The 64,644-nt window shown below is 40.1% G+C and overlaps 1 protein-coding gene across 14 annotated transcripts; it reads left to right on the top strand.

Annotated features, from left to right (window-relative positions):
• The first annotated feature begins 3,926 nt into the window (after nt 1–3,926).
• Nucleotides 3,927–20,341, top strand: PGBD2 (piggyBac transposable element derived 2). Of its 14 annotated transcripts, XM_064279296.1 has the most exons (6): nt 7,304–7,543; nt 9,307–9,389; nt 9,485–9,617; nt 10,977–12,030; nt 12,209–12,272; nt 14,618–20,340. In XM_064279296.1, the coding sequence occupies exons 5-6, from the start codon at nt 12,256–12,258 to the stop codon at nt 16,377–16,379; spliced, it is 1,779 nt and encodes a 592-aa protein (XP_064135366.1). In that variant the 5' UTR covers nt 7,304–7,543; nt 9,307–9,389; nt 9,485–9,617; nt 10,977–12,030; nt 12,209–12,255; the 3' UTR covers nt 16,380–20,340. The 14 variants fall into 14 exon arrangements, with proteins under 14 accessions (XP_023408257.1, XP_064135371.1, XP_064135367.1 ...); XM_064279297.1 differs by lacking the exons at nt 7,304–7,543; nt 9,307–9,389 and adding an exon at nt 7,198–7,289; XM_064279295.1 differs by lacking the exon at nt 9,307–9,389.
• The last annotated feature ends 44,303 nt before the right edge of the window (nt 20,342–64,644 follow it).

Genomic DNA, 64,644 nt, shown 5'->3' with positions numbered 1-64,644 from the left:
TTAATGTATTAGATGTTAATTAGTTGGTTGGTTTGGTTGATTAAATAATGGTTGGATTATTGCCAGTATCAGCTAGGATTGATGAACCTGAAAGTCCTAAACTGTAAACAAGCTTGAGCCTTCAATAGTTTTAACGAGCATTTTAGAACTTTTAAAAAACATTAAGATTATATTTGTTTACACTTGTTAGAATTCTACAACTGCTCTTTCTGTCTCCCTAATAATAGTTCCTCTTTTTGTTGTTTACAGGTACTTCCTCCTTCTGCTTTCTTTGTAGGAAGTTCCTCTTTCTGCCCCTTCAGAGATAATTTCTCTTTCTGTAAACTTGATTCTGAACTACTAAGCCGTCAAAACTGTATCACTAAAAACTGTTTTCAAGGCTAAGGTCTTTAGGGTTGTTGTTTTGAATTGCTTTTTAATATACTTAGTTGTTAACTATTCTAAACGCTACCAACTGAGTGTGTTTGGAAATAACTTAGAACTTTAGTAATCACTTTGAGGAAATGAATTTCTACCTAATCTTTTCCTTCCTGGTACTTAATGCTATTACAAGGAAATTGGGTGTTAGAAATAAGGATTGTTATAAATTAAAAAACAAACAAAAGGGACAATTTAACCCAAAATCTCACAAATACAATCAGATAAGCTTATAGCTTTACAACTCTAACAGCTTCAAATACAACCCACCCATCTTTTAGACTGCAAATATATTGTTTGCTTTTATTGTAAAAAACCAGGTCATCTTAAAAGAATATATTTTAAACTAAAAGGAGAGAACAGGAAGAAATTCAAGTCTCTACCACTAAGAGGAGGCCAGCAACTGTCAGCATAACCAACCACCAGAGAATTAACAGAGACCTTTCTTTTAATAGTATTAAAACTACAAAAAGGATAGTCATTAATTAGAGACAATTCCTTCTATCCTCCAAACGCTCATGGTCTCTCAAAATAGTTTCATAGCTGGCCTAAGTTATTTAACCCCCATGAAACGGAGGAAATAAATGATCTAGATTAAATTGCCATCCCCAGTTTGAAGAAAAATTTATAACATTTAAGAATAGGAAGTTGTCTGCTGTATGCAGATCTTTTTTCTCCATTTTTCCCCCTAAAACTCAGTCTACCTAGTTGCTTATTGGTAAATATGTTTATCAATGAATGTTTTTTGTTTTCCAGATTTACCTTGATTAATTTCATGAAATTTGTAACGTACTTCTTTCTTTTCAACAAATAATAGTATCAATTTATGTAATTTTTGTCTTATGTCTAAGTTTTATCTTGTAGTAAAAGCCGTGAGTTGGGCCTACAGTGGCTGCAGAGTAGTCTATTTAAAAGTGTATTGGTTTGTTGATTGGTACAACCAGGCCTTTAAGTTATTCCAAACTATCTCTTCACAAAACCTCTCTTTACCAAATTCTATGAAACATACAAAAGAGAAGGTAATAGTTTTCTACCTTTAGATAGTATTGTTGAATTTAAGTTATGATGTTTCTAATTGGTTTAATGAAAATAAGCACTTATAAAATTAAAAGGTCTCAGTGTTTTCAGAAAATGATGAAAATAAATTCATTTTGTTAATTAAAAATGTTTTACTTTTTTAACAATAAGCAACTAGAAAAGAAATTTATTTAAATTGTTAAAGTTCTTATTATAATTTAAGGTTTAGTAGGTTAATTCATAAAAATTTTAAGAGCTTTCAATGTCAAATGACATAAAACAAAGATTGGAATTTCTTTAGATTAAAATAAGAAGATTTTCCTTAGTTACTAAGAGGTTAATCTTATTCTTTATGCAATCTGCCTCAAAGACAAGTTCAACCTCATTAAATTAAAATTCCTAAGTGAAAATAAAGTCTCATAGTTTTGAAGAGACTAAAGTTTTTATCTTTAAAATCTTTGATTTAAATAAGTATTGTTTCTTGAAAATCTGTGATAAACTTTTGACAACTTTAAAACTTCATAAAAAGCCCAAAGGATTTATTTAATAGTTATGAATTATATGAAACATGTTATCATATCAAGAAAAATACCAAATTTTCTTTAAGTTAGAATTTATACATTAGTAATATATGCTTGATACTAAATTACAAACATATTATGTCATAATTTTATTATTTCAATTGCTTAGTAGCAATTTTTTTTTTTAATCTATCATCCTCAAAGCCAGTGATTTGATTAGTGAATTCACATTATTTACCCATTGTCATGGATTGAATTGTGTCTGCCAAAAATATGTGTATCAACTTGACTGGGCCATGATTCCCAGTATCATGTGATTGTCTGCTATTTTTTCATCTGACGTGATTTTCCTATATGTTATAAATCCTATCACTATGATGTTAATGAGATGGACTAACAGCAGTTATACTGATGAGATTTACAAGATTAGATGTTGTCTTAAGTCAATCTCTTTTGAGACATAAAAGAGAGAAGTGAGCAGAGAGACAGGGGGACCTCATATCACTAAGAAAGCAATGCAGGGAACTGAACAAGTCCTTCGGACCCAGGGTTCCTGTGCAGAGAAGCTCCTAGTCCATGCGAAGATTGATGATAAGGACCTTCCTCCAGAGCTGGCCGAGAGAGAAAGCTGGTGCTGATACCATGAATTTGGGCTTCTTGGTTGCTAGAGAATAAATTTATCTTTGCTAAAGCCATCCGCTTGTGGTATTTCTGTTATAGCAGCACTAGATAACTAAGACACCCATACTTTTTTTTTGTTTTTTTACTATTATTCAGGTATTTAGAGACTTGATAATCTTGGCATATTCTTGGTATATCCCGAATTATGTGGTATTATGTCTCAAGATTATTATGTATTATATCTGAAGCTCTTTGAAAAAAAGGGTAAACATTATGTTTAGAGGTAGTTTTTTAATTGACTTTTGGCTTTACATTACTTTTATAATTCCTACCAAGTCTTTCACTTTCAAGAATTATTATTATTATAAATTAACCATGCCCATATTAAGTGTTGTCATCTACAGATAGATTTTTACTTTGCTAATTTGCTTAAGATATTTGACCCAAATGTCTCAACAAAAAGATGGACTACATTAGACTTATGAAAAGGACTGTGACTAGACTCAATCACAATTTCCAGGACTCTTATGTAGAAGGTGATAGGTTCACAGACTGCGGCTGATCCACAATTAACATGGAACCAAAATTAGCTACTTGGGACCGAGTAAACTAAAAAAATATATATATATATATTTAAATTGAACTCATAGATGAAATTTACCTATACTAATTTATTTGTTCTCCTATTTATTTTATTTACTATATTGTTTTTAATAGCTCTATTCCATAAACTTCAAGTTATTCCATGTTTCGATATGTTTTTCCCATGTAAATAATAGAAGTTAACGCTGCCTAGTGCATTTGCTTTTTATTAACTTTTATTTTTATTTTTTTTTTAGTGCATTTTATATTATTAACTGAACAAATCAACTATTTGTCTTATGTTCCATGATGTTTTACCTATTGCTTAACGTTCCTAGATGGATTGGATATTTCAGATATGAGCTGTTAAAATTGTTAGTTTCCTTTTTATTATCAAACTTTACTTTTCACCATTATCAAATTTCAATTTTAGGGTAAAACCCTGTTTTGACATTTTGGTTTTTTCCTTATGAACCCAGACCTCTTTTTATAAATACCACTTTTGGAGATAATTTTGTTCACTAGAATTATGATTTTAATGGTCATTGTCATCATAATAGATACTGTTAAATGTTACATAAAATTAACTTCTAGTGTTTTGATCTCTAGCACTAACATGATGCCCGTGAAAATGTATATAGAAACCATTCAGGTAGTGATGGCCTTGATGCAACCCTGCTTGGGGGATTGAAAAAATAAAGTTTCAGCCCTTGTGCTTCTGATCCATTGTACCTGACACTATCACCTCTTTCCCTCCCCCTTTTGAAGCCCAACAGAGTGTCTACCTCTAAAGCATGGTGAAGTTAGGGAAAACCTTGGAGAAGACAAGTTACACCTTTGTAAGTGACCTGAGGCCAGCCTGGCCTGAAGAGGAGAATTCCGCTATGTCAAGGTAATAGGAAAACACTTGGTAGTGCTCGGTCACAAGTACGGTGTGGTGTCCAAGGTCTTAACTGTTTGATAATTCAAGCAGCCATTAGAGTAAACAGTAGTAGCAAGCATGTCCATGTGAGAGGGACTACTCGATTCATCAATGATCAAAAGATGCTCTGTGAAATTTTTGATCAAAAAGAGGGAAGTGTCTCAGGAAAAGACAACTTTCAGTGTAGTCAGGGAGACAGAGGCATAGTATGTTTACCATGCTGTCTAATTTTAATCTGGATTTCTGGACTAATAGCTATGCTTTTTGAGAAAAATGTTATCCCTCAGTGGTTAAAACCAGGATGTGAAACCATATGCCCCGAGGGGTCTTAAACAAGTGATTGCCTGCACCCCTCAAAATATACTTATTCAGGAAGAGTGCTGTCTGGGTGCTGTTGCCAACAGCATGTTTTTGCAAGATAGACAAAGAAAATACATTTAAGCATCTTGTGACCATGATGTAAGCATCCTGTGAAACCATCTGTAATCACTAACTATACTATTAATAATCAGTAACAATCAGATGTGATTACTAGAATATTCATTGATTTTCCTGTAATTGCCCTCCCTATGCTTTGGTTCCTCTTTTTACCCCATAAAAATTCTTATAAAATGAAACTGGCCCAGGACTACCTGGTTCCGTTTTCAATGGACTATGTAGTTCCCCAGTTGTAATTGTTTTAAACACTCTGTTTTAACTTGAAACAACATTCAACTTTTTCTCTACAATGAAACAAATGAACAAACAAATAAAAAAAACTTGACTCGTGGTGATCCCATGTTTGTGAGAGTAGAACTCTCCTCCATAGGGGTTTCAATGGCTGATATTTTAGAAGATACCTTCCTTCTGAGGTTCCTCTGAGTGGACTCAGACCTCCAGCCTTTTGGTTAGCAGCCGAGCACGTTAACCAACCCTTTACATTTTCCGGGGATTCCCTGGGAAACTAAGCAAGCTAACTGAAACAAAGCCAAACCACTGCCTTTTAGTCAATTCTAACTCATAGCAACACTATAAGACAGAATAGAACTGCCCCATAGGTTTTCCAAGACCGTAAATTTTTGCGGAAGCAGACTGCCACATCTTTCCCATACAGTGTAAGTTTGAACCACCTGCCTTTGGGTTAGCAGATGAGCGCTTTAAACACTGCATCATCCAATCAAACTAGGAGGCACTATTCCTACCTTATCTAAAATAGTATCTCCCTCATACTTCTGGGGCTTAACTTCTATCTCCTCAACTTGCTTTATTTTTCTTTATAGCACTTATCACCTTTTGTCACATTGTATACTATTTGTTTCTTGAGTTCTTCACCCACTGAAATGTGAGTTCCAGGAGAACAAGAACTTTTTATTCAGTGCTATATCTGGTGCCCAAGGCTTCAACGTATATACGTGGCTTGAATAATGACAACTTGAATGGAATGTGCCCTTAGCTCCAGGATCTCACAAAATTCCCACCTCAAACGGGAATAATTTTTTTTTTCTTTCTTTCCCTGACCCAGGTGTTTTGAAATACGCTTTTTCAGTGACCACAATGTTGCTGGGTAGAAACCCCAGGTTCTGCTTTGCATGACTCCTTACAACCAATAAACAAGAGGCCGAGGTGGGAGATTAGAAAGTTGCCTTTATTTTGTTGCACAAGAAACAGCCTCCAAGACTGTTTGCAGGCAGCTTGGGGGAGGCGGGCTTTTACAGATAGCAGGCAAGGAAATACAAATTTATCATAAATATTCAGGATTGACCTTTGTTCAGGCATCTAGAGCTTGGGGATGACCATGCATTTTCTCTAGACGAGGGTTCAATTCCCTGTGATGGAGGAAGACGTCGATTTTCCTTCATTAGTATGGTAAGTCTCCACCCAGAGGAATGATACTTAAATATACTTATACATGTATATAAGATGGCATTGAAAGCCTGCTTTGGCCATTCTGTGGTTATATTAAGGACTATTTCAGGGAACGTGCGACCTATTCTGCTTGGTATAGGAGGATAAGCCAGAGCAGATGTCTCCTAGAAGTGCTGAGCTCTGAGACTGCCTGTCTCAACAAAACCTTTGTGGGGAAGTGCCATTGTGAAGCAAATACCTCCCTACTTGGCCCCCCTTTTGCATGTTGAACATCATTTGGTCCCAGAAATTTTTATTTAGACAAAGCCTTCCAGGGGAAACACTCAGCCCTTTTCTGTGAAACATACACTGTATATATATCCAATGGGCTTTTGGGTTCAGTGGGACAAAGACCTTACAGAGCAGTGGTTCACCCCAAGGGGCAGGAGGTAAGGGAATATGGGACAACTTTGCTCTCCAAGGGACTTGTCTGCAGACATTTTCATCACAGCTGAGGGAGGGGGTGGAGGTATGTGGTGTGCTACTGGCTCCTAGTGGGTAGAGCCCTGGGTTGCTGGTAAATACCCTACAATTAGGGTTGCCAGATCTAGCAAATAAAAATACAAGTAGCCAGATAAAATATGACTCCTAATTAAATGTGAATCATCTAGATTAAAGACGTTGTTTATCTGAAGTTTAAACAAAACTGGGTGCCCTGTATTTTAACTGGCAACTCCTACCTACAATGCACAGGACAGTCTCCAACAACAAAGAATTATCTAGTCAAAATATCTGTAGTGCCACGGTTGAGAAACCCTGTTATATACAGCAGTGGTTTTCAAACCCTAGCTGGCATCATCACCTCCAGCGCTTGTAAACTACAGGCTGATTGTCCTCCAAGATTTACATTTCTATCAAGTTTCCAGGTGATGGTGACAAGCACATAAGAAATACCGCAGTGGGTATAGAAGAAAATAAGGCCTCCTGTCCTCGTGAGCAGGAGCAAGCCAATTGTATAGTCGAATACGGCGGAGAGGGGGACGGTGAGAAGAAACAGCAGAAGGCAGCGTACCCATTAGGGTAGGAGACATTTCTGTCCTCCTCGTCCCCCGCCCGCCCTAGGACATTTCCGGGTTCTCTAGGCGCCGCGGACGCCCTGACGTCTCGATGGTCCCTAGCCGCCCCTCCCAGGCCTCCGCTAGACTGGGGCCGCCAGAGTCGTGCCGGGGGCGTGACCAGGCACCGGGGGCGTGTCCAGGGAGCAGCAACGCTCTGGTGTCGGACGCTGGGCGGCCGCGACGTCCGCCACCCGCGCTGGCAAGGCGTTGAGGGTTTGGCGCTGCCTTTGGCATCTGGCGTGGCCCGGCGCGGCTCCGGCCCCGCAGGTAGGCGTAGTTCTGCTCGCGCCGCGGGCGGGGCCCAGGTTTGGATGCAGAAGCGGCAGGCCCTGATGTTGCGTTTTCCCAACGGCGCCCGAGGCGCTCGGCCATGATGCTGCTCGCAGGCGGTCTGCCCCAGACCTCTTCTGCTCTCCGGTCGTGGCAGAGGACCGTCACTCCTGACGGGGAAGGTCGGGCCTGGGCCGGCCAGGCGATCGTGACCCGGACTATGGGGACGCAGCATTTTGATAGCCGCACGGGTACGCTCCTGCTGCGGGGCGGAATGGGCGAGGGGTCGCGCTCTGCAGAGGTGGTGCTCGGTGGGACCTTTTCTGTTGCATCTGCCTTATTTTGGGAATCTCTGAGGTTGTAAGGGGTCTTTGTTTCCCTTTTCACTCGATATTTTTGCAACTGGCTCAGCTTTGAGAAATTTTTTAAATGTTTTATCTTTTAATTTTGAAATAATTTCAGAATTAAAAGAAGTTGCAAAACTAGTACAGTGAATTCCCATCTATCCTTTACTCAGATTTCCCAAATGGTAACATCTGACCACAGTACAATAACAAAATCAAGACATTACCAGTAATAAAATAGTCTTTATCTGCAGACTTTACTCATTTCTCTACTTGCCCCACCCATTTCATTTTTTGTGGAGCAAGATGCAGTTCATGATTTAATTGTATTTAGTTGTCCTATCTTAAGTAAGCACCTGACCCTTCAGAGTGTACCTCAGTCTCAAAGCCTGCCCAGGGAGCTCCCATCACAAAGACGCCCTGTCTTCACTGGAGTCCTGTGAGCCCATTGGTTAAGAGCTCAGCTGCTAACCAAAAGGTCGGCAGTTTGAATCCACCTTGGAAACCCTATGGGGCATTTCTACCCTGTCCTATAGGGTCTCTATGAGTCAGAATCGACTTGAGGGCAATGGATGTTGGTGGTTTATATTCCCTGGGGGCCAGGGCCAGTTTTGAACATCCAGCTGGGTTAGGATGAGAGGCTTTGGCACGGTTGACCACACTACTGCATGACTGGGTCTGCCCCTTGGCCACCAGCTTTCTGGAGATTCTCCTCCTACCTCCCAGGCAATCCCTTTCTATCCTTTTTGAAGGCCATCTTTTCTTCTCAGTCTGGGCCTCCTCCCTGGGTGATCTCTTGTGGGTTTGGTCACCACAGATCCTATGAAAATCCACCAGTTTATGACTCCAGCTGGGGCCATTTCTCTGTCCCAGACCCACAGAGCTTGTTGCCTGCATGATGCCTCTTGTGGGTCTGTCTCAGTAAATCTAAAACCCAGCCTGTGCTCACCTGCCTCCCTGCCTTCCTTCTAGTGCTCCCTGCCTCCATGAGTGGCACCCCAGCTATGCGGACCTGAACTTGAGGAGGGCTCTCTGACTCACCCTGCCCCATCCCCAAGTCAATCCATGGTTTTACTGCAGTTAATTTAGTGTCCTCATTTAGCCACTGCAGCCGGAAAAAAACCTATTAAAATACAAATCTGATTATATCCACTCTGCCTATAGACTTTGTGGATTTTCCATTGCTCTTAGGTTAAAGAGGCCTTAATGTGGCCTTCAAGGCCCTGCATGGCTGGTCTAGACTCATCTTCAACTCTCTCTGTCTTATGTTTCCTACTCTGGCTTGATTGGCTTTACTTCCCCTTTGGGTGCTGTTCCTGTTGTGTGGGATGCTGTTCCCTGCTTACCCAGCAGATTCCTTCTGCAAATACCTGCCCAGTCATCCCTTCCTCAGGAAAGCGCTGTCTCACCACCATGACCAGGTCCAGGTCCTGTATTACAGGTTCTAATCTCTTTGACCTTCTCTGTTAGGTAGCCCTGTTGTAGTTGTGATTTTATACACTATGCCTGGCGTTTAGTAGAACTTGAGATGTTTGCTGAATGAAGAAGTTGTGAGGTATATAATATGCCTGACCAACAGCCTCTGTCTAGACATTCTTTGCATTGTAAGTTTGCTTTGCCACATAGGGACCCTGGTTACCCAAGTCCCATTCCTCTGTGGGTCCTGCTAGGTATGGCAAGAAGGATGGAGGGACCATGTGTAACAGAGTGGAGGGCATAGGAAGCCTGGCCCAAGAACCACTGAAAGGGAACAGTGAGTTTCTTCCGTTCTTCCTGCCTAGTTACCCCCTTCCATCCTTGTTAAGTCCACTGTATTAGACTGTTTACTGACAGCCATTTCTTCTGCAGGGTGTCAGAGAATTCTAAGGAGTATGCCTTTGGTTAAGATCAATCATATATCAAGAGTTCCTGGTTCTTTTCTAAATAGCTGTCTCAAAGCAAAAAAAGTGGAAATGATTATGAAGGCCTGCTGCAGGATGAGGTGGGTGGGGTGCCCTGGAGTGTGGCAATATGCTCTGCCACATGAGTAGTTCAGTTCAGCAAGCATGGACTGAGTCCCTACTGTGTGCCAGGATCCACGCTAGCTTCTGGGGGTACAAAGATGGGTAAGTCCTGCACCAGCCCTGCCATTGAGGGAGCATGCAGTGGGGTCAGCTTGCAAAGGGGTCATTTCTGCCTGACCAGTAAAACTGTGGTAGAGGAAGTGTTGATGGGTGGAGAAGGATATTTCGGGGAACAAGATGGCCTGAAACAAGGACAAAATGGTGGGAGAGGAGCTGGGGATCAGGCTGTGACTGGCCTTGACCTTATTCTGGAGTCTGGTTGGATTGTGACACTGGGAGATTCTCAGAAGGCTGTGATGACGGGTTGGTGTTCAAACGACCAATTAGGGGCTGTCATTGGCTGTTGGTGAGTGGACAAGGGCCAGACTAGAGCACAGCCCAGGAAAAAGTGATGAGCTGCTGAAGGGCAGAGTGACTGTAGAATAGTTTCAGGAGTCATGCTTTCCGAGCCAAACCTGGGCCTGATGCAGGTAAGAAGTCAGTATGTTTGAATTCTATTAAAGTAATTAGTGAAACAGTATTGTGTAGCAAAATGTGTGGATATCTAGAGTGAATGGCATTAATGAGCATTATAAAGAGCCTCAGATCAGTTAAGCTCAGGTTTTTGCTGCCAAAAAACTGTGTTTCACACTTTGAAAAAACTTTCAGTATTCAGAGCGTATTTGGCCTTTGGATTTGAGGGTAAGGGGTTGTGGATCTGAAACGATAGCATGCACTGGTAGGGTCAGGCCCTGTTGTGAGTACTTTCACACAGTAACTCTTGTTAACCTCACAATAACTCTATGAGGGTAGTTGCCATGAAACAAGGTCTCAGAGAAGGAAAGTGACTTACCCAGAGTCACACGGTTTATGACTCTGGCTCCATAGCCTACATCCTTACTGAGCCGTAGACTTGTGAACAGGGGATATTGAAAGACCGCGGTCTTTCTCCCACACCTCAGTCACCTGGTATCTGCCTGCATCCAGCCTGTGTGAGTGCCTGAGGAAGGTCAGAAAGAAGGGGAGGTGGAAGCCCCAGAAATGTCTTCTCAAATAACCTGTATTAACCAAGGGCCTGTGGGACTGGAAGGTTGTAGTCTGGTCAGGTGAAAAGCTTTTGTCAAGTGAAGCGTGATACCAAGTAGCCCAGAGGAGGAGGTGGGTGATCAGAGGTGCTGAATGGATAAGCTGGGATGTGAGCTGGCCGGGCTTTGAGAAAATTCAGTTAAATGATTCCATAAGGCTTCTGAGATTTTTCATGAGGGACTCATTACTGTGTTCTGATTTTCTTCCTCTAGCCGTACAAGATGTCTGTGCTCTGGAAACCCAGAAAGGAAAGCTGCCTGCCACTCGCTTGTCACTGCAGAGCAGCAGTCTTCCCTGCTGCCATGGGGCCCTGATTGGGCCAACTCAATAGTGTTTACTCCCATGTTCCTTTGCAAGTGCCCATTTGCCTGTGCGTGTGAAGTATGTATGCAAAAATATATGAAATGCATAGAAACAATTTAAAGGATAATGGAACAACTTTGAATATCCCACCTAGTTTAAGAAATAGAACCTTATCAAAACCTTGGTGGCCCTCTGTGTGTCTGTCCCAATTGCATCTTTTCTCCTCAGTGGTAACCACTGTCTGTAAGTTTGTCTTAGTCATTTCCCTGTGTTTTGTAGTTTTACCATGTAATATATCTCCAGACAATATATCATTTAGTTTTGCTTAACTTTTTGGTCCTTGTAAAATGAAATCATATGGAAAGTATTCTGTGACTTCTTTGTTTGCTCAGTGTATTTTTGAGGTACACCCGTGGACGTTCTCATCCATTCTCTCCAGTGTTTTCCATCCCATCCGTTCTATTGATGACTGTTTGGGCTGTCTCTTGTTTTTTACTACTGTAAATAAATGGTGCTACAGGGGGCATTCTTCATGTTTCCTAGTATACATATGCAGTAGTCCCTTAGGGTAGTGGTTCTCAGTGGGGTAGAGGGAGTTGCCCCCAAAGGTCATCTGTCAATATGTAGACATTCTTGGTTGCCACAGTTGGGGAAGGGTTGCTACTGGCATCTAGCGGGTTGCTCAACACCCAGGGATGCTGCTCAACATCCTACAGTGCACAGGACAGCTTTCCTCCATCCTCCCACCTCCCCACTTAGCAAACAACTCGCTGGTCCCAAATGTCAGTAGTCCTCAAGATGAGAAATTCTGGTCTAGACTGTATTTTGGTGTGAGGTGTGAGATGGAGGCACTTTGTCTTTTCCATTCTGGCTAGCCAATCGACCCGGCAACATTTCCTGAGATGATCTATGCATTTTCCTCTGATTGGCATTGCTACCTCTGACCTAACCAAGCTCCCAAAGGTAGGTCATTTCCAGGCCCTCAGAGACAAATGGAAGTTAGTGTTGTTGTTAAATAAATAAAAAGTAAAATAAGGAGATCTTAAGTTGGAGATTTTTGTCTTCCTTAAATGGTAAGAAGTCCCTCTTCCCTTGCTTATTAAGATATAAATTTTTCAGATTGACTTTCATTGTCTTACAGATTCTTAGACTTTGTGAGTAAAGACAACTTAGTCTTCCCAGTTCATCATGGCTTCAACCTCAAGGTAAGACTCCTATTCTATGAAATACTTTCTGGAAGTATTTATTCCTCTATGTTTTTAAAAAGCTAAGTTGATGATATTTTTAGTCCTGAATCTTGGTGGCCTCACTGAGCAGTGGTTGTCCAGGAAGCACAGAGGGAAGAGAGAGGAGGGAAAAAAGGAGAAGGGAGAAAAGTCGAGGCAGACAGGGAGGTGTGTTTGGTGCAGGAGTGGCCATGTAGCACCAGCATCTACACTTGACCTAAAAAATGTAATTTACTTTTCTTCGTCTTTCAAGACCACATATGGTTGCTTTTGGTGCTTCCTTGATCCCTACAGGCTTTTTCCATGCGCAATGTATGAATAGCCGTGTGCAGAAGGTGTTTGTAAGGTCTGTAGGCTGGTGAGACTGGCAGAGACCCTGGCTCGAGAGACATATTGGTACTGGATGAGACTGGGTCCTGGGAGGACGGGAAGATGACTAGGGCTTGTCATCCAAGTACGCTGTTTCAGTCTGAGGTCCAGCCTCCCTTGCAGGCTGATTTCTGTTACTGCCTCATGCAGAGCTTTATGAATAACGTTCCCAGAGATCAGCCCTCCAGCACTGCAGCACCCAGCATGTGATGCTTGAGTGAATCTGTACTGTCACCTCAATTCCAAAGTCTGTGGGCAGGGTCTGCGGTGATGCAGTATGTCATAAAGCCTGTGTCTTTCCTCTGGGCAGGAGGGTCTTTTCTTCTAGAGGTTGGGGCCCAGGAGTGGGCACAAAGCAGCAGCCAGGGTGTTCACAGTAGAGTGATCTGTTTACAAACTGGACCTGACCACCTCACTGCCCTGCTTATCTCCTCCCACGGGCCCTAGACCCTGACATGTCTGCTTGGATCTCCTCCCCTCACTGTCATGTCTGTGTTCACTGCGTCTGCAGTCTCTCTGGCCTCCTGGCTCCTACTCAGATGTCAAGACCCTCAGCCCCAGGGATCTGTGCCTCTAGCTGTCTGCCTCCTCTTGGTGAGGCTTTCCCTGACCATCCTGTCTGAAATAGCACCCCCAGCTGCACTCCGTTCCCTATCCAGGATGGCATTCATCGCTACCTGACATTGTCCTGTATCTTTACTTGTGTACTGATCTGTTGTCTGTCTCCTGCAATTAGAACTAAGTACTGTGTAGGCTGGGAATGGAGTTGGCCCATTCATGGTAGGTGCTTGTGAAATACAAATCTCTCTCGCCATACATTTGGTTCTTATGTTCAGAGGTCGAGAGTTTGAATAACAGGGGTTTCCATGTTTTTCAAATCTATTTGGCTTCTGAATTGCAGTTAGCGGGTAGTGAGATACCAGATATTGCGGGAGCCATCTAAAAATCTGTCTGAATCTCTTCAGCCCCTGAATTTGAATAGTGAGAGTTTAGGTAGAATTTGAGAACTTGGGAAGGGAGGGAAACATAGTTGTCAAAGGAATAAGAGAAAGGAAAGAGATAGGTAAGACAGAAGCATGAAAGCAAAGCTCTTGGGCCACTGAGTAAAGGGACAGCAGTAGAGTGGTTACTCCAGTGCCCAGGGCTTCCTATTGGCCGTTACTCTTATCTGTGGTGAGGTAGTGGCAACTGGATTTATCACTAGAGGAGATCATCTTTTTTTGTTCATTGCTGTTGTGTCAGTTCTGGCTCACGGTGACTGCATGTGTACAGAGTAGAACTGCTATATAGGGTTTTCAAGGATGTGGACTTTCGGAAGCAGATCGCCAGACCTGTCTTCTGGGGTGCCTCTGGGTGGGTTCGAACCACCAATTTTTTGGCTAGTAATTGAGCACTTAACCATTTGCCCCACCCAGGGACTCCTGTTGTCTTTTTAGAACACTTTATTTAAGAAGAAAACCAGTTAACCAGCAAATATTGCAATTGAGTTGACTCTGCCTCATGGTGATGTCATATGTGTGAGAATGGAACTGTGCTCCATAGGGTTTTCAGTGGCTAATTTTTCAGAAGTAGATTGCCAGATCTTTCTTCTAGGGCCCCTCTGGGTGAACTTGAACCACCGACCTTTTGGTTAGCAGCTAAGCACGTTAACCACTTGCACCACCCAGGGACTCCTTAAAAAGAAATGGAAGTATATAATGCCTGTTTACAGTGACTCCATCATTAAAATATTCCCACAGTTACAAGAGTAATCTGTGTTTATCTGGAAAATTGCTTCATCTGGTATCTGTGCCCACTGGTGCCAGATCTGGGATGTTGCTCAAGCTGTCTTCCAATGCGTGCACACTCCTCACTGGCTGGTGCTTTCGTGCTGCTTTTTTCTGAGGAATTGGTTTCCCTGCCTGGTGCAGAGACGGCTGCCTTTGCCTCTCTGATTCTGTTTCCTCTTGTTGCAGATGTGCTGTTGTCAGGAGAGGTGTCCGCTCAAAGGTAAAGTCTGCTAAGCTGCTCGAGGTTCTGAATGCTCTGGAGGAAGAAGAGTCCAGCAATGACAGGGAAGAGATTTTCATCTCGCCGCCCGAGAATGCTGCAGGGGACTTCACTGATGAGGACTCAGGTGATGAAGACAGCCGGCGTGGTACTCACCTGCCGGGGAGCATGCTGCACGCCACTGTCGTGTCTGAGGACTCTGGTACTGGGGAGGATAATGATGACCTGGATCTGCAGCCAGCAAAGAAGAGGCAGAAAACCATAGTCGAACCTCAGCGGGTTTGGACCAAAAGAGATCTCCGACCCGACTTTGGCAGTTGGACAGCATCAGATCCTCATATTGAGTTTCTCAAAAGTCAGGAACTGAGTCCTGTAGGCCTCTTTGAATTATTTTTTGATGAAGCAACAATTAATTTCATTGTTAATGAAACCAATCGTTATGCTCGGCAAAAAAATGTTAACCTGGGTCTCACAGCCCAGGAATTGAAGTGTGTTTTGGGCATTTTGATTTTAAGTGGGTATATCTCCTATCCAAGGAGAAGGATGTTTTGGGAAACATCTCCTGATTCACATCACCACCTTGTGGCTGATGCAATCAGAAGGGACAGATTTGAACTGATTTTCTCATACTTGCATTTTGCAGATAACAATGAACTTAATGAAAGTGATAGGTTTGCCAAGGTCAGGCCTCTCATTATCCGGATGAACTGCAATTTCCAGAAGCATGCACCTTTGGAAGAGTTTTACAGCTTTGGCGAGTCCATGTGTGAATACTTTGGGCACCGGGGATCCAAGCAACTGCACACAGGAAAGCCTATCCGACTTGGTTACAAGATCTGGTGTGGGACGACCAGCAGAGGCTATTTAGTGTGGTTTGAGCCTTCACAGGGCACACTGTTCACCAAGCCAGACAAAGGTTTGGATTTAGGAGGTAGTATGGTGATAAAATTTGTGGACGCACTTCAGGAGCGAGGCTGTCTGCCATACCATATATTTTTTGACAAGGTTTTCACAAGTGTCAAACTGATGTCCATTTTGAGGAAAAAGGGAGTGAAGGCCACAGGAACTGTCTGTGAGTACAGGACCGAGAGATGTCCCCTCAAAGATCCCAGAGAGCTGAAAAAGATGAAGAGGGGTTCGTTTGATTACAAGGTTGATGAGAGTGAGGAGATCATTGTGTGCCGCTGGCATGACAGCAACGTGGTCAACATCTGCTCTAATGCAGTGGGCATAGAGCCTGTGAGGCTCACGAATCGTTATTCGGGGGCTGCCAAGATGCGGACCCAGGTTCACCAGCCATCTCTGGTGAGGCTGTACCAGGAGAAGGTGGGGGGTGTTGGGCGCATGGACCAGAACATTGCCAAGTACAAGGTGAAGATCCGGGGCATGAAGTGGTACTCAAGCTTCATTGGCTACATCATTGATGCTGCCCTCAACAATGCATGGCAGCTGCACAGGATCTGCTGCGAAGATGCCCAGGTGGACCTCCTTGCCTTCCGGAGATATGTTGCCTGTGTGTATCTAGAGAGCAACGCTGACGCATCATCCCAAGGAAGGCGGAGCAGGCGGCTGGAAACTGAGAGCCGCTTTGATATGATCGGCCATTGGATTATCCACCAGGACAAGAGGACCCGGTGTGCCCTCTGCCACTCTCAGACCAACACCCGGTGCGAGAAGTGCCAGAAGGGTGTCCATGCCAAGTGCTTTCGGGAGTACCACATCAGGTGATGCCAGGAGAGGGGTGCTAGGGCAGAGGAGCCACACTCCAGGGCTGGCTGGAAGGGACACTGAAGGGTTTCCTGATACATGCTCAGTGGGTTATTTTGGTTTTTAGTGAAGTGTTTACAACTAATTATGTATAATAGTTGGAGCACTTCTGTTTTACTTTAGGGTTGGGAAAAAAAAAAACTTGAATCTCTGATGCATTAGTTTTATATTCTCTCTCCATTACTATTGTAATTATCTTTTTTATTCTTTCTATTATGCCTCCATGTAATATAAATGAATATTATTTATATTAGGAATCTCAGATGTGTGGAAGTCTATTTTATGCTGATATTTATTTCAATTTATGGCCCCCTTTTTATTCAAATAAAAATCTTGTTTTGTGGTATAGCTGAGTCCTAGTAAGGAAAATCAGACATAACCCAAAACTTTAGAAAAACTAGCATGAATAGCAAAAAGGTTCTTACCATTGCATGCCATCATCCAAGATACAGGCAATAGTATATAAATATTGTGTCAATACAATAATGGGTTTCTTGATCATATTTATTTCATATTAGTTCAAGGCTGCCATATTGCCCAGAGATAATCTGCTTTGTATTTATCCATAGGGCTAGAGTTGGCAGAGTTCATATTTTCTTAAAAAAATATTTTTCCAATATAGGTACATCCATGTGGAATCCAGAGCCCAGGTGGCGCAGTGGTTAAGAGCTTGGCTGTTAACCAAAAGGTCAGCAGTTTGAATCCACCAGCTGCTCCTTGGAAACTCTATGGGGCAGTTGTTCTTTGTCCTGTAGGGTTGCTATGAGTCAGAATCAGCAAATGGTTTTGTTTTTGGTTTTGGATATGGAATCCATTTTTAGGAATAGCATCAGGTAGGAATCTATTTTTCTTCCTGAAAGGATGGATGGCATCATTTATTAAAAGTTTTATATATTTTCCCACTGATTTAACTTCCACCTTTAAAAATTCCTGAACATAGGGGGAAAGTATTGAAACAGTGGAAAATATTTTTATGTTGGAAAACCTAGTGGAATATATTCCAGAAGAATAAAAGTAATACGTGTAAAAAATCATATCAGAAACCTAAGAGAGCATGTTGAATATTTATCTTTCCTCTGTCTGGGAAAGAACTTTCTACAGCAGCATCAATAAAAAAGGAACACATCAATAGATTTGACTGTAAAATTGTAAAATTTACATTCATCATCAAAAAAATTAATATGCAAAGAAATTAAGAAAATGTATTAAAAAAATCTCCTCAATGAGTAAAGATAAGCACAAACAGAAGAGAAAAATGTCTTAGTTTCCTACTGCTGCCATAACAAAAATACAAGTGGGTGGCTTTATTTACTAAATTTATATACTAAAAAAGCAGAAACTTGTTGTCTCACAGTTTTGGAGGCTACAAGACTGAATTCAGGATGTTGGCAAGGCTTTGTACTTTCTGTGTCAGCTCTAGGGGAAGGTCCTTCCTTGTCTCATTCAGCTTCTGAAACTTGGGCATTTCCTGGTGTTCCCTGGCTTATAGATGGACCCTCACATGATGTCTTTCCCTTTTGTATGTGTCTCTGTGTCTGTAAAATCGGCACCCAAACCCATTCCTGTCAAGTTGAATTCTGACTCATAATGACCCTATAGGACAGAGTAGAACTGTCCTATAGCATTTCCAGGGCTATAAATCTTTACAGAAACAGACTGCTGCATCTTTCTGCCTCGGAGTGGTTGGAGGGTTCCAACTTTCAGCCTTTCAGTTATCAGCCTATCACTTAAGCACTGCAACACCAGGGCTCCTATTCCCCCTTATAAAATATGACTTAGAAGGGATTAGGTTTAGGACCCACCTTATTACAATATGACCTCATTAATATAATGAAAGAAAAACTATTTCAGAACAGGTTCACATTCACAGGTACATGGGGTAAGAACTTCAACATATTTTTTCTGGGGACAGAATTCAATCCATTACAATATATAAAAAGACAAATGAGGGAAGATGAAAAACAAATGAACAGCGAAGATATGTAAGAGATTCCACTTTGGTGACAATAAAATGCGAAGAAAAGCAATTATTAGGTAATTTTTTTTCATCATATGCTTTGATTATAGATGTTACTGTGGATGGGAGAGGTGATAAAGTCATGCAGTACCAGCATCCAGAGCAGAGCAAAAGCCAGTGAGCTTTGCCAAGAAGTCCATATATATTGGATGAAGGCCACACCCTCAAGGAAACTCCCATTCAACTGATTGACTCCTCATAGCAGATCTCATGGAGGTGATGATATCATTACATAACTGCCAAACTACATCATAACTGCCAAACCAATGCGAAACATGGCCCAACCAAGTCAACGCCATCTTAACCATCACAGTCTACCCCTTGTCAGCTTGGCACCTGTGCACATCTCCTTAAACCACACATTATCTCTGAATAAAGACAATTACAGTCATACTTGCACCTAACATGATACAACTAACACCCTTACAACTGAAAATGCACTAGCCCTGTTTACATCTTGGGTTTTTTAAGTGAATAAAACAAAAATATTTGATGCATACATGCAAGGAAGAAACATAAGGGTTATAGTCCTCTCGTTTCTACAACTGGTTACCTGGTTCTAACTGGTTTTTAGAACTACCTTGCACCACCCATTCCGCGTTCTCTTTACTTTCAGCAAGCATCACAGCTGGTCATGGTTCGTTGCCTGGTGGGGTGACCAAAATCTACATTCCTGAAGGATCTGGGTCATTAGTGGTCATGTTGGAATTGGGTCGCTGTAGTTTTCCATCGACTTTAACACAGGGTATGGTAGTACTAAGAGATGTCCTAAGGGATCTCCTGTACTCCAGACATACTCTTCTTTATCTCTGTTATGTAATATCCATCTGATTTCCTCTTGGCAATCAGGATCAATCACATGGGCCAATATGGTAACTCCCTTTGCCTGTTAATCCAGAGGCATAAGGAGCCCTAAGTGACCGGGTGGCAATCTTAACTTCCAGTTCAATGGAATCAGTGTTGTGCCTTCAGTTGGGAGCATCCCTCCCTTTGGAACTAAGACCTCTAGACCATAGGGTCGCAGGGACGGGATGCAAAAATTTTACTAGTGGGTCACTAGGGATAATGGTGAGTGGTGCCACTCCCATTTCCACCTTTAATTCCTGGAGCCATGAATCCTGGCTATGGGAAAAATGGCACCATATACTGGATGCTGGTTTAGAGCATATACAGCCTCCTGGAAAACATTGCCCCAACCCTGCAAGGTATTTCCACCTAGCTGGTGCCATAATTATGTAGAAGGCCATTCCATCCTATCAAGCCAGCTGCTTCAGGGTAATGGGGAGCATGGTAAGATCAGTGAATTCCGTAAGCATGGGCCCATTGCCATACTTCATTTGCTGTGAAATGAGTCCCTTATTCTGAGGTGATGCTGTGTGGGATACCATAATGGTTGTCATGGATTAAATTGCATCCCCCCCCAAAATATCTGTCAACTTGGCTAGGCCATGATTCCTAGTATTGTGCAATTGTTCACCTCATTGTCTTCTGATGTGATTTTCCTATGTGTTGTAAATTCTATCTGTATGATGCTAATGAGATAGGATTAGCAGCAATTATGTTAATGAGGCAAGACTCAATATACAAGGTTGGATTCTGTCTTGAGTCAGTCTCTGTTGAGATATAAAAGAGAGAAATGAGCAGAGAGACATGGGGACCTCATACCACCAAGAAACAAGAGCCAGGAGAATAGAGTGTCCTTTGGCCCCAGGGTCCTTGTGCTGAGAAGGTCCTTGATGAGGGAAGATTGATGACAAGGACCTTCCCCCAGAGTCAACACAGAAAGAAAGCCTTCCACTAGAGCTGATGCCCTGAATTTGGACTTGAAGCCTACTAAACTGTGAAAGAATAAATTTCTCTTTGTTAAAGCCATCCACTTCTGATATTTCTGTTGTCTCAGCACTAGATAACTAAGACAATGGTAGATAAGGAATTCTGTAAGACCACAGATGGTAGTTTTGGCAGAAGCATTGGGTGTAGGGAAGGCAAATCCATATCCAGAGTGTCTATTCCAGTAAGAACAAAATGCTGCCCTTTCCATAATGGAAGCAGTCCAATGTAACAACCTGCCATCAGGTTGCTGGCTGGTCACCTTGAAGAATGGTGCCATATTGGGAATTCAGTGTTGATCTCTGCTGCTGGCAGATTGGGCACTCCACAGTGGCTGTAGCCAAGTCGGCCTTGGTGAGTGGAAATCCATGTTGCTGAGTCCGTGTAATAACCTCCATCCGTGCTATCATGGCCACTTTGTTTATGAGCCCATTGCGCAATGACAGGAGTGGCTAGGGAAAGAGAATGAGTGGTTTCCACAGAATGCATAATCCTATTCTCTTGATTGTGAAAATCCTCTTCTGCTGAGATCACCCTTTGGTGAGCGTTCACATGAGACACAAATATTTTCACTTCTTTGGCCCATTCAGAAAGGTCTATCCATGTACCTCTTCTTCATACCTCCTTGTCTCCAATTTTCCAATCATATTCCTTCCAAGTCCCTGAAAGTCCAGCCAAACCATTGGCCATAGCCCATGAATCAGTATATAATAGCACGTTTAGCCGTTTCATCTTCCAAGCAAAGTGAACACCTAGGTTCACTGCTTGAAGTTCTGCCCATTGCAAGGATTTCCCTTCACCTCTGTACTTCACAGAGGTCCCAGAAAGGGGCTGCATTGCTGCCACTGTCCACTTATGAGTGGTGCCTGCATATCATGCAGAACTGTCTGTAAACCCGGCACGAGTTTTCTCTTCCTCAGTCGACTGATCATAAGGAACGCCTCATGAAGCCATAGCCATAGGTGCAAACTGGAAGATTGAAGGTAATGTGACAGGAGTGGAGACCATGGGCATTTGGGCTACTTCCTCATGCAACTTGCTTGTGTCTTCAGGTCCTACTTGGGCCAGACCTCATATATACCACTTCCATTTAATGATGAAGTGCTGCTGTGCATGTCCTACTTTGCGGTTTTATGGGGGGAAGAACACCCAGTTCATGATGGGCAGCTCAGGCCACATGGTTATTTTGTGGCCCATGGTTAAGCCTTCAGTCTCTACTAAGGCTCAGTAACAAGCCAAAAGCTGTTTTTCTAAAAAGGAGAGTAGTTATCTGTAGAGGATGGCAGGGCTTTGCTCCAGAATCCTAAGGGTCCGTGCTGTGATTCACAAAGAGCGGCCTGTCAAGACTCCAAACAGCATCTCGATCTGCCACAGACTCTTCAACATCTGATCAGCTCGATCATATGGACCAAGTGGCGCTGCTGCTTGCACAATAGTCTGAACCTGTTGCAGAGCCTTCTCTTGTTCTGGGTCACGCTCAAAAACTAGAAGTTTTTCTAGTAACTTGATAAATAGTCCTGAGTAGCACACCCAAATGAGGGATATATTGCCTCCAAAATTCAAAGAGGCCCATTAGGCATTGTGCCTCCTTTTTAGTTGTGGGAGGGGCCAGATGCAATAACTTATCCTTCAAGTTAGAAGGAATATCTCGACATGCCCCACACCACTGGACCCCTAGAAATTTCACTGAGGTGGAAGGCGCCTGAATTTTTGTTGCATTAATTTCCCACCCTCCAGCACAAAAATGTACCAATAAGTCCAGAGTCATTGACACTTCTTCCTTAATATGTCCAATTAGCATAATGTAATCAATGTAATGAATCAGCGTGACGTGGAACGGAAAAGTCAAATTTCCTGCTAACTAAATTATGACATAGGACTGGAGAGCTGATAATATCTCTAAAGTAGGACAGTGAATGTGTATTGATGGCCTTGCTTGCTGAAGGCAACCTTCTGGTGGTTCTTCAAAACAGGTATGGAGAAAAAAGTATTAGGTGGATCAATAGCTGCATAACAGGTACCAGGAGATATATTAGTTTGCTCAAGCAATGAAACCACATCTGGAACAGCAGCTGAAATTGGAGTCACCACCTGGTTAAGTTTACAATAATACGTTTTCATTCTCCAAGATCCATTTGTTTTTTGCACAGGCCAAGTAGGTGAATTGAATGGCCATGTGCTGGGAATCACCACCCCTGCATCCTTTAAGTCGTCAGTGGTGGCAGTAATCTCTGAAGTCCCTCCGGGAAAGTGGTATTGCTTTTGGCTTACTATATTCCTAGGTAGGGGCAGTTCTAATGTCTTCCACATTTTTTTTTTTCCTTCCATACTAGTTCTTACTTCACTTGTCAGAGACTAATATGGGGGTTCTGCCAGTTACTGAGTTATTCCAATTATATATTCTGGAACTAGGGTAATCACTACAGGATGTATTTGGGGACTCACTGGACCCACTCTGAGACGAACTTGAGTTAAGACTGTCTTAATAACTTGACCTCCATACACCCCCACTCTGATTGGTGGGCCACAGTGGCATTTTGGGTCCCCTGGAATTAGTGTCATTTCAGAGCCTGTATCCAGTAATCCCCCTAAAGTCTGATTATTTTCTTTTCCCCAGTGAAAAGGCCGTGAATCCCTTTGGGGAAGGCTGGGAGAAAGACAAACAGTGTAAATTTTTGGCAGCGTAATGAAGTCCTTCCTCAAGGAGACCTGGCCTTCCCTTCATTCAGGGGTTGTGGGTCTGTAAACTTACTCAAGTGTGGGAATTAATTGAGTGGCTGTGACTCTATACTTTGGTTATTTGAGTTAGACTGGTGTTCACCTGACCTGGAGTTCATCTATTTGTACATATTAAGTAAATATTTAGTAGACTTCCCATCTATTTCACTCCTAGGGACACCATGACTAATTAGCCAATGCCATAAGTGCATGCAAATCAGACTATTCTGATTACTGCTTTGACTCCACTGTCCATTATGGTGATCACACCCACCTTGTCTTTGTCAATCGACTGCCACCATTTGGCTCCTACCACCACGGGGTCCAGTCATTGTAGTTAGGTGTCTTAATTCAGTTAGGGCAGTTTCCACTGTCAAATCTGACTCATAAAATAGCAATCACAGCAGTCTTCAAGGATGCTGGGGCTCCCGTCACAAATGTGTTACTCAGAGTTGTGGTAAAAGGTGTGTCCCCGAGCACTCTGTGTGTGGGTCTGTGGGTCTAACCTAATAAATTCACTCTAACACGTCAATTTCCCTAAGCTTTTTTTGTTTTTGGATACCTTCTTCTACAGGATACTAAGGCTGGTCTGGTACTTCAACTTGATTTAGTGTAGGCCACCAAGTAATCCATGCTTCAGTGAACCAGTTAAATAAACTATTTGATCCTTTCCTAACCTCTTGTGCTGAAACAGTGAATGAAGAATCTGTGCTTAGTGGGCCCCTACCAATAAACCCAGACTGATCTAACTTTGTTCCTTGTACCATTACCCCACACCCATAATAGCCATTCCCACACATGTTCCCCAGGTTTCTGTTTGTACGTATTAGAAAACTCAAGCACTTATTTTGGAGCATAGTGTCCCTCCTCGTGGGTTGCACTCAGAACTCACAGATCATACTCAGAGTTATGTGATTTATTAGGAAGTAACAGGCTACAACTCAAGATCAGGATCAAGTTGAAAGTAACAAGAACCACTTGCTATCAGGATCAGGAAGCACACATGCAAGGTCTGAAAGGCTCTCCCAAAGTGGAGGGCACATCCCTCCCTTCTTCATGCAGGACAGCTTCCAATCAAGAAAGCTCTCTCAGCTGCTCTGTGTCATCAGGCCTCTCCACTAACCGGCATAGCTCAGAGTCTCAGCTGCCCTCTGCTATCATGCCTCTGTGCCATCAGACCTCTCTACTGTTAGCCTCCTTGTTGTCAGCCTCTCTGCAGCTAATTCACAGCCGGTGTTGCAGCTTGCTCAGCTCTCTCAGCTGCTCACTACCGCTGGACCTCTCTGCCCTCAGGCCTCTCTGCAATTGGCCTCCCTGCTTTCAGCCTCTCCATCATTAACTGGATCAGCTCACAGCCAGTGTAGCAGCTTCAGAACTGCTCAGTTCCCACATGGCTCTTCTTCTCTGCCAGCCCACTTCTCAGCTAGTATCCCTCTCAGCTGCAGCGTTTTCAGTTAAACAGCCCTTCTCTTACCCAGAAGCTTTCTCAACTGCAGCATTTTTTTTTTTTTTAAACCAGGCCTGTGAAGGGCCTCCATGTCCCAAAAGACATGCTCCCCTCCCATCTCCTGCCAACTAGGAGGCCTCCAAAACCTGTTTTTCAACCATTTATATATTCCAGTCCTCATCAGTTACAAGGCAGGGCCTCCCTCACCAGACCAGAGGTCAACTAATCCTCAGTTACCCATGAGATGTCAGTCAACTTAGATCTTGTACAAAAGACCAGAGAGTTAACGTCTTCTGCTGACAGGGACCAACTCTCCCGTGGGGAAAATAACAAACCATCTGGGGTAGAAAGCACGCCGGGATGTCCCCCAAGTTGTTTCTCCAAAGAACTAGGGCAAAGGTACCCACTCCTCAGGGCTTAGGGGAAAAACCTATCAAGCTGTTTTTCCATAGAACCAAGGCAAAAAACCACATAAAGGAACTCATCAAATTATCTAATTTGTTGGCATACAATTGTTCATAATAGTCTTTTATAATCCTTTTTTATCTCTGTAGGGTCAGTAGTAATGTTCCCACTTTTACATTTGATTTTAGTTATTTGCATCTTCTCTTTTGTCATTCTAGGTAAAAATTGTCCATTATATTGATCTTTTCAAAGAATAAACTTCTGCTTTTGTTGACTCTCTCTAGTGTTTTTCTGTTTTCTATTTTTCCATTCTAACTATATAATTTTCTTTCATCTGCTAGCTTAGGTAATAGTTTGCTCTTCTTTTTCTAGTTCATCAAGACTTAGGCTATTGATTTGAGAACTTTCTTCGTTTTTAATGGCATGTTTACACCTATAAATTCATTGTCTTCACTGCATCCCATAAGTTTTTTTGTATGTAGTGCTTTCATTTTTATTCATCTCTAACTGTTTTCTAATTTCCTGTTTGATTTCATTGGTTGTTTAATTGTGCAGTGTTTAATTTCCACATATTTGTGAATTTTCCAGTTTTACTTCTATGGATGATTTCTACCTTAATCTTATAGGGATAGAATATGCTTTGGATGATTTCAACTTTTAAAATTTAGTACAATGTAATTTGTGGTCTACCCTGGACAATGCTCTATGTGCATTTGAGAAGAACATTAATTCTGCTGTTGTTGGGTGGAGTGTTCTATATATGTCTGTTTTATTTAGTTGTTTTATAGTGTTCTTCAGTCCTCTATTTCCTTGTTAACCTTCTGTCTAGATGTTCTATCTGTTATTAAAAGTGGTGTATTGAAGTCTTCATCCAATACTGTAGGACTGTTTCTCAATTCAATTCTGTATATCTTTGCTTTATATGTTTTAAGGCTCTGTTATTGGATATGAATGTTTTTATAACTGTTATATATTCTTGATGAACACACCCTTTTATCAATATATAGTGGTCTTACTTTTTAAAAAAATTTTTATTGTGCTTCAAGTGAAAGTTTACAAATCAAGTCAGCCTCTCACACAAAAACCCATATACACCTTGCTGCATACTCCCAATTACTCTCCCCCTAATGAGACAGCCTGCTTCCTCCCTCCACTCTCTCTTTTCGTGCCCATTTCACCAGCTTCTAACCCCCTCTACCCTCTCATCTCCCCTCTAGGCAGGAGATGCCAACATAGTCTCAAGTGTCCACCTGATCCAAGAAGCTCACTCCTCACCAGCATCCCTCTCCAACCCATTGTCCAGTCCAATCCATGTCTAAAGAGTTGGCTTTGGGAATGGTTCCTGTCCTGGGCCAGCAGGTCTGGGGGCCATGACACCTTATTTATTTCTCGTAACAGTTTTTGACTTAAAGTATATTTGCCTGATATTAATATAGCTACCCCAGCTCTCTATTGGTTACTATTTGCATGGGATACCTCTTTCACATTTAACTTACTTATGTTTTTAGATCAAAGTGAATATCTTGTAGACAGGATATAATGGGTCATTAAAAAAAATTCATTCTGTTAATCATTGCCTTTTGATTGGAGAGTTTAATCCATGTACATTTAATGCAATTACTTAAGGAAAGACTAATTTTTGCCATTTTGCTATATGTTGAGTGTTTCATAATTGATTTGTCCATCGTTTCCTTCATTACTGCCTTCTTTTGTGTTTAGTTAATTTTTTGTAGTGAACTCTTCTAATTCATTTCTCCTTCCTTTTTACGTATATTTTTAAAGGTATTTTCTTTGTGGTTACCATGGGAATTCTATTTAACTTTCTAAATTTATAATGATTCTAATTTGAATTGCTATCCCTTTAACTTAAATAGTATATGAAAACTTTGCTCCAAAAAGCTCAATCCCATCCACATTTAAGTTCTGTCACAAGTTTCATCTTTATACATTTTGTGATCAAAAACATGCATTTATCGTAATTCTTAATTAAAAATTTTATTGTGCTTTAGGTGAAAGTTTGCAGTGAAATTGGTTTCTCATTCAAAAATTTATACACAAATTCTTTTGTGGCATTGGTTGCAATCCCCACAATGTGTCAGCACTCTTCTCCTTTCTCTTTACATCCTGGGTTCTCCATGTCATCTCTTCCAGGTTTCATGTCCCTTCCTGCCTTCTTGTCTTTGATTTTGGGCAGGTGTTGCCCATTTGGTCTCATAGACTTGATTGAACTAAGAAGAACATTCCTGACATGTATTAATTTTTGTCTTATAGACCTGTCTAAATTTTGGTTGAAAGGTGGACTTTGGGGAATGGATTCAGTTCAGAGTTAGCAGGGTATCTGGGGGTATAGTCTTGGGGGTTCCTCCAGTCTCTGCAAGACTAGCAAGTCTGGTCTTTTTTGTGTATTTTCATCTTGTTCTACATTTTTCTCCTGCTCTGCCCAGGACTCTCTATTGTGATCACTGTCAGAGCTGTAGGTAGTGGTACCTGGACACCATGTAGTTCTTCTGGGCTCAGGCTGGTGAAGGCTGCGGTTCATATAGTCCATTTGTCCTTTGGACTAATATTTTCCTTGTGTCTTTGGTTTTCTTCATTCTCCTTTGCTCCAAATGGAAAGGGGCCAATAAATGTATTTCAGATGGCTGCTTATAAGCCTTTAAGACCCCAGACACTACTCACCAAAGTTGGATGTAGAACATTTTCTTTATGAACTATGGTATGCCAATTTGACCTAGATGTACCCCAAGACCAAGGCCTCCAGCCCTCACCCCCAGTAACTTTGACCCTCAAGGTGTTTGGATGTATCTAGGAAGCTCCTCCCCACGTGTCTGTCAGTTTGTTGTACTGTGGTTGCTTGTGTGTTGCTGTGATGCTGGAAACTATGCCACCAGTATTCAAATGCTAAGAGGCTCACCCATGGTAGATACGTTTCAGCAGAGCTTCCACACTAAGACATGCTAGGAAGAAGGATCTGACAATGTACTTCTGAAAAAACTGCCCAGTAAAAACTGTATGAATAGCAGTGGAACATTTGTCTGATATAGTGCCAGAAGATGGGCCCCTCAGGTTGGAAGGCACTCAAAATATGACTGGGGAAGAGCTGCCTCCTCAAAGTAGAGTCACTCTTAACAATGTGGATGAAACCAAGCTTTCAGGACCTTCATTTGCTGATGTGGCATGACTCAAAATGAGAAGAAACAGCTGAAATCACCCATTAATAATCAGAATGAGAAATGTGTAAAGTGTGAATCTAGGAAAATTGGAAATTGTCAACAATGAAATAAAACATGTAAAGATCAGTATCCTAGGCATTAGTGAGCTGAAATGGACTGGTATTGGCCATTTTGAATCAGACAATCATATGGCCTACTTTGCTGGGAATGACAACTTGAAGAGAAATTGCATTGCATTCATTCTCAAAAAGAACATTTCAAGATCTATCCTGAAGTTAAACACTGTCAGCAATAGGATAATATCCATATGCCTACAAGGAAGACCAGTTAATACAACTATTATTCAAATTTACCCCCCAGCTGCTAAGGCCAAAGATGAAGAAATTGAAGATTTTTACCAAATTCTGCAGCCTAAGATTGATCAAACATGCAATCAGGATGCATTGATAATTACTGGTGATTGGAATGTGAAAGTTGGAAACAAAGAAGGATCGGTAGTTAGAAATATGGCATTGGTGATAGAAATGATGCTGGAGATTGTGTAACAGAATTTTGCAAGACCATTGACTTCTTTATTGCAGATACATTTTTTCAACAACATAAATGGCAACTATACATGTGGACCTCACCAGATGGAATACACAGGAATCAAATTGATTACATCTGTGGAAAGAGACAATGGAAAAGTACAATATCATTAGTCAGAACAAGGCCAGGGTCCAACTTCGGAACAGACCATCAATTGCTCATATGCAAGTTCAAGCTCAAGTTGAAGAAGATAAGAACAAGTCCATGAGAGCCAAAGTATGATCTGAATTTAGAGGTCGCCTCAAGAATAGATTTGATGCATGCGATGTGGTTAAGATTGTGTGTCGGCTTGGCTGGGCCATGATTCTCAGTGTTTTGCTGGTCATATAATGTTGTGATTACTTCCCTGTTGAAATGTGATATGTAATCAGCCCCATAATGGGATCTGCTGTGAGTAGCCAATCAGTCAAAAGGGAGTTTCCTTGGGCATGTGGCCTACATCGAATATAAGCAAACATTGTGGCAAGGCTTGGGGGTTTTTGGTTGTGCTGTATCCTGTAGCTAGTTCCTGTTTTTCTGACCTCAGGTTCTTGGGGCCTGAACTAGCAGCTTACGTGGGGCTTTGCCTGCCAGGAGCCCTGCTCTCTGATCTGCCGATATTGGGTTCACCAGCCCCTGTGGCTTCGTGAGTCTGGTGAAGCATCTCTCCTGACCCATGGATTTGGGATGTCCCAGCCTCTACAACTGTGTGAGCTATTCCTTTATACAACTCTGTCTCTCTATATATGTATTTATATGACTTAATGGTTTTACATCTCTAGAGAACCCAGCCTAAGCCAGTGCACTAAAAACTAACGACCAAAGACCAGATGGGTTGTGGAATGATGTTAAGGACATAATGCATGAAGAAAGCAAGAGGTCATTAAAAAGACAGGAAAGAAAGAAAAGACCAAAACTGATGTCAGAAGAGACTCTGAAACTTGCTCTTGAATGTACAGTAGGTAAAGCAAATGGAAGAAATGATGAAGTAAAAGAGCTAAATACATTTCAAAGGGTGGTTCGAGAAGACAAAGTGAAGTATTATAGTGAGTTAGAAAATCAAAAGGGAGGAACATGTTTAGCATTTCTGAAGCTGAATGAACTGAAGAAAAAATTCAAGACTCGAGTTGCAATGTTGGATTCTACAGGTAAAATATTAAATGATGCAGAAAGCATCAAAACAAGATGGAAGGAATACACAGAGTCACTATACCAAAAAGAATTGGTCGATGTTCAAACATTTCAGAAGGTAGCATATGATCAGAAGATTATGGTATTGAAGGAAGAGGTCCAAGCTGCATTGATCAAAAACAAGGCTCCAGAAATTGATAGAACACGAATTGAGACATTTCAACAAATGGATGCAGTGCTGGAAGTGCTCACTTGTCTATGCCAAGAAATTTGGAAGACAGCTACCTAGGCAACCAACTGGAAGAGATCCATATTTACGCCTATTCCAAAGAAAGGTGATTCAAGAAAATGTAGAAATTATTGAACAATATCATTAATATTATACACAGGTAAAATTTTGCTGAAGATCATTAAAAAGTGACTGCAGCAGTACATTGACAGGGAACTACCAGAAATTCAAGCCAGATTCAGAAGTGGACATGGAATCAGAGATATCATCGCTGATGTCAGATGGATCCTGGCTGAAAGTAGAGAATACAAGAAATATGTTTACCTGTGTTTTATTGACTATGCAAAGGCGCTTGACTGTGTGCATCATAACGAATTGTGGATAGCATTGTGAAGAATGGGAATTCCAGAACACTTAATTACGGTTATGAGGAACCTCTATATAGATAAAGAGGCAGTTGTTCAGACAGAACAAGGGGATACTGAGTGGCTTAAAGTCAGGAAATGTGTGGGTCAGGGTTATGTCCTTTCTCCATACCTATTCAATCTGTATGCTGAGCAAATAATCCAAAAACTGGACTATATGAAGAAGAATGTGGCATCAGGATCGGAGGAAGACTCATGAACAACCTGCATTATGCAGATGACAAAACCTTGCTTGCTGAAAGTGAAGAGGACTTGAAGCACTTACTGATGAAGATCAAAGACCACAGCCTTCAGTATGGATTACACCTCAGCAGAAAGAAAATGAAAATCCTCACAACTGGACCAATGAGCAACATCAGGATACATGGAGAAAAGATTGTTTTCAAGGATTTCACTTTACTTGGATCCACAATCAACACTCGTCGAAGCAGCAGCCAAGAAGTCAAAGGATGCATTGCATTGGGCAAATCTACCGCAAGAGACCACTTTGAACTGTTAAAAAGAAAGACGTTACGTTGAAGACTAAGGTGCACCTGACCCAAGCCATGGTATTTTCAATTGCCTCATATGCATGTGAAAGTTGGACAATTAATAAGGAAGACCATAGAAGAATAATGCCTTTGAATTATGGTTTTGGTGAAGAATATTGACTACATATACCATGTACCTCCAAGAGAACAAACAAATCTTTCTTGGAAGAAGCACAACCAGAATGATCCTTAGAAGCAAGGCTGGTGAGACTTCATCTCACATATTTTGGACATATTATGAGGAGGGACCAGTCCCTGGAGAAGGGCATCATGCTTGGAAAGTAGAGGGTCAGTGAAAAAGAGGCAGACCCTCAAGATGTTGGATTGACTCAGAGGGTGCCACAATGAGCTCATGCATAACAATTGTGGGGATGGCACAGGACTGAGCGATGCTTTGTTCTGTTGCACATAGGGTCACTATGAGTTGTAACCATCTTGACGGTAACTAATAACAACAATAACAACAGTAAGCTTCCATGACTTTGCCTTGGTCAAGTTTTGCTGACTTCCCCTGTATTTCGTGTTGTCTTTCCCTTCACCTAAGTTAACACTTGTGCTATCTAGTAAGTAATTTTCCTTTCCTACCCCTTCCCTCCCTCATAACTGTCAAAGATTGTTTTTGTCTGTGTAAACGTTTTCTTGGGTTTTTATAATAGTGGTCTCATACAATATTTGACTTATTTATTTACTTATTGCACTCAGCATAATGCCCCCCAGATTCATTCATGTTGTGTGATATTTCCAGATTCATCCACGTTGTGTGATATTTCCAGATTTATCCATGTTGTGTGATATTTCCAGATTCATCTATGTTGTGTGATATTCATCCATGTTGTGTGATATTTCCATGTTGTGTAGTATTCTATTGTGTGTACATATCATAATTTGTTTATCCATTCATCTGTTGACAGCTACTTAGGTTGTTTCCATTTTTTGCTATTGGGAATAATGCTGAAATGAACACAGGTATGCATGTCTATTTGTGTGGTAGCTCTTATTTCTCTAGGGTATATTCCTAGGAGTGGGATTACTGGATGGTATGGTATTTCTATTCTTTTTTTTTTTTAATTTTTATTGTGCTTTAAGTGAAAGTTTACAAATCAAGTCAGTCTCTCTCACAAAAACTTATATACATCTTGCTGCCTACTCCCAATTGCTCTCCCCCTAATGAGACAGCCTGCTCCATCCCTCCACTCTCTTTTTGTGTCCGTTTTGCCAGCTTCTAACCCCCTCTACCCTCTCATCTCCCCTCTAGGCAGGAGATGCCAACATAGTCTCAAGTGTCCACCTGATCCAAGAAGCCCATTCCTTACCACCAACCCTCTCCAACCCATCGTTCAGTCCAATCCATGTCTGAAGAGTTGGCTTCGGGAATGGTTCCTGTCATGGGCCAACAGAAGGTCTGGGGGCCATGACCTCTGGGGTCCTTCTAGTTTCAGTCAGACCATTAAGTCTGGTCTTTTCACGAGAATTTGAGGTCTGCATCCCACAGATATGCTCCCTCAGGGGTTCTCTGTTGTGTTCCCTGTCAGGGCAGTCATCGATTGTAGCCGGGCACCATCTAGTTCTTCTGGTCTCAGGCTGATGTAGTCTCTGGTTCACGTGTCCCTTTCTGTCTTTTGGGCTGGTAATTACCTTGTGTCCTTCGTGTTCTTCATTCTCCTTTGATCCAGGTGGGTTGAGACCAAATGATGCATCTTAGATGGCCGCTTGCTGGCATTTAAGACCCCAGATGCCACTCCCCAAAATGGGATGCAGAATGTTCTCTTAATAGATTTTATTATGCCAATTGACTTAGATGTCCCCTGAAACCATGGTCCCCAGACCCCTGCCCCTGCTACGCTGGCCTTCGAAGCATTCAGTTTATTCAGGAAACATCTTTGCTTTTGGTTTAGTCCAGTTGTGCTGACCTCCCCTGTATTGTGTGTTGTCTGTCTGGTCGTCTAGAGTAGTTCTTATCTACGATCTAATTGGTGAATACCCCTCTTCCACGCTCTCTCCCTCCCCCCCTTCTTGTAACCATCAAAGAATATTTTCTTCTCTGTTTAAACTATTTCTCGAGTACTTATAATAGTGTTCTCATACAATATTTGTCCTTTTGCAACTGACTAATTTCACTCAGCACAATGCCTTCCAGATTCCTCCATATTATGAAATGTTTCACAGATTCATCATTGTTCTTTATCGATGCATAGTATTCCACTGTGTGAATATACCATAATTTATTTATCCATTCATCCATTGATGGGCACCTTGGTTGCTTCCATTTTTTGCTATTGTAAACAGTGCTGCAATGAACATGGGTGTGTATATATGTGTTCATGTAAAGGCTCTTATTTCTCCAGGATATATTCCATGGAGTGGGATTGCTGGATCCTATGGTAGTTCTATTTCTAACTTTTTAAGGAGGAGCTGAATTGATTTCCAAAGTGATTGAATCATTTTACATTTCCGCTAGCAGTGTATAAGTGTTCCAATCTCTCTACAACCTCTCCAACATTTATTGTTTCGTGTTTTTTGGATTAATGCCAGCCTTGTTGGAGTGAGATGGAATCTCGTTGCAGTTTTGATTTGCATTTCTCTAATGGCTAATGATCAAGAGCATTTCCTCATGTACCTGTTAGCTACCTGAATGTCTTCTTTAGTGAAGTGTCTGTTCATATCTCTTGCCCGTTTTTTAATTGGGTTATTTGTTTTTTGTAGTTGAGTTTTTGCAGTATCATGTAGATTTTAGAGATCAGGCGCTGATCGGAAATGTCATAGCTAAAAACTTTTTCCCAGTCTGTAGGTAATCTTTTTACTCTTTTGGTGAAGTCTTTGGATGAGCATAGGTGTTTGATTTGTAGGAGCTCTGAGCTCCCAGTTGTCTAGTTTTTCTTTTGCATTGTTAGTAATGTTTTGTATACTGTTTATGCTACGTATTAGGGCTCCTAACATTGTCCCAATTTTTTCTCCCATGATCTTTATCGTTTTAGATTTTATGTTTAGGTCTTTGATCCATTTTGAGCTCATTTTTGTGCATGGAGTGAGGTATGGGTCTTGATTCATTTTTTTGCAGATGGATATCCAGTTATGCCAGCACCATTTGATCAAAAGACTGTCTTTTCCCCATTTAACTGTTTTGGGGCCTTTGTCAAATATCAACTGCTCGTATGTGGATGGGTTTATGTCCGGATTCTCAATTCTCTTCCATTGGTCTATGTATCTGTTGTTGTACCAGTACCAGGCTGTTTCGACTACTTTGGTGCTATAATACGTTCTAAGTTCAGGTAGAATAAGGTCTCCCACTTTGTTCTTCTTTTTCAGTAATGCTTTACTTATCTGGGGCCTCTTCCCCTTCCATAAGAAGTTAGTGATTTGTTTCTCCATTTCATTAAAAAATGTCGTTGGAATTTGGATCAGAATTGCTTTAAATGTATAGATCGCTTTTGGTAGAACAGACATTTTTATAATGTTATGTCTTCCTATCCATGAGCAAGGTATGTTTTTCCACTTATTTAGTAGGTTTCTTTTGTTTTCTTGCAGAAGTGTTTTGCAGTTTTCTTTTTATTAGTCTTTTACATCTCTGGTAAGATTTATTCCTAAGTATTTTATCTTCTTGGGGGCTACTGTAAATGGTATTGATTTGGTGATTTCCCCTTTGATGTTCTTTTTGTTGGTGTAGAGGAATGCAACTGATTTTTGTATGTTTATCTTGTATCCCGATACTCTGCTGAACTCTTCCATTAGTTTCAGTAGTTTTTTGGAGGATTCCTTAGGGTTTTCTGTGTACAAGATCATGTAGTCTGCAAATAGAGATAACTTTTACTTCTTCCTTGCCAGTCTGGATGCCTTTTATTTCTTTATCTTGCCTAATTACTCTGGCTAGGACCTCCAGCACAATGTTGAGGAAGAGTGGTGATAAAGGGCATTCTTGTCTGGTTCCCAGTCTCAAGGGGAAGGCTTTCATGCTCTCTCCATTTAGAATGATGTTGGCTTTTGGCTTTGTATAAATGCCCTTTATTATGTTGAGGAATTTTCCTTCTATTCCTATTTCACTGAGCGTTTTTATCAGGAATGGGTGTTGAACCTTGTCAAATGCCTTTTCCGCATCAATTGATAAAATCGTGTGATTCTTGTCTTTTGTTTTATTTATATGATGTGTTTCATTAATTATTTTTGTAATGTTGGACCATCCCTGCATACCTGGTAGGAATCCCACTTGGTCATGGTGAATTATTTTTTTGATATATTTTTTAATTCTATTTGCTAGAATTTTTTTTGATGATTTTTGCATCTGTGTTCATGAGGGATATAGGTCTGTAATTTTCTTTCTTTCTTTTTTTTTTTTTTTGTGGTGTCTTTACCTGGTTTTGGTATCAGGGATATGGTGGCTTCATAGAATGAGTTCGGAAGTACTCTGCCCTTTTCTATGCTCTGAAATTGACTCTTCTCTGAAAGTTTGATAGAACTCTGCAGTGAAACCGTTCAGACCAGGGTTTTTTTTTTTTTTTCCCTAGGGGAGGGAGTTTTTTGATTACCTTTTCAATCTCTTCTTTTGTTATGGGTGTATTTAGTTGCTCTACCTCTGTTTGTGTCAGTTTAGGTAGGTAGTGTGTTTCTAGGAATTCATCTATTTCTTCTAGGTTTTCAAATTTGTTAGAGTACAATTTTTCATAGTAATCTGATATGGTTCTTTTAATTTCAGTTGGGTCTGTTGTAATATCGCCCATCTCATTTCTTATTCATGTTATTTGTTTCCTCCCCTGTATTTCTTTTTTCCGTTTGGCAAATGGTTTATCAGTTTTTCTGGTTTTTTCAAAGAGCCAGTTTTTGGTCTTGTTAATTCCTTCAATTGTTTTTCTGTTTTCTATTTCATTTAGTTCAGCTCTAATTTTTATTATTTGTTTTCTTCTGGTACCTGCGGGTTCCTTTTGATGTTCTCTTTGTATTTGTTCAAGTCGCAGGGATAATTCTTTGATTTTGGCCCTTTCTTGTTTTTGTATCTGTGCATTTATTGATATGAATTGACCTCTGAGTACTGTTTTGCTGTATCCCAAAGTTTCTGATAGGAAGTGTTTTCCTTCTCATTGGGTTCTATGAATTTCTTTATTCCATTCTTAATGTCTTCTATAGCCCAGTCTTTTTTCAGCAAGGTATTGGTCAGTTTCCAAGTGTTTGATTTCTTTTTCCTGCTTTTTCTGTTACTGATTTCTACTTTTATGGCCTTATGTTGAGAGAAGATGCTTTGTAATATTTCAATGTTTTGGATTCTGCTAAGGCTTACTTTATGATCTAATATGTGATCTATTTTAGAGAATGTTCCATGTGCACTAGAAAAGAAAGTATACTTGGTTGCCGTTGGGTGGAGTGTTCTGTATATGTCTGAGAGGTCAATTTTGTTGATTGTGGCATTTACATCTTCCATGTCTTCATTTAGCTTCTTTCTGGATGTCCTGTCCTTCGCTGAAAGTGGTGTGTTGAAGTTTCCTGCTACAATTGTGAAGCTGTCCATCTCACTTTTCGATGCTGTTAGAGTTTGTTTTATATATCTTGCAGCCCTGTCACTGGGTGCATAAATATTTAATATAGTTATATCTTCTTGGTATATTGTCCCTTTAATCATTATACAGTTTCCTTCATTCTCCTTTATGATGGATTTAACTTTAAAGTCTATTTTGTCAGAAATTAATATTGCCACTCTTGCTCTTTTTTGATTGTTGTTTGCTTGATATATTTTTTCCATCCTTTGTTTTCTATTTTGTTTGTGTTTCTAAGTCTAAGGTGTGTCTCTTGTAGGCTGCATATAGATGGATCTTGTTTTTTAATCCATTCTGCCACTCTCTGTCTCTTTATTGGTGCATTTAGTCTATTTATATTCAGCATAATTATGGATAGGTATGAATTTAGTGCTATCATTTTGATGTCTTTTTTTGTGAGTTGTTGACAGTTTCTTTTTCCCACTTAATTTTATGTGCTGAGTAGATTATTTTTATATATTTTCCTTTCCTCATATTTGTTGTTGTTGATCTTGTTTCTGCTGACTCTCTGTTTTTTTCTTGTATTTTATTTTGATGTGTGGGATAGTTTGTTTCCTTGGTGGTTACCTTATTATTTACACCTATTTTTTGAAATTTAAACCTAACTTTTATTTCTTTGTATCACCTTGTCTTCCTCTCCTTGGGAAAGATCTATGACTACATTTTCTAGTCCCTCTTTGTTGTTTTAATGTTGTCTTCTTTTACATAATTACATTGCTATTTCCCTGTTTTGAGCGATTTTTTTGTCTTGATTTATTTTTGTGATTTCCCTGTTGGGGCTGACTTCTGATTGCTCTGCCTAGTGTTCTAGTCTTGGTTTGATACCTGATGTTATTGACTTTCTAACCAAAAAATTCCTTTTAGCATTTCTTGTAGTTTTGGTTTTGTTTTTTACGAATTCCTAAACTTTTTTTTTATCTGGAAATTCCTAATTCCACCTTCATATTTGAGAGACACTTTTGCTGGATATATGATTCTTGGCTGGCGAATTTTTTCTTTTTAATTTTTTATACAAGTCATCTCATTGCCTTCTTGCCTGCATGGTATTGGCTTTCCTTCGTAGGTGATTTTTCGTTTCTCCGTAGCTGCTCTTAAAATTCTCTCTTTGTCTTTGGTTTTGGCAACCTTGATTATAGTATGTCTTGGTCACTTTCTTTTAATATCTACCTTATGTGGATTTCTATGAGCATCCTGGATAGATATCTTCTCATCTTTCACAATATCAGGGAAGTTTTCTGCCAACGAATCTTCAACAAATCTCTCTATATTTTCTGATATCGCTCCCTGTTCTGGTACTCCAATCACTCGTAGGTTATTTCTCTTGATAGAGTCCCACATGACTCTTAAGGTTTGTTTGTTTTTTTAAATTCTTTTTTTTATATTTTTCTTCAAATATATTAGTGCCAAGTGCTTTATCTTCAAGTTCAGAGATTCTGCCTTCCACTTGCTCAAATCTGCTTCTCTGACTTTCTGTTGAATTGTCTACTTCTATAATTTTATTGTTAATCTTCTGAATTTGTGATTGCTGTCTATCTATGGATTTTTTCAGCTTATTAAATTTTTCATTATGTTTCTGAATAATCATTTTAATGTCTTCAATTGCTTTATCTGTGTGTTCCTTGACTTGTTCTGCATATTGCCTCATTTCCTTCCTGATATCTTGAAGGGTTCTGTATATTAATCTTTTGTATTCTGCCTCTGGTAATTCCAGAAATGCACTTTCATCTAGAAGATCCCTGGGTTCTTTGTTTTGAGAGCTTGTTGAGGCGATCCTAGCCTGTTTCTTTACATGACTTAATATTGACTCTTGTCTCAGAGCCATCTATAAGTTATTGTACTATTTTATTTTATGTTTGCTTACTGTGTTGTAGCGTCTGTCTTTGTTTAATTTTGACATGCCCAAAGGGGTTGCTTGAGTGAGCCAGCTTGATTATTTTCACCTTTGGAGCTCTGATGTCCTGTTTCCAGATGGCTAGAGCTATTATCAGGTATATCAGTCTAGGAGTCCATTCACTTTTCTTGTATGAATTCAGCTCAGGCATCCAGGTAGCTGATCAGCAAGTATGTGGTACAGGCTCTGTCCTACAGTCTTAGAGGGGCAGGGGTGATTGGTGTAGGTACTGGTATCTGGTTGCAGCAATGGGTCACACTCTGAAAAAGGCAGGGGGCTGAGAATCGTTCCCCACATGTCTCTGAAGAAAGTGTGTCCCTGTTCCTTAGAGTGTACAGGTGGTTGGTTTCTGCAGATGGACCATTGGCACCCGATGTTTTTGCTTGTAAGAACTGGTAGGTACCAGTTATCCTTGGACCCCTGTTGCCAGTGGTGGATGATCTCAGTGGAGCTACCATGCCTTAGGCCCCTGATGTGGGTAGGTGAGGACCCTGTTTAATAGGGAAAGCAATGTCAAACATCAAACACCCACTTCTCCGCTGCACAGCTGAAATGGTTGGAGTTTGACAACAAGAGCTTACTCCTGAAATAGGCCCACACAGATCTATGCAGAGGGGAAAGGTACTCAATGTCCATGGACCGCTTATGCCTGGACAGGAGCCACTTCTGTCCTGAGCTCCCCCAGTTAGCGGAGGTGTCAAATTATCTTTTTCCCTAATTGCAAGTTTATCCCTTTTCCAAAGCCAGGAGGATAGCTCTAGGTGCTCAAGAGGGCCTATCTCAGGTCCACAGAAATGAACAGCCTCTGAAGCCAGCTTGAGAGTGGGTGGCGAGACGTGGTAAAATATACGCATGTACTTAGCTTTTGCTGAGACCGCCGTTCTTCTCTGGTTCCAGAGGTGTGAGTAGGCTGTGTGGCTGGCTGCTTCTCCCTGAGGAAACTGAGGCTGTACACTAGTACCAGCCCACCCCTGCAGCACCGGGGAATGGTGTCTGAGGGCTCCCACGATTCCGATCTGATAACTCCCCTCCGCTTCTGAACTGTCTCTTCCTCCTCTGACCCCTCAGTTCATTTTCTAAGCTTGCCTTTGTTGTTCAGGGTTCCTAGCTTGTCATAAATACACTCGTTTCACTTTTTTGGGGGGGTCTTTGTTGTAAAGAGGGCTCGCCAGAAGCTTCTGTCTATTCTGCCATCTTGGCTCTGCCTCTTTTGGGCTCATACTTACCTTGTATCTTTGGAGCTCTTCATTTTCCTTTGCTCCATGTCGTTTGAGACCAATTGTTGCATTTTAGATGGCCACTTGCTAGCGTTTAAGACTCCAGGTGCCACTCTCCAAAATGGGATGCAGAATGTTTTCTTAGTAGTTTTTATTGTGCCAATTGACCTAGATGTCCCCTGAAAGCATGATCCCCAAATCCCTGCCCTTGCTATGCTGGCCTTCGAAGTGTTCGGTTTATTCATGAAACTCCTTTGCTTTTGGTATAGTCCAGTTGTGCTGACCTCTCCTGTATTGTGTGTTGTCCTTCCCTTCACCTAAATTAGTTCTTGTCTATATCTAATTAGTGAATCCTTCTCTCCATCCCTCTCTCCCTCCCTGCCTCGTAACCATCAAAGAATATTTTCTTCTCTGTTTAAACTATTTCTTGTGTTCTTATAATAGTGGTCTCATACAATATTTGTCCTTTTGCAACTGATTAATTTCACTCAGCATAATGCCTTCCAGATTCCTCCATGTTATGAAATGTTTCACAGATGCATCATTGTTCTTTATCGATGCATAGTATTCCACTGTGTGAATATACCATAATTTATTTACCCATTCATCCGTTGATTCGATGTTGTTTCCATCTTTTTGCTATTGTAAACAGTGCTGCAATGAACATGGGTGATCATATATCTGTGTGACGACTCTTACTTCTCTAGGATATATTCCAAGGGGTAGGATTGCTGGATCCTATGGTAGTTCTATTTCTAACTTTTTAAGGAAGTGCCAAATTGATTTCCAAAGTGGTTGTACCATTTTACATTCCCACCAGCAGTGTACAAGTGTTCCAGCCTCTCCACAACCTCTCCAACATTTATTGTTTTGTGTTTTTTGGATTAATGCCAGCCTTGTTGGAGTGAGATGGAATCTCATTGTAGTTTTGATTTTGCAATTCTCTAATGGCTGATGATCATGAACATTTCCTCATGTATCTGTTTGCTACCTGAATGTCTTCTTTAGTGAAGTGCTTGTTCATATCCTTTGCCCATTTTTTAATTGGGTTATTTGTCTTTTTGTAGTTGAGTTTTTGCAGTAACATGTAGATTTTAGAGATCAGCCGCCGATTGGAGATGTCAAAGCTAAAAACTTTTTACCAGTCTGTAGGTAATCTTTTTACTCTTTTGGTGAAGTCTTTGGATGAGGATAGGTGTTTGACTTTTAGGAGCTCCCAGTTATCTAATTTGTCTTTTGCTGTTTGTGCAGTTCTAGTAATGTTTCGTATACTGTTTATGCCATGTGTTAGGGTTCCTAGCATGGTTCCTATTTTTCCTTCAGTGAACTTTATCATTTTAGATTTTACATTCAGGTCTTTGATCCATTTTGAGTTTGTTTTTATGCATGGTGTGAGGTATGGGTCCTGTTTCATTTTTTTGCGGATGGATATCCAGTTATGCCAGCACCATTTGCTAAACAGACTGTCTTTTCCCTATTTAACAGACTTTGGGCCTTTGTCAAATATCATATGTGGATGCATTTATGTCTGGATTGTCAATTTTGTTCCATTGGTCCATGTATCTGTTCTTGTACCAGTACCATGCTGTTTTTACTACTGTGGAGGTATAATATTTTCTAAGATCAGGTAGTGTGAGGCCTCCCACTTTGTTCTTTTTTCAGTAATGCTTTTCTTATCCAGGGCCTCTTTCCCTTCCATTTGCAGTTGGTGATTTGTTTCTCCATGTCATTAAAAAACATCACCGGTATTTGGATCAGGATCGCTTTGGGCAGAATAGACATTTGTACAATGTTGTCTTCCAATCCACGAGCAAAGTATGTTTTTCCACTTATGTAGGTTTCTTTTGGTTTCTTGCAGTAGTGTCTTTGTATAGGTCTTTTACGTCTCTGGTTAGGTTTATTCCTAAGTACTTTATCTTCTTAGAGGCTATTGTAAATGGTATTGATTTGGTGATTTCCTCTTCGTCTCTCTCTTTGTTGATGGAAAGGAATCCAACTGATTTATGTATGTTTACCTTGTATCCTGATACTCTGCTGAACTCTTCTATTAGCTTCAGTAGTTTTTTTAAGGATTCTTTAGGTTTTTCTGTGTAAAAGGTTATGTTATCTGCAAACAGAGATACTTTTACTTCTTTTTTGCCAATTTCTGTGCCCTTTATTTCTTTAATCTAGTGTTATAGCTCTGGCTTGGACCTCCAGCACAATGTTGAAGAAGAGTTGTGATAAAGGGCATCCTTGTCTGGTTCCTGTTCTCAAGGAGAATGGTTTCAGTCTCTCTCTGTTTAGGATTATGTTGGCTGTTGGCTTTGTATAAAAAAAAAAATGTTGAGAAATTTTCCTTCTATTCCTATTTTGCTGAGAGTTTTTATCATGAATGGGTGTTGGACTTTGTCAAATGCCTTTTTCTGCATCAGTTGGTAAGACCATACCGTTCTTGTCTTTTATTTTTGTGATGGCTTACATTGATTGTTTTTCTAATGTTGAACCATCCCTGCATAGCTGGTAGGAATCCCACTTGGTCATGGTGAATTATTTTTTGATATGTTTTTGAATTCTATTGACTAGAATTTTGTTGAGGATTTTTGCATCTAATTTCATAAGGAATATTGGTCTGTAATTTTCTTTTTTAGTGGAGCCTTTACCTGATTTTAGTATCAAGGTTATGCTGGTTTCATGGAATGAGTTTGAGAGTAGTCCATCCTTTTCTACACTCTGAAATACCTTTAGTAGCAGTGGTGTTAACTCTTCTCTGAAGGTTTGGTAGAATTCTCCAGTGAACCCGTCAGGGCCAGGGCTTTTCTTTGTTGGCAGTTTTTTGGTTACTTTTTCAATCTCTTCTTTTGTTATGGCTTTATTTAGTTGTTCTGTCTCTGTGTTAGTTTAGGTAGGTAGTGTGTTTCTAGAGATTTGTCAATTTTCTCTGGGTTTTCCAATTTGTTAGAGTACAATTTTTCATAGTATTCTGTTATGATTCTTTTAATTTCAGTTGAGTCTGTTGTAATATTGCCCATGTCATTTCTTATTTGTGTTATATGCTTTGTTTCCTGTTTTTCTTTTGTCAGTCTGACCGGTGTTTTACTGATTTTGTTTATCTTTTCAGAGAGCCAGCTGTTGGTCTTGTTAACTCTGTCAATTGTTTTTTTGTTTTTTATTTCATTTAATTTTGCTCTAATTTTTATTATTTGCTTTCTTCTTTTGACTAAGGATTTTTTTTTATTACTCTCTTTCTATTTGTTCAAGTTGTAAGCATAATTTTTTGATTTTGGCCCTTTCTTCTTTTTGTATCTGTGCATTTATTAATATAATTTGACCTTTGAGCACTGCTTTCACTGTGTCCCAAAGGTTCTGATAGGAAGCGTTTTCATTCTTGTTGGATTCTATGAATTTCTTCATTCTGTCCTTACTTTGTTCTATAATTCAATCATTTTTGAGCAAAGTGTTGTTCAGTTTCCATATGTTTGATTTCTTTTCCCTGATATTTCTGTATTTGACTTCCAGCTTTATATCTTTATGGTCAGAGAAGATGCTTTGTAATATTTTGATGTTTTGGATTATGTTAAGGCTTGCTTTATGGCTTAATATGTTGTCTATTCTAGAGAATGTTCCACATGCATTGGAAAAGAAAGTATGCTTGGATGCTGTTGGGTGGGGTGTTCTGTGTATGTTTGTGAGGTCAAGTTGGTTAATTGTGGCATTTATCTCTTCTGTGTCTTTATTGAGCTTCTTTCTAGGTGTTCTGGCTCTTACGGAAAGTGGTGTGTTGAAGTCTCCTACTATTATTGTGGAACTGTCTATCTCACTTTTCAATGTTGTTAGAGTTTGTTTTATGTATATTGAAGCCCTGTGTTGAAGCGCATAAATATTTAATATGGTATTATCATCCTGGTATATTGTTCCCTTAATCATTATATAGTGTTCTTCCTTATCCTTTGTGGTAGATTTAAGTTTGGAGTCTGTTTTGCAGAAATTAGTATAGCCACGCCTGCTCCTTTTTGATTGTTGTTTGCTTGATATATTTTTTTCCTTCCATTGATTTTAGTATGTTTGTTTATTTAAGTCTAAGGTGTGTCTCTTGTAGGCAGTACAGAGCCAGATCATATTTTTTTTTAATCCATTCTGCAACTCTCTCTTTATTGGTGCATATAGGCAATTTACATTCAGCGTGATTATAGATAGGTGTGAGTTTAGTGTTGTTGTTTTGTTGCCTTTTTTGTGTTGTTCACAGTTTCATTTTTCCACTTACTTTTTTGTGCTGAGAAGCTTTTCTTTGTAAACTGTGTGTTCCTGTTTTTCATTGTAGTTGGATTCGTTTTTGCTGAATCTTTATGTTTATCTTGTTTTTTATTTTGAGGTGTAGGATTTTGTCTTCTTTGTGGTCACCTTAATATTTAACCTTATTTTTTTAAGTTTAAGCTTACCTTGTATCTCCTTGTATCATCTTGGTTTCCTCTCCATAGGGAAGATCTATGCCTACTTTATTTAGTCCCCCTTTATAGGGATGCTACGAGTCAGAATTGACTCCACGGCACTGGGTTTGGTTTTTTTGTTTATTGATTATTGTCGTCTTTTACATAATGACATCACTGATTCCCTGTTTGGAGCTTTTTCTTAAAATCTTAATTTATTTTTGTGATTTCCCTATCTGAGTTGATATCTGGTTGCTGTGTTCTGTGTTCTAGTGTTGTGTTGATATCTGATATTATTGATTTTCTAACCAGAGAATTTCCTTTAGAATTTCTCGTAGCTTTGGTTTGGTTTTTGCAAATTCCCTAAGCTTCTCTTTATCTGTAAATGTCTTAATTTCACCTTCATATTTGAAAGACAGTGTTGCTGGATATATGGCTCTTGGTTGGCAATTTTTCTCCTTCAGTGCTCTGTATATGTCATCCTGTTGCCTTCTTGCCTGCATGGTTTCTGCCCAGTGGTCCAAACTTATTGGTTCTCCTTTGTAGGTGACTTTTCGCTTATCCCTGGCTGCTCTTAAAATTTTCTCTTTATCTTTGGTTTTGGCAAGTTTGGAGATAATATGTCTTAGTGACTTTTGGGGGGATCTACCTTCTATGGGGTTCAATGAACATCTTGGGTAGATATCCTTTCATCTTTCATGATATCAGGGAAGCTTTCTGCCAACAAATCTTCAACAATTCTCTCTGTATTTTCTGTTATCCCTCCCTGTTCTGATATTCCAATCACTTGAAAGTTATTCTTCTTGATAGAGTCCCACATGAGTCTTAGGATTTTTTTAAATTCCATTATCTGATTTTTCTTCAAATATATTGGTGCCAAGTGCTTTATCTTCCATTTCACCACTTCTGCTTTCCAGTTCCTTAATTCTGCTCCTGTGACTTTCTGTTGAGTTGTCTAATTCTGTAATTTTATTGTTAAACTTCTGAATTTCTGAATGCTTTCTCTCTAAGAATTCTTGCAGTTTATTACTGCACTATGTTCTTGAACACTCTTTTTAATTTCTTCAACTGCTTTATCTGTGTGTTCCTTGTTTTTTTCTGTGTGTTGCCTGATCTCGTTCCTGATGTCTTGAAGAGTTCTGTATATTAATTGTTTGTATTCTACATCTGGTAATTCCAAGAATACATCTTCATCTTGGAAAGTCCTTGATTCTCTGTTTTGGGAGTTTGTTGAAGCAATCACATTCTGCTTCTTTATGTGATTTGGTAATGTCTGTTTTCTCCAAGCCATCTATAAGTTATTGTATTAATTTCTTTTATGTTTGCTCACTGTGTCGTAGTTTCTTGCTTTGTTTTGTTTTGATATACCCAGATAGGCTACTAGAGTGAGTTAAATTGATTTTTGGAGCCTTTGAAGTACTTGTGTCCTGTTACCTGGTGGCTAGAGCTGTTACCAGGTATACGAGCCTAGCAGTCCATTCACTATTCTTATATAGATTTAGCTCAGGTGTCCTAATTGTCTGTCATCTAGTGTGTGGTGTACGTTCTCACCTACTGTCTTAGAGGCGCAGTGGTGATGGGTGTATGCAGTGGTTTCTGGTAGTGGCAAGTGGTCACACTCTGAGGAATGCTGGGGGCTGACAGCCTTCCCCCAAGTGTTAGTGAGGAAGGAGAGTCTCTCTTCTCTAGACCTCTGTGGTGGGTGGGCTCTGCAGCTGTACCTGAGGTATCTAATGCTTATACTTGTAAGGACTGGTAGGCACCACTATTCTTGGACCCCTTTTGTGGGTGGCTAGGTGGCGTGGATGGAGCCTCCAGCCCTCGGGTCCCTTTCGTGGGTGTTTGAAGGCCCTGTTTAATTAGCAGAGTGGTATCAGACCTCCGAAACCTGCCTCTTCACTGCGCAGCTGAAGCAGTTACAGTCAGACCTCAAACAGATTTGCCCTGCAATATATAGCAACCTGGATCCATGTAGGGGTGAAAGCCAAAGTTTGTGGATCACTTATTCCTGGACTGGAGCTGCTTCTGTTCTGAGCTTCCCAATTAGGGCAGTCAGCAAAGTATTTTTCCCCCATTAGTTAATTTGTTCCTTCTCCCAGGCCAGAAGAATGGCTCAGGGAGTGCAGCAGGTTCTATTTCAGGCCCAGAGAAATCAACTGTTAATGAAGCTGGTGGGGCAGAGAGGGGAGAGATCAGATAGATAGGAGAGAGTTCTTTCAAAAGAAGGAGCTATTAGATCTGTGCATGGTAAATTAGACAAAATCACTTATCTTGTGTTGAAAGCGCTGTTTTATCTCAGATTCCAGAGGCGTGTGTAGCCTGTGTGGGCTGGCTGGGTCCCCGCTGAGGGGGTTAGGGCTGTGTCTCATGCTTGCCTTCTTTCACTGAAGCGGCTGTGTCCTAAACTCCACAGCTAGTCCCACAGCTGTCACACCAGGAGGTCAGGGCGCCAGCACTTCAGTTGCCTTCGTTTGCTGAAGCAGCCACTTTCTAAATGCCACAGCCATCCCCTCTGTAGACATGCCACAGGGTTGGGGTGTGCCACTCTGCTTGCCTTCTTTCGCTGAAGCTGCTGTGTCTCAGGAAACTACCATAAGCCCCTGCCACCGTTGTACTAAAGAATGGCCCAAGAAATCAAAGCTGAGGCTCTGTGTGGGCTTGGCAACTCATCACTACTTCTGTACCACCTCTCCCTCCCCTGTTGCTCAGACTGATTCCTTAATTTTGCCTTTGATTCTCAGGGTTCCTAGTTTTTCATTTATGTAATCGATTCACTTGTTTTTTTCAGGTCTTTGTTTTAAGAGGGATCAGCAGAAGCTTCTGACTAGTTCACAGTCTTGGCCCGCCTCTGCTTCCGACCCTACTTGTTTTGACGTACCAGTGGCATAGCTTCCAGCATCACAGTGGCATGCAAGCCACCATGGTACAACAAATTGGCAGAGAGATGGTGGTAAATTGGAATTAGAATCAGGAAAATCACCACTTAACTTAAAAACAAAAAGAGTCAGTAGATTAGTGGAAAGATATTGTTTCATCCTTTGTTTTGGCTATGACACACATTTGACAGTTTGTCATACTGTGATGGCTTGTGTGTTCCTATGATGCTTTAAGCTATGTCACGGTATTTCAAATAGCAGGGCCACCCATGATGGACAAGTTTCAAAGGAGCTTCCAGACTAAGACAGACTATGAAGAAGGACCCAGCAGTCTACTTCTGAAAAGAATTAGCTAGAAAAACCTTATGAATAGCAGGTGAACACTGTCTGATATAGTGCCAAAATATAAGCCCCTCAGTTTGGAAAGCACTGAAAAGACAACTGGGGAACAGCTGCCTCCTCAAAGTCGAGTTGACCTTAATGACGTGGATGGAGTCAAGCTTTTGCAAGATTCATTTGCGGATATGGTGCAATTGAAATTGAGAAGAAACAGCTGCAAACATCCACTATTAACAGGAATGTGGAACGTATGAAATATGAATCCAGGAAAATTGGAAATTGTCAAAAATGACATGGAACTCACAAACATTGACATCCTGGGTATTAGTGAGCTGAAAAGGACTGGTATTGGCCATTTTGAATTAGACAATCATATCATATACTATGCCAAGAATGACAAATTGAAGAGGAATAGTGTTGAATTCATTGTCAAAAAAAGAACATTTCAAGATCTAGCCTGAAGTACAATGCTGTCAGTGATAGGATAATACCCATAAATCTACAAAGAAGACTATTATTCAAATTTATACAACAACCATTAAAGCCAAAGATGAGGAAGCTGAAGATTTTTTTTACCAAATTCTGCAGTTTTGAATCGATCAATCATGCAATCAAAATACTTTGATAATTACTGGTGTTTGGAATGATTAAGTTGGAAACAAAGAAGGAACAGTAGTTGTAAAATATGGCCTTAGTTATAGAAATGATGCTGGGGACCACATGATAGAATTTTGCAAGACCAATGACTTCTTCATTGAAATACCATTTTTCACCAACATAAACGGCAACTATACACTTGGACCTCGCCAGATGGAATAGACAGGAATCAAAATGACTATATCTTTTGAAAGAGATGATGAAAGAGCTCAATATCGTCAGTCAGAAAAATGGCAGGAGCCAACTTTGGAACAGACCATCAGTTGATCATATGCAAGTTCAAGTTGAAGCTGAAGAAAATTAGAACAAGTCCAGGAGAGCCAAAGTATGACCTTCAGTATACCCCAACCGAATTTAGAGGCAATTTCTAGAATAGATTTGACATTGAACACTAATGACTGAAGACCAGACAAGCTGTGGAATGACATCAAGGATATCACCCATGAAGAAAGGAAGAGGTCATTAAAAAGACAGGCAAGAGAGAAAAGACAAAATGGGTATCAGAAGAGACTATGAAACTTTGTCTTGAACATTGATTAGCTAAAGCAAAAGAAATGAGGAAGTAAGAGAGTGAACAGAAGATTTCAAAGACGGCTAAGGAGACAAAGTAAAACAGTATAATAAAATGTGCAAAGACCTTGAGTTAGAAAACAAAAGTGAAAAATATGTTTGGAATTTCTCAAGCTGAATGAACAGAAGAGAAAATTTGGGCCTCAAGTTGCAATATTACACAGAGTTAAAAACCCAGTAAAGTTAAAAAAAAAAAAAGTTACTGTAACAAAAATAATAGGTCAACATTCAATCATTTTGGGAGGTAGAATATGATCAAGAACAGATGTTACTCAGGAAGAAGGCCAAGCTTCACTGAAAACATTGGAGAAAACAAGGCTCCAGAAATTAATCAAATACCAATTAATACCTCTGTGCCAAGATATTTGGGAGACAACTACCAGGCCAACAGACTGGAAGAGATCAATATTTATGACTATTCTGAAGAAAAGTGATCCAACAGAATGCAGAAATTATCAAACAATATCATTATATAACACATAATTAAAATTTTGCTAAACGTCATTCATAAGTGATTGCAGCAATACATCAACAGGGAACTGCCAGAAAGCCAAGCCAGATTCAGAAGAGGACAAAGAAAAAAAGATGCCATTGCTGATGCCAGATGGGTCCTGGCTTAAAGCAGAGAGTACCAGAAAGATGTTTACCTGTATTTTTTTGGCTGTGCAAAGGCATTTGACTGTGTGGTTCATAACAAATAATGGATAACATTGCGAAGAGTGAGAATTCCAGAACACTTAATCGTGCTCATGAGGAACCGCTACATACGCCAAGAGGCAGTAGTTTGAACAGAACAAGGGGATGCTGCATGGTTTAAAATCAAGAGTGGCACTGTGCATGAAGGATGTATCCTTTCACGGTACCATGGATGCTTGCAGAAAGAACAAATCTCTCTTGGAAGAAGTACAGCCAGAATGTTCCTCCTTGAAGCTAGAGTGTTGAGACTTTGGACATGTTATCAGGAGGGACCAGTCCCTGGAGAAGTACATCATCCTTGGTAAAGTAGAGGACAGTGAAAAATAGGAAGGCTCTCAGCCAGATGAATTGACACAGTGATTGCAACAATGGACGGAAGCATAACAACGATCCTGAGGATAGAGAGGGACCCGGTAGTGTTTACTTCTGTTATACATAGGGTCTCTATGAGTCAGAACTGACTTGATGGCACCTAACAACAACTCCTGTGGTGTCTTTTTGGATCATTGTCTCCTCATCTTGTCCAACTGTAGGAACAACCTGAGGGCTTGGGACAAACATATGGATTCTAGAGCTCCTGACTCTGAAACATCAGGAACGCACTAGGAATGTGTGATTTTAGCAAAACTCAGGTGACCCTTACATTAGACAAGTTTGGGAAACGTTGATTAACAGTTTCCTTAATCCACCAGTTAGTGGCAGTTGTTCATGGGGCTCCTAGCAATGGCTCTCAGCCCTGGCTGCACATAGGAATAATCTAACTTCATTGGTCCTGGATGTTGTGGCCTTGTCATCAAGATTTTAACCACTCTCTACTGAAGAAGGAGAACAAAGTGGGAGGCCTCTCGCTACCTGATTTTAGAACCTATTATACTGCCACGGTAGTCAAAACAGCCTGGTACTGGTACAACCCCAGATGCATAAATCAATGGAACAGAATTGATACTCCAGACTTAAATTCATCCACCTATGAGCAGCTGATATTTGACAAAATCCCAAAGTCTGTTAAGTGGGGAAAAGAGATTACAAATGGTGCTGGCATAACTGAATATTCGTGTGCAGAAAAAATGAAACAAGACCCATACCTCACACAATGCACAAAAACTAACTCAAAATGAATCATATACCTAAATATAAAATCTAAAATGATAAAGATCATGGAAGAAAAAATAGGGATAATGCTAGGAGCCCTAATACATGGCATAAACAGAATACAAAACAGAACTAACAATGCACAAATACCAGAAGAGGAAGTAGATAACTGGGAGCTCCTAAAAATCAAACACCTATGCTCATCAAAAGACTTCACCAAGAGACAAACTAAAGACTAGGAAAAAAATTTTGGCTATGATATATCTGATCAGGGTCTAATGTCTACAATCTACAAGATACCCCAAAACTTCAACAACAAGAAGACAAATAACCCAATTAAAAAATGGGCAAAGGATATGAACAGGCACTTCACCAAAAACGACTTTCAGGTGGCTAACAGATACATGAGGAAATACTCACCATCGTTAGCCATTAGAGAAATGCAAATCAAAACTACAATGAGATACCATCTCATCCCAACGAGGCTGGCATTAATCCAAAAAACACGAAATAATATATGTTGCAGAGACTGTCAAGAGACTGGAACACTTATACACTGCTGGTGGGAATGTAAAATGGTACAATCACTTTGGAAATCAATTTGGTGCTTCCTTATAAAGCTAGAAATAGAAGTACCATAGAATGCAGCAATCCCACTCCTTGGAATATGTCCTAGAGTAATAAGAGTCCTCACACAAATAGATATATGTTCATTGAACACCTATGTTCATTGCTATGTTCATTGTTAAGTGCTACCGCTGCTAACCAAAGGGTCGGCAGTTTGAATCTGCCAGGCGCTCCTTGGAAACTCTATGGGGCAGTTCTACTCTGTCTTACAGGGTTGCTATGAGTCGACTCGACAGCACTGGGCACTGGGTTTATGTTCATTGCAGTGCTGTTCACAATAGCAAAAAGATGGAAACAAACTAGGTGCCCATCAACAGATGAATGGATAAACAAATTATATTCACACAGTGGAATACTACACAATTATAAAGAACAGCAATGAATCTGAGAAACATCTCATAACATAAATGAATCTGGAAGGCCTTATGCTGAGTGAAATTGTTGTTGTTGTGTTAGGTGCCTTATAGTCGGTTCTGATTCATAGCGACCCTATGTACTACAGAATGAAACACTGCCTGGTCTTGCGCCATGCTCACAGTCATTGTTATGCCTGAGCCCATTGTTGCAGCCACTGTGTCAATCCATTTCTTTGAGAGTCTTCCTCTTCATTGATAACCCTTTACTTTACCAAACATGATGTCTTTCTCCAGGGCCTGATCCATCCTGATAACATGTCCAAAGTATGTAAGACAAAGTCTCGCCATCTTTGCTTCTAAGGAGCATTCTGGCTGTACTTCTTTCAGGAAAGATTTGTTCGTTCTTTTGGCAATCCACGGTATATTCAATATTCTTCAACAACACCACAATTCAAAGGTGTCAATTCTTCTTCAGTCTTCCTTATTCATTGTTCAGGTTTCATATGCATATGATGCAATTGAAAATACCATGGCTTGGCTTAGGTGCATCTTAGTCTTCAAGGTGACATATTTGCTTCTCAACACTTAAAGAGGGCTTTCGTAGCAGATTTGCCCAATGCAATGTATCTTTTGATTTCTTGACTGATTGTGGATCCAAGTAAAATGAAACCCTTGACAACTTCAATCTTTTCTCCGTTTATCATGATGTTGCTTATTGGTCAAGTTGTGAGAATTTTTGTTTTTGTTATGTTGAGGCGTACCCATACTGAAGGCTGTGGTGTTTGATCTTCATCAGTAAGTGCTCCAAGTCCTCTTCACATTCAGCAAGCGAGGTAGTGTCATCTGCATAATGCAGGTTGTTAATGAATATTCCTCCAATCCTGATGCCCCATTCTTCTTCATACGGTCCAGCTTCTTGGATTATTTTCTCAGCATACAGATTAAATAGGTATGGTGAAAGGACACAACCCTGACGCACACCTTTCCTGACTTTAAACCATGCAGTACCACCTTGTGCTGTTCAAACGACTGCCTCTTGATCTATGTATAGCTTCCTCGTGAGCACAATTACGTGTTCTGGAATTCCCATTCTTCGCAATGTTATCCATAATTTGTTATGATCCCTACAGTTGAATGCCTTTGCATAGTCAATAAAACACAGGTAAACATCTTTTTTGTGTTCTCTGCTTTCAGCCAGGATCCATCTGACATCAGCAATGATATCCCTGGTTCCACGTCCTCTTCTGAATCCAGCCTGAATTTCTAGTAGTTCCCTGTCAGTACTCTGCTACAGCTCTTTTTGAACGATCTTACTTGCATGTGATATTAATAGTATCGTTTGATAATTTCTGCATTCTCGTGGGTCACCTTTCTTTGGAATAGGCATAAATATGGATCTCCTCCAATCAGTTGACCAGGTAGCTGTCTTCTAAATTTCTTGGCATAAAGGAGTGAGCGCTTCCAGCGCCTCATCCATTCGTGGAAACATCTCTATTGATATTCCGTTAATTCCTGGAGCCTTGTTTTTCCCTCAATGCCTTCAATGCAGTTTGGACTTCTTCCTTCAGTACCATTTGTTCCTGATCATATGCTACTTTTTGAAATGGTTGAACATCAACCAATTCTTGTTGGTATAACGACTTTGTGTATTCCTTCCATCTTCTTTTGATGCTTCCTGAGTTGTTTAATATTTTCCCCATGGAATCCTTCACTATTACAACTTGAGGCTTGAATTTTTTCTTCAGTTCTTTAAGCTTGAGAAATGCCGAGCATGTTCCTTCCCTTTTGGTTTCCCATCTCCAGGTCTTTGCACATTCCATTATAATATTTTGTCTTCTTGAGCTGCCCTTTGAAATCTTCTGTTCAGCTCTTTTACTTCATCATTTCTTCCTTTTGCTTTAGCTACTTGACATTCAAAAGCAAATTTCAGAGTCTCTCTTGACATCCATTTTGGTCTTTTCTTTCTTTCTTGTCTTTTTAATAACCTGTTGCTTTGTTCATGGATAATGTCCTTGAAGTCATTCCACAACTCATCTAGTCTTCTGTCATCAGTGTTCAATGCATCAAATCTATTCTTGAGATGTCCTCTAAATTCAGGTGGGATATACTCAAGGTCACACTTTGGCTCTCATGGACTTACTCTAATTTTCTTCAGTTTCTACTTGAACTTGCATATGAGCAATTGAGGATCTGTTCTGCAGTCAGCCCCTGGCCTTGTTCTTACTGAGATATTGAGCCTTTCCATCATCTCTTCCCACAGATGTCGATTTGAATCCTGTGTATTCCATTAAGCAATGTCCACATGTATAGTCGCTGTTTGTTTTGGTGATAAAAGGTATTTGCAATGAAGTAGCTGTTGGTCTTGCAAAATTCTATTGTGTTATCTCCAGCATTGTTTCTATCATCAAGGCCATATTGTCCAACTACCAAACTTTCTTCCTTGTTTCCAACTTTTGCAATCTAATCACCAGTAATTATCAGTGAATCCTGATTGCATGTTTGATTAATTTCTGACTGCACAAGCTGGTAAAAATCTTCAGTTTCTTCATTTGTGGCCTTAGTGTTTGGTGCATAAATTTGAATAATAGTTGTATTAACTGGTCTTCCTTGTAGGTGCATGGATATTATCCTATCACTGGCAGCATTGTACTTCAGGATAGATCTTGAAATATTCTTTTTGATAATAAATGCAAAGTCATTCCTCTTCAATTGTCATTCCTGGCATAGTGGACCATATAATTGTCCTCTTCACATTAGCCAATGCCAGTCCATTTCAGCTCAATAATGCCCAGGATATTGATGTTTATATGTTCGACTTCATTTTTGACAATTTCCAATTTTCCTAGATTCATACTTTGTACCTTCCACGTTCCAATTATTAATGGATGTTTGCAGTTGTTTCTTCTCATTTTGAGTCATGTCACATCAGCAAATGAATGTCCACACCATTAAGGTCAACTCTACTTTGAGGAGGCCGCTGTTCTCCAGTTGTATTTTGAGCGTCTTCCAATGTAGAGAGCTCATCTTCTGGCACTATATCAGACAATGTTCCACTGCTATTCATAAGGTTTTCACTGGCTAATGCTTTTCAGAAGTAGACTGCCGGGCCCTTCTTTCTAGTCTGTCTTAGTCTGGAAGCTCAGTTGAAACCTGTCTGCCATGAGTGACCCTGCCAGTATTTGAATACTGGTGGCGTAGCTTCTGGCATCACAGCAACAGGCAAGCCCCCACAGTACTACAGACTGGCAGACACATGGGAATGAGTGAAATTAATCAGCAGTAAAAGGACAAATATTGCATGAGACCACTATTATAAGAAGTCAACAAAAGTTTAATTAAACACGGAAGAAAACGTTCTTTGGTGATTATAAGGGTGGTGAGGGAGGGAGAGGGGTATTCACGAACTAGACAGTAGACAAGAATTATCTTAGGTGAAGGGAAGAACAACACACCATACAGGGGAAGTCAGCACGACTGTACTAAACCAAAAACTAAAAGTTTCCTGAATACAACCAAACACTTCAAGGGACAGAGTAGCAGGGACTGGGGTCTGGGGACCATGGTTTCAGGGAGCATCTAGGTCAATTGGCATAACACAGTTTATTTATATACACCTTGTATATAGACTGGACTATAAGACATAAAATGATATTCATGAAGAGTGTGCTTCTTAGCTGAAGTAGATAAAAAAAAAAATACATGAGACTAAATGGGCAGCTCCTGCCTGGTGGTGAGATGAGAAGGCAGAAATGTACAGGAGCTGATTGAATGGACACTGGAAATCTGGGATGGAATGGAGGAGTATGCTGTTAGGGAGAGAAACTAGGGTCACACAGCAATGTGTGTATAAATTTTGTATGAGGAACTAACTTCAGCTGTAAACTTTCACTTAAAGCACAATTAAAAAAAAAGGATTTTAACCACTCTCCTCACCCTGGCTCTAATGTGTAGGCAATGTTGGGAAACACTGTGATTCCCCTTCCCTGAGGATTTAATCTGCTGCTCTCAGGATATTGACAGTATGAAAATAAACAGACAGGTCCCCCAGGTGAGTGCCCTCCATGCTGGAGGAGACCTGAGCACTTTTGCACAAAGACTTTACCCACATAGATGCTCAATAATGGTTGTTAGCTTGGTATCCCCATTGGTTCAGGGCTTGCAAAGAAAAAAAAAATACTCTTCAATTTGGCTATCAGGTAATTGCAATCACCTTTGGGGACTGGAGAAGCAGGTTTTAAATCCCTAGATGCTCCAGAAACAGGCTTAAATCCCAGTGGCATTGGCTCAGTCTTTTGAAGTTTTCTTTGCCTTGATTCTCCAGCCTGAGTGTTAGATATAAGGCTGAGTGAACCCCTAGGAACGTACCATCTGGGGTCAGTGAAGTGTTGTTAAAAGCTAATTTTCAAGAAAAGGTAAAATCATGATACTCATATAGGTATAAAAATTAACATATACTAGAAGATTTTTTTTCTAACTCATATATGAGGAAATTGGTGCCGGATACAAAGGAGTACAAAGGAGAAATTGAAAAAGAGACAAATTTATAAATCTGGAGTAATAAAATCTAATATGTAAACGGAGGCAAACTGGTTTCTTCCACAGCAGAGGAGGGAAGTGAATTGAACATCTATTGGACAGGATGGAATTTGCATGTGTGTAAACAAAAAATATTTTGCATTGCTATCAGTTATCTACAATTTCTAGAGATCCCATACAATCAGAATTAGATTACCCAGGCGAGAGTCCTCTAAACTAGATAAATCACAAGTTTTTCCCTATACTATCTTCTGGAACAACTGATATAAGAGGAAATGAACTGTTCCTTGAAAGTTTGAGAGCACTTATGTGGAAAACCACCTGGGTCTGGATTGAAGCAAGGATGTTCTTTGACTGGGACTTCAGTACTAATTTATATTTTCTAGGAATTTATACATTTAATCATCCATGTTTTCATATGTGCTAGTGTTGGGATCGACTCAACTGCACTGGGTTTTTTACTGGGTAGTGCCTATCTATTCATAACAATCATTATTTTTAAGGTCTTTCATCTCAAATCCCTTCTAGTTTAAATTCAATTAAATGTAATTTTTCTCCCTTTCTAATGATAATTTTTGCTATAAATCTTTCTACTTATTAATCTTTTCAAAGAATTAATTTTTGGTTCGATGTTAAAAATTTTTTTTGTTCTCCATTTCATTAATTTTTGCCTTAGTCTTTATTTCCTTCTCTTTTGATATATTTTCTTGCCTTTTCCTAATTTTTTATGTTGAGTATTTATCTCATTTATTTTTAGCCTTTCTTGTTTCCTGATACATGTATTTAAAGCTATGTTTCCCTCAAGTACTATTTTAACTAAATCTCACAAATTTTGACATGTGTATTTTCCTAATCATTCAATTCTAAATATCCTTTAGGATTTACAGGTAACCTAGGGATTATTTGGTAATATGTCTTTCAATGTCTATATTCAAGGTATCCTTTTATTTTTAATTTCCAATTTTATTATATTACGGTTGAAGAACATAATCTGTATGATATTTATCCTTTGGCATTTATTAAGGTTTCCTGTTGTCTTAATATGTTTTGTATATATTCTCTGTGTTATTGAAAAGAAATCGTGTTCTCTCTTTATAGTGTATGGTAAATATATATATGACATATATGTATGATATATATAATATTCATGTATATTTTGTTATTGTTGTTGTTAGATGCCACCAAGTCAGTTCCAATTCACACTGACCCTATGTACAACTGAATGAAACACTGCCTAGTCCTACGTCATCCTCACAATCATCGTTATGTTTGAGCCCATTGTTGCAGCCACAGTGTCAATCCACCTCATCGAGGATCTTTCTCTTTTATGCTGACCTTCTACTTTACCAAGTAGGATATCCTTCTCTAGGAATTTGTCCCTCCTAATAACATGTCCAAAATATATGAGACAAAGTCTCGCCACCCTCCCTTTAAATTCTTGCTTGTTCATTCTTCTGGCAGTTCAAGGTATATTTAGTGTTCTTCACCAACACCATAATTCAAAGGCATCAATTCTTCTTTAGTCTTTCTTATTTGAAGTCCAGCTTTTGCATGCATATGAGGTGATTGAAAATACCATGTCTTGGGTCAGGATACTTTTGTCCTTAAAGTGACATCTCTGCTTTTTAACACTTTAAAGAGTTCTTTTGCAGCAGATTTGTCCAATGCAATGCATCTATTGATTTCTTAACTGTTGCTTCCACGGGTGTTGATTGTGGATTCAAGTAAAATGAAATCCTTGACAACTTCAATATTTTCTCTATTTATCACGATTTTGCTTGTTGGTCCACTTGTGAGGATTTATTTCTTTATGTTGAGATGTAATCCATACTGAAGGCTGTGATCTTTGATCTTTATTAGTGTCATGGATTGAATTGTGTCCCCCCAAAATATGTGTCAACTTGGTTAAGCCATGATTCCTGGTATTGTGTGGTTGTCCTCCGTTTCGTCACTGTAATTTTATGTTAAAGAGGATCAGGGTGGGATTGTAACATCCTCACTAAGGTCACATCCCTGATCCAATGTAAAGGGAGTGTCCCTGGAGTGTGGCCTGCACCACCTTTTATCTTACAAGAGATAAAAGGAATGGGAAGCAAGCAGAGAGTGGGGACATTTTACCACCAAGAAAGCAGTGCCACAGGGAGCAAAGTGCGTCCTTTGGGCCCGGGGTCCCTGCACGGAGAAGCACCTAAACCAGGGGAAGATTGAGGACAAGGACCTTCCCCCAGAGCCGACAGAGAGAGAAAGCCTTTCCCTGGAGCTGACACCCTGAATTTGGACTCCTAGCCTACTACTAGACTGTGAGAGAATAAATTTCTCTTTGTTGAAGCTATCTACTTGTCATATTTTTGTTATAGCAGCACTAGATAACTCAGACAGTAAGTGCTTCAAGTCCTCTTTACTTTCAGCAAGCAAGGTTGTGGCATCTGCATATCATAGGTTGTTAATGAATCTTCGGCCAATCCCGTTGCCAAGTTCTTTTTCATATAGTCCAGCTTCTTGGATTATCTGATCAGATTGAACAAATACGGTGAAAGGATACAACTGTGACACACATCTTTCCTGATTTAAACCAGTCAATATCCCCTTGTTCTGTTTCAACAATTGTCTCTTTGTACAATTAAGTGTTCTGGAATTCTCATTCTTTGCAATGTTATCCATAACTTGAAAGTAAATCAGAAGGTTCATATTGTGTAGGATTGAGAGGTAAAATTTACTATGTGAGATAATCTAAATATAGAGAGTGGTAATGCAAAGTAGAGACATTTAGAATTTATCTACTCCTAACATAAGAAGTTGAGGTCAAATGCATAACCAAGATCTTGCAACCTGGGCTGTGAATACTAATGCTCCTTTATGTGGATTATTTTTCTGGAGGGACTTCTTATTTCTTGATTCTGTCCCAAATTTTATTAACTCCATTCTCTGTTACCAAATGTTCTGCTGTTTTCGTTTAGGCCTACGATATAGTAGCACCATTGTCAGATTGTTCAACACTTCATTTAATAAACACCTTACATTGATCATATGTTAACATTTAAATAATCAATAAAATGCAAAGTAAACAGTTGGTAATGTATGCTAGATGTACAACTATGTTTTATGTTGTGTAATAAACACTAAAATACACAAAGATATCATGGTCAAGTTACTTTCATAGTCTGTCCAAACTGAAGAAAACTGAGTCGGAGTTGGGTTTCACACTAACCTAGACGTTAGTTCTGTTCCAATGAGTCCTGGATTTAGCGAGTGAGAACACTAAGAGATCAAATTTCTGTTCTTAAGTAAAGTAATATGAATAGAACTGAAGTCATTTGAATTCAACAAACATTTATGGAGAGGCTGTTAAGTACAAAAAAAAAAATCTATGGAACATTTAAAGATGACTAAGATTAGAGTCTTGTAGACCAAGTTGCTTACAAGTTACTCGTGAGTGAGAGTTTGGAAAGAGTTTCATGGAGATAACATTTCAATAGGTGGACATAAGTGGTAGAGGTTACCCAGGCTGAAGGGAATAAACAAGTGACTCATAAAATCATCTGAAATGTAGAAAGCTGAAAAAGCCCCTATGGCTACAGTACAGAGTATACCAAAGGTGACTGTAGGATTTGGGGTTGGAAGGGTGCATTGGATCATATTTTCCAGTAGGCTATCTTAAAACGCATAAAAAAAAAAAAAACCAACTCAGTGCCGTCGAGTTGATTCCAACTCATAGTGACCCTATAGGACAGCGTAGAACTGCCCCATGAAGTTTCCAAGGAGCACCTGGCAGATTTGAACTACCAACCCTTTGGTTAGCAGCCATAGCACTTAACTACTATGCAACCAGGGTTTCCAAAACACATAAAGCTTGTAAAAATTCATGTGTGTTTTTTGGGGTTAGGCCTCTTCCCAAAAGAGTTTGAGTCATGACATATAGGATGGTGCCCAGGAAACTGGATATTTATCTTATGATGGATCGATTTGCATAACACTTAAATAGGAGCTTCTCCAAGGACATCCAGAGTTTGATATTCATTTCCATCTCCCCCCTTTGTAGTAACCTTCACGTTATTAGAAAGTTGGAAAGAAAAGAGGATTATCATTTCTGTAATGAGGTTGAGAAATTGAAGTCCAAAGTTTATTTTTTCATAGTAGCACTAGCATTCAGTGGGAGAACAATACAGAATCTAGGTATTTTAAGCAAAAGTGGTATCCTCTTTCCAGTTTAACCATCAGCCTTCTCCCTAGCACCTTCCTCAGAGCCTCTATCACTTCCTTGTTCCTCAGGCTGTAGATAAGGGAGTTCAACCCGGGAGCGATGAGAACATCAAACACAAAGAGATGCTTGTCCACCTCTGGGGGAGGGAGGAACCAGGGGTCATGTATATAAGCATGGGTGGATCAAAGTAGCTTACTAAAGTAGGAGGAGCAAGTGGCCAGAGCTTTGTTCTTGCCCTCAGGGGAGTTTAGTGAAGGTTAGGACAGTAAGAAAGATGAGGGTGGAGGGTGTAGGAGGTCAGGATGAATCCAAAAGGAATAAGAAGGAAAATGATGCCTGAAACTAATAATACCTTCTAATAGGTGGAAGTGTCCTCACAAGAGAGTTTCAGAAGGGCTATGACTTCACAAAAAAAAAAAAAAAAAACGTGAATTTTCCTGGAGCCACAGGTCAAAATGTATATGGCATAAATTGTGTGCATTAGGGAGACAACAGCACCCCCAGCCCATGAGCTAGCTGCAATTTGCACACATGAAGTCTGGGTATCTCAGGGAGCTACAGATGGCCAAGTAGCAGTCTAAGGCCATGAGGGGCAGGTGAACGCACTCAGCCACTCCTAGCATTAAGTAAAGAAAGATTTGGACTCCACAGCCAACGTGGAAGATATCTCTGTTCTGAGAAAAAGTTGGTGGCCATCTTGTGGTCAGTGGTGGAGATGAGTGTCAGCTCCATGAGGAAGAGTAGGTTGAGCAGGAAGTACGTGGGTGTGTGGAGGTGAACATCACCCCAGATCTGCAAAGCCAGGATGATGTTTACAGGGATGGCCACCACGAAAATCGGGAGGACAATGGCAACAACAAAGCCAGGATGCTAAGAGTCAGAGAAGAGACCTAGGAGAATGAAATCTGTGGTGGTGGATTCATTTCCTTGCCTCATGTCTCAGTCTTCTGGTTGGGTCTAGAGGATCATCAGAGAAAAATACCTAGAGTTAGATATCCTTCTTTTCCTGTTTAATGCATCACTAATGTGAATCAATTTCTGAAATTCTAATATTTACTGAATGATTCCAAATTTATCAAAATATATTTTGAAAGATTCTTGGTTTGCAATCCTTTGTTATTTAACAAAATTAACAATACACCTACAAGGTAATCAACAGAAACTGAGGTTATTTGTTTGGTAACCATTAAACTGAATTGCTTGGCACAATGTTGTGTCATTCCATGAATGACAACTGTAAATTTTAGTTACACCTACATCTTGTAAGTGTGAAAATCATAGAGAATCCATACATGCGCCAATATGAATAAGGATACTAACACACAAACACTGATGGGACCTATAAACTTGGCATATTTCTTGCTTCTGGATTCACATTCTTGATTAATCCTTGGGGGACTCACAGATGACTAAGCAGGTGGCATGATCAGCTGTGAGTGGGAGATTTTACCTTAATCACTGAGCCTGGCCAAAAATGCTTTGAAAGTGACGTGGACTGGCTCTTATGGTCCACTTGATATATCAGTCAATGTAGATTAATTAGGGGAATATGAGAATTTGGAAATTCCAGTCTTAGTTTTTGAGTAAGTAGACATCAACTTATGACTAATTATTCCTACAAAAGCTGCTTGATTTTTTCTCTATCCCTGTCTCTAGCATATTACTTTTTTTCCATGAAAGAAATAGACCCATTAGAGGAAATTCATCTGTAACATTCTGTACCACCTCATATGAAATGTTGGCTTTATTCTTGTCTTTTTTTTTTTTTTTTAATTAATTGTGTTTTAAGTGAAAGTTTACAATTCAAGTCAGTCTCTCATACAAAAACTTATATACACTTTGCTGTGTAACCCTAGCTGCTCTCCCCCAATATGACAACACACTCCTCCTCTCCACCCCATATTCCCTGTGTCCATTCAACCAACTCCCGTCCCCCTCTACGTTTTCATCTGAACTCCATGCAGGACTTACCCACATAGTCTCATGTGTCTACTGGAGCCAAGAAGCTCACTTCTCATTGGTATCATTCTCTGTTTCATCGTTTAGTCCAATCCCTGCCTGAAAAGGTGGCTTCGGAATGGTTCTAGTCTTGGGCTAGCAGAGGATTTGGGGGCTATGAATGCCAGGGTCCCTCCGTCTCAGTCAGACCATTAAGTGTGTTCTTTTTATGAGAATTGAAGTCTGTATCCCACTGTTCTCCTTCTCTATCAAGAATTCTCTGTTCAGTTTCCTGTCAGGACAGTCATCGGTGGTAGCCAGGTACCACCTAATTCTTCCAGTTTCAGGCTGATGGAGTCTCTGGTTTATGTGGCCCTTTCTGTCTCTCAGGCTTATATTTTTCCTTGTGTCTTTGGTATTCTTCATTCTGCTTTGCTCCAGGTGGGTTGAGAGTCATTGATGTATCTTGGATGGCCACTTGCTAACATTTAAGGCTATAGACACCACTCACCAAAGTGCGATGCAGAAGGTTTTCTTAATATATTTTGTTATGTCAACTGACCTATATGTCCCCTGAAACCATGTCCCAAGACCCCCATCCCTGCTACTCCGTCCCTCAAAGCATTTGATTGTATTCAGGAAACTTCTTTGCTTTTGGTTTAGTCCAGTTGTGGTGATTTTCCCTGTATTGTGTGTTGTCTTTCCCTTCACCTAAAATAGTTCTTGTCTGTTATCTAATTAGTGATTACGCCTCTCCCTCCCTTCCTATCCGCCTTCATAAGCATCAAGGAATACTTTCTTCTGTGTTTAAACTTTTTCTTGAGTTCTTATGATAGTGGTTTCATACAATATTTGTCCTTTTGCAACTGACTAATTTCACTCAGCAAAATGCCTTCCAGATTCCTCTATGTTCTGGGATTTTTCATGAATTCTTCATTGTTCTTAATCGTTGCATAGTATTCAATTATGTGAAAAAAAACGTGAAGATACCATAATTTATTTATCTATTCATCCATTGATGGGCACCTTGTTGTTTCCATCTTTTTGCTATTGTAAACAGTGCTGCAGTGAACATGGGTGTGCATATATCTGTTCGTGTGAAGGCTCTTGTTTCTCCAGGATATATTCTAAGGAGTGGGATTTCTGGATCATATGGTAGCGTTTTAAAGAAGCACCAAATGGATTTCCAAGGTGGTTGTACCATTTTACATTCCCACCAACAGTATGTAAGTGTTCCAGTCTCTCCACAACCTCTCCAACATTTATTATTTTGTGTTTTTTTTTTTTGATTAATGCCAGCCTTGTTGGAGTGAGATGGTATCATATTGTAGTTTTTATTTGCATTTCTCTGATGGTTAATGATCGTGAGCATTTCCTCATACATCTGTTAGCCACCTGAATGTCTTCTTTTGTGAAGTGCCTATTCATACCCTTTGCCCATTTTTTAATTGGGTTATTTGTCTTTTTGTTGAGTTTTTGCAGTGTCTTGTAGATTTTAGAGATCAGCTGCTGATTGGATTTCTTGCAGCCAAAAACTTTTTCCCAGTCTATAGGTAGTCTTTTACTCTCTTGGTGAAGTCTTTGCATGACCATAAGTGCTTGAATTTTAGGAGCTCCCAGTTATCTAGTTACTCTTCTGGTGTTTGCACATTGTTAGTAACGTTTTGTATACTGTTTATGCCATGTTTTAGGGCTCCTAGCATTGTCCCTATTTTTTTCTTCAATGATCTTTATAGTTTTAGATTTTACATTTAGGTCTTTGATCCATTTTGAGTTAGCTTTTGTGCATGGTGTTATGTATGGGTCTTGTTTCATTTTTTTGCAGATGGATATACGATCCTGCCAGCACCATTTGTTAAAGTGACTGTCTTTTCACCATTTAACAGACTTTGGGCTTTTGTCAAATATCAGCTGCTCATATGTGGATGGATTTATGTATGGATTCTCAATTCTGTTCTATTGGTCTATGTATCTGTTGTTGTACCGGTACCAGGCTGTTTAGACTACTGTGGCAGTATAATAGTTTCTAAAATCAGGTAGTGTGAGGCCTCCCACTTTGTTCATCTTTTATAGTAATGCTTTACCTATCTGGGGCTTCTTCATATTCCATATGAAGTAGGTAATTTGTTTCTCCATCTCATTAAAAATGTCTTTGGGATTTGGATCGGGATTGCATTGTATCTATAGATTGTTTTGGGTAGAATAGATATTTTCATGAAGTTGAGTCATCCTATCCATGAGCAAGGTATGTTTTTCCACCAATGTAGGTCTCTTTTGGTTTCTTACAGTAGTGTCTTGTAGTTTTCTTTGTATAGGTCTTTAATGTCTCGGGTTAGATTTATTCCTAAGTATTTTATCTTTTGGGGCTACTGTAAATGGTATTGATTTGGTGATTTCCTCTTCAATGTTCTCTTTGCTGGCATAGAGGAATCAAACTGATTTTATGTATATCTTGTATCCTGACATTCTGCTGAACTGTTCTATTAATTTCACCAGTTTTCTTGTGGATTCTTTAGGGCTTTCTGTGTATAAGATCATGTCATATGCAAATAGAGGTACTTTTACTTCTTCCTTACCAATTTAGATGCAGTTTATTTCTTTATCTAGCCTAATTGCTATGGCTAGTACTTCCAGCAGAATGTTGAATAAGAGTGGTGATAAAGGGCATGCTTGTCTGGTTCCCGTTCTCAAGGGGAATCCTTTCAGACTCTCCATTTAAGATGATGTTGGCTGTTGGCTTTGTATAAATAAATTATGTTGAGGAATTTTCCTTCTATTCCTATTTTTCTGAGAGTTTTTTCATGAATGTGTGTTGGACTCTGTTAAATACCTT

Source organism: Loxodonta africana, chromosome 2 (genome assembly GCF_030014295.1).
Source record: "Loxodonta africana isolate mLoxAfr1 chromosome 2, mLoxAfr1.hap2, whole genome shotgun sequence".
In the NCBI taxonomy this organism is placed as follows: domain Eukaryota; kingdom Metazoa; phylum Chordata; class Mammalia; order Proboscidea; family Elephantidae; genus Loxodonta; species Loxodonta africana.
Note: the sequence above shows the minus strand (reverse complement) of the source record. Positions and strands in the feature narration are given on the sequence as shown.